At 39.2% G+C, this 72089-nt stretch overlaps 1 protein-coding gene across 2 annotated transcripts; it reads right to left on the bottom strand.

The window, feature by feature from the left end:
• Positions 1-15328: 15328 nt before the first annotated feature.
• LOC147627903 (jasmonate-induced oxygenase 1-like) lies at positions 15329-20807 on the bottom strand. Of its 2 annotated transcripts, none has more exons than XM_086814874.1 (3): positions 20152-20805; positions 19541-19871; positions 15329-15440 (listed from the first exon to the last, which is right to left on the bottom strand). In XM_086814874.1, the coding sequence occupies exons 1-3, from the start codon at positions 20694-20696 to the stop codon at positions 15372-15374; spliced, it is 945 nt and encodes a 314-aa protein (XP_086671000.1). In that variant the 5' UTR covers positions 20697-20805; the 3' UTR covers positions 15329-15371. The 2 variants fall into 2 exon arrangements, with proteins under 2 accessions (XP_086671000.1, XP_086670998.1); XM_086814872.1 differs by lacking the exon at positions 15329-15440 and adding an exon at positions 17892-18439 and having other exon boundaries at positions 20152-20807.
• Positions 20808-72089: the final 51282 nt, after the last annotated feature.

Raw genomic sequence — 72089 nt, forward strand, 5'->3', positions numbered from 1 at the left:
CCTACGGCCTCTCACTCTCAGTGGGAACTGTTTCTTTCTTTGGTAAGATGGTCCACATGCATCCCAAATTGGTGTGGGTCCCCTATTACCTGCCTCACCAACCCCCTCCAAAGATCTTGTTACCTGCATTTCAGGAGGTGCATTTATGGGAGGCCGAGTTGGCTCCCCTACCCTTTGATTATCATAGTGAGAGAAACGTTGTTGTGGTGTGATCTGTGGTTGCACTTTTGGTGTAGGATAATATCTTGGTGCTAGAGTTGGGCTACTTGCAGTGGTCCACTTTGATGTTGAGGGTCCCTCTCTAGTGAACTCTCGTAGGGGAGGAGCAACAGTTTCTCCAAGAAAGGCTGTCTCTCCTGGTTTAGCTGTATTAGTTGAGAACACTTCCATGAATAATGGTTGTCCTCTCCATGTGAGCTCACGAATCTCCTTCCAATCTAAGGTTCAGTATTCATTGGCCCATTTATCAACGATTCGGTTCTTGTATCCTGCAAGCTTCTCGACTACCACCACAAGTGCTAGAGGAAGATCTAGCTCTGGCAATCTAATTGTGGCATAATATCCTTCTAAAGAGTCCTTATAGACCTCTTGAAGTGGGTCATCCTGAAAGACTTTTGTCACTGAAATTTGTCGTACAAACTCCCATTGGTTCTCAGCCCCTTGATCCATTTTGCTCTTGCTTTCATGTCCCTTTCAAAATTTAGATCTACAAAAAGTAAATCATCTATGGATGGCTTGGAGGACTGGGCATTGGATGGTCCAGGCATGTCCGGCTCAATGAGCCAATCATCTCTAGACTCCCTTGCTCCGGAAGGCTTCGATAAGTCTAGGAACTCACTCTTAGAGAGTCCTCCCAATTTGTCTACATTCTCTGGATGATAGGTGACTTCGTAGCGAACACCATCTCTGCCCATGTACATGTTACCCTGGTCATTGACTAGAGGTGCTCTATCAAGCTCTGAGAAAAAGTCTGCAATCTTAACAGGATACCGTTGTTGTGGATCCCTAAAGATCTCAGCTCCTTGAGCATTCGTGTAGACATTTTGAAGTCTCACATTGAGTGGTAACCCCATGATGTCGGCTTCAAATGGATTAAAAGATCTTGTGGGTGTTCTATTTGGGGCTAAGGGATGACTATTTGATGGCCCTAGATTGTCCATAGACAATGAGCTAGTTGTCGTGGAAAGGGTATCAGATTGGGATTCGGAAAAGGTTTCAGCAATATCTGCCAAATCTCCTACCGATTGGATCCCACTTTCCTACGTAGGTACTCTAGAAGGTGCCCTAGACCCTATGGCAGTGTCTATATGATGACCCTATGGCAGTGTCTATATGACGTCCCGACCGCAAGTGCATAAGGTCAAATTTTAAGGTTTTCTTTTTTTAAATTTTTTTTTTCAAAAAAATCCCTAAAATTTTCAAGTTGGCTCAAACTTTGCCAAAACCCATTTTGAACCCCCTCGAACACATTAGGCCAAAAAAATAGCGTGATTTTTCCGGATCAAAAATTGCCTAAAATTTACCAGTTTCCCATACTGACTCACTATGGGAAAATGGTTCCGGGACCGAAATTTCGACGATGGGTGTTTTCTAACTCCTCTCAAAAAGTTAGATAACCTCCCAATTTTTTGCGACAGAAAGCAAAAAATTTTCCAGACTCCCCCTTATTATTATTATTTTTTGCACCCCCTTATCCGGTGTGGTGGGTGGCGGTCTTTATGGTGCGGTGTGTGGGTCTCTCCGTGTGGTGCGCTGTTCATACACAGCCGCCTTCTTTTATTATTATTTTTTTTGAAGTGCGTGTGCAGTTGTGAGATTTGCAGCAAATTCAATGCGTGTGCAGGGAACTCAATGCATGTGTACAGATTTCAGTTTCTCTACAGGTAGAGGTTTAACAAAGAACTAAAATGTAGGTTTAACAGAGAACTAAAATGCACAAAATTAAAGGTGCAAAAAAATAAACTAATATAAGAATAGAAAATAAAATGAACATCCCAAAAATTGAAACTGTAAAAATTATCCTCAAACAGAATGACAGAAATGCAAAACAGGCCTCTCTCTTTCGCACACAAATTGAAATCGACAGGTTTAGCTCCTACCTCCAATCCTTCCCGTGGGTTGAATCCTTGTCCTGACCTCAAGGGAGAGGCGTAGCTAGCCAATCGCACTCAATTTGCAAGACAATAAAGAGAATTTAACAACAGATTAGTCTTAAATAAGTACCAAAACTAGTCCCAAAGCCTTCTCTCCTATCCAACAGTTTTGCAACCGATTGGAGCTTAACAAGGAGTGGTAGTGTGTGTATGGTGCTTAACTAATGTAGGCACTCGCTCCCCGGCAGCGGTGCCATTGTAGAGCGGTTCTCTCTACCGTGCAATATAGTGCTCATAGAGTACTACCGATCAACAAATGTGTTAAGAAACACAATGTCAATCCGAGGACTCGACCCGATTAGTGCATGAAGGCTTATCCCTTGCGGGAGAGCTCACATACACGTACCACCACTTGACGATTCAACCATTCAACACCTTAATCAATCTCTCAATCCCTTGAACCCACTACACTAATCAAGAGAACAAGCAATGCACGGCAATCTCTTAATCCCATTCAAATATTGATTAAATCTTAGCTTTCCCTAATGCCTACAAATCCATAAGCGTGCATCTACTAACCCACAAGCTTAAGCAAGCATAGAATGTAACATTCACAAACCCACAAGCTCATAGAGAGAGTCTATCCATGAATAACTCATTGCCAATGAAGTGGGCAAGAGCTTGCATCAATGGAGACTACACACACACACACTACAAGCATGCAGCATACTCAAGAGAAAGAAAGAAGCATTCAACTAATCATAGATTAATCTACTTCAATGATGCTAAAACAGATTAAGAGAATGAAGTGGAGCTATACTCATTGGAGCTTGATGCTCATTAAAGTACAATAGAGAGAGAGTTAAAGAGTTGCCATAGCTTGAGAGCTCAAGAGCTTCACTCAATAGCTTATGAGAATGGCCAAAAATGTCCCCTTTCTTTAGCTAACATCTCTTTTATAAAGATGTCACTAACCCTAACCCTAGGCCTCTTTCAAACATGGGCGGACAACCCATAAGTGAGCCTTGCTTAATACACTTAGAACTCTCATTTAGAACCCACATTGACCAAAAACGATTTACATTACACTTCGGCACAAAAATATGAAAAAATTATGTGCGTCTTTATGTTCCCATGGCTACAATCCCGCTCTCTCGCATTAATTGCTTCCGGCCTCCTTCCATAATCCGTGTTCCCGTGAGTGAACAAGCCCTGTGTGGGTTAAAAAAGGCACCTAGAGCATGGTCAGATAATATAAAAGATTATCTTGTCAATATTGGATTTTATATTTCCAAAGTAGATTTGTCACTTTATGTGAAAAAGATTGACATGCAGGACATTATTTTAGTTACCATCTATGTTGATGTCACATGAGATAATGATGGTAACATCCATGAGCGCTCTTAACAGAAAGCTTAAAATAAAGGATTTGAGTAAAATATGATACTTCTTAGAAGACCAATTTAGGAGATTTGGAAAAAATTCACACTTTTGGAACAATTCTAGAGCTTGGATATTAGAGGCCATTAGAAGTCAATTACTTAAGAGACACACTAGTTTGTATATTTAAACTTCCAAAATTGAGAGTTTGAGACGGGATTTCGTCTTTGTGGACTTTTGTAGCTTTTGGAGAGACCATCATATACTAGCCGCTAGCTATTGGGTCTCAACAAAAAGGGAACACAAGTTTTAATGATTATGGGGTATAAGGGGTATCAAGATTCTTAGCTTTAGTAAAACAATCTTCACTATCAAAATAGAAGGAGAAAGTTAGAATTCTCCCAACCCCTTTCTAGATGGTTCAAGTTGAGGAGGAGGATTGTCTCTTTGTTTAAGGTAGAGAACATGGTGTAAGTTCCTAATGAAAAATGACCTAATCTTAAACTCCAAGTTGAAAGAAACAAGTAGAAGGAGAAAGTCAATGTGCTCCCAACCCCTCTCTAGATGGTTCAAGCGGAGGAGGAGGATTGTCTCGTTGTTTATGGTAGAGAACATGGTGTTTCCTAATGAAAAATGACTCAATCTTAAACTCCAAGTTGAAAGAAACAAAGAAAATGCCCAAACCTAAGTTTTTGAAATTTTTATACCTTCTCTTGCTCATCTTGTTGAGAAGCTACACTACAATCACACAAGCCTCAAGCTAAAATGATACTCCTTTTCCAAGAAAAAAACACATGAGGAAAAAGACTCTAGGTGCAAAGGCTCTCAATCAGATCACTCATCTCTTTCTCATATGGATAAGAGCCAAATGGGAAATATACACTTCTCATCTTTCTCATATGGACAAGAGGCTAAAAGGAGAATATACACGTCTCAAAACGAAAAAAGAAAAAGACTCACATCAGCAATTAACGTCAAATATAACGTCCACGGGCGTCAAATTCAAACTTATCATTGTCATGTGGCACGGGCGTCATGGTGGCGACCTCCTAAATCTAGCTATGGCATCAAAGCGCTCTCTCTCTCAATATTCGTCATCTCCAACAGGTTGCCATCCTCCTCACCAACCAGAAAGAGATAGGCAGAAGGATCATAGAAGGATGTGGGGAGGGGCTCTGCCCTACTCTCTGGCTGTTATGTGTGACCAGGCTCCACCCTACCCTTGGCTAGTAGACGGCTACATGCTAGTGGAGTGCAGAAGGCGCTCATGCCTGCCTGTGCTGCACCGCTGCCAATTGCTAGCTACTACTGCTGCCCCTATAGCACGGCATCAAACCTCAATGTAGCCTTCTTTCCATATTCCAAGCTGCCATAATCAGCCACACCGCCCAACACATTAATCCTTCATCTAGCCAAATCTGGTGGGGGGAGAGAGAGAGAGGGGTGATCCATACAGACTTGCAAACTTGTCTTAGACTTCAAAATTCAAAATTGAAGGCTGTAGGTGTTATCTTGGCCTTCATGTGAAGCTGACTAATAAGGAAATTTTGCTTTTATAGCCTTCCTTTGAAACCTTCTTCTTAGTGGTAGCCTTGACCTAAAGGCTAAAATATTGCTTTGATGGCCATTGTGGCCTTCATGTTGTAGGATTGCACTTGAACAATCTGGAGATTTCTATTTTTAGTTTTCGAAACAAAACCAAAGTATATCCCATTCTTGAAAATAATTAGAAAAAATAGGAAAAAAGTACCTTAAAATCAATTGGCATGTATTAATATAAACTATGAAAAATAAGTTAAAAAACAGGAAAGGTTCCTGACAAGTAATTCCAAAAACCCATGAAAAACTAGACATTTTGCATGCATTCCAAAAAAAATGGCACTTGAATAAGTGTCAAATTTCCTAAATTGGTATTTTAGTAGATATGGAGGTAATAAGTCACATGATGGGATGTGGCTTTTATAGAGGCAATATGCTTTGGATATTCTATCTAAGTAATTGTGAGCTAATCTTAGTGCCAAAACTTATTCAGCCTCACTACAATACATTGGGAGCACATCAACATTTTCAGAAGGGAAATGTCGGGGGTAATAATACTTTGCTTAGCAGCGTTTTTTTGTTGCAAAAACGTTGTTGAGCAATGAAAAAATGTTACTGAGTAGTGTTCTTAGCAGCGAAAAAACGCTGCAATACTGTAAAAAATAAAACATTGCTCTCAGTAGCATGGCCTACAAAAAGTATGTCGCTTCTTTTGTTGTCGCATCGTTTTTATATTTTAAACGCACTAAACTTTGTGCTTTGAGTTTTTTTGCAGGTTCATGTAATCTATCCCTTCGACCTCTCCTACCCTATCTTGCTCAAGCTCAAGCAAGGTATGTCTTCTCTTTTCCTTTATCTCGTATGCAAACAAGCTTTCCATGAAAGCTTTCTTGTGGGTATTTTTGTTCTATTTCCTTTCTTTTAAGTTTTTCTTTTTTCTTTTCCCCTTCTTACTGAAACTTACCCTAACCCTAGACGATATATAAAAACCCTAATTAAGAGATCTCCATTAAAGCCTCACAAGATAAGAGATCTTGATTTTTCTTAATACTTTTTTTTCTTAATTTAGTTTGATTTTTTAGGTTTTCAACATGTACAAGCCTCACAAGGTAAGAAATCTCTTTCTTGTATGTTTAGAGGGTTTGTAAATTTTAGGACTTTTAAGATTAGGGTTTGTAAGTTTTAGGGCTTTTAAGATTGGGGTTTGTTAATACTTTTTTAAAAAAATATGGTCAGATTTTATAGGTTTTCAACATATACAAGCCTCACAAGGTAAGAGATCTCTTTCTTATATGTTTCTTCTCTTATGCTTTTACATATTTTAGGGTTTGTAAGTTTTAGGACTTTTAAGATTAAGGTTTGTTATTTTGCTTCTCTCAAAAGGTGGCCATATGCCTTAGCCTCATACATGAGGCTAGGACATAAAGCTTATGCATGAGGCTAGTGCATAATCCTAATGCATTAGAAGTTTATGCATTAGCCATATGCATAAGCCTCATGCACGAGGCTTGTACATAAGCTTTATACATGAGGCTTATGAATAAGCCACATGCATGAGACTAGTGCACAAAGCCTCATGCATAAGGCTCGTGTATAAAGCTTATGCATGAGGCTAGGACATAAAGCTTCTGCAGCATGAGGCTAGTGCATAAGCCTCATGCACGAGACTTATGCATTAGCCATATCCATAAGCCTCGTGCATGATGCTTATACATAAGCTTTATGCATGAGGCTTATGAATAATCCATATGCATGAGACATGCACAAAGCCTCATGTATAAAGCTTATGTATGAGGCTTAGGCATTAGCCATAAGCCTCTATGCATAGTCTTTAGAGAGCTATGCATTTCTCAAGAGGTTGGCCATATGCATAGCCCTCATGCATGAGGCCTATTCATCAGCCGGGTAGCTTTCAATGCATCCTAGGTGCTACCTAGGCATGCCAGTAGCTTCCAATATATGCCGGTAGCTTCCAATGCATCCAGGGTGCCACCTAGGCATGTCGGTACCTTCCAATGCATGTCGGGTGCTACCTAGGCATGCCGATAGCTTCCAATGCATCCCGGGTGCTACCTAGGCATGCCGATAGCTTTCAATGTATGCAGTAGCTTCCAATGCATGTCAGTATCTTCTAATGCATGGCGGGTAGCTACCTAACCATGCCGGTAGGTTCCAATGTATGCTGGTAGCTTCCAAGTACTAAGAATTTTATGTATGCATAAGAGTTTTAAGTATTTATGTTTCTTCTTAGATAGATGGCAAATAACTGATGGCGCAATGTTACACGTGAAGGAGGAGTAGATATCCCAACAATCTTTGTAAGTATATATTAGCCTCAAACTATATCTTATCTTTTAAGAAAAGAAGGTTACATTAAATAACAACATAAAATCAATGTTCATTTGTTTGTATGTCTATAGCTTGAAGCAGTGGACCGCCCCCTATGCAAAATGAAGATGATTTTGCATTACAACGGGGTTTGTAAGCTCTCTTTAAAAGGGTGCAAGATGAATAATCCATTGTTATTTCTGGAGGACATGTTACCAAGCATGGCAACAAGTAAGAACATTACTAAAACCATAACCTCTTTGTTTTTGCAAAACTGATTTTCACTTGTGTTAGTTTTATTATGTTTTGGGATCATGTTACTACAAACCTTGTTAATACAGACGATGGTGCAAATGTGCAATCAAGAAGTAATGGAAATGTGAGAGAAGAGGGTGGAGCTGTACACGGGACAATAATAATCGAAATGCATGAGATGTAGACCCCCTCAATGTAGCCCCTAACTCCATACATTTTCATTATGCTTTATTTTGTACATGACCTTTGTGGACTCATACACTTATGTAATTTCGCCAAGTACTGTAATAGATTTATGACATTTGCCAATCATCAATTGCAATCGTTCATTTTTTTAAATATTTGCAAAGTTTTACATTACATGTGTCCATGACGATGAGTAGGACAAGAACTTGTGTTAGTTTTAGTGTATTTCTATTAAAAAAAACTGGGGCAGATAGCGGAGTCCTGTGTGACTCCCTAGTCTGTCCTAGTTTTTTTCTTCACGCAGTTCTATCACAAAAATAGCAGCGGGGAAATTCGCTCTACTATTTTCGCTACTGAGATCCCATTTGCAGTGAAAATAATAGCTTTTTTTAGTATCAAAATGGGTCCAACATCTCCCTACCCTTCTAGTTATAAATGCATTGTTACTTTTTCTACTACACCATCATCGTGTTGTAGTGCCTCTTTTTTGTCTCATTCACTACCAAGCTATGCCATATTTCAAATTTTCCAATAGCTTCATCCACATCTTCCTACTAAAATCATCGCTTAGTAATAAGAAGTAGAAAGAACCACCTAATGCAATGGTGGATGGTATTTTACTACAAAGATCTGGATGTATAAGCTTTTAATGTGCCTTTGCACATTAATGTGCCTTTGCACAATTCTTACTTTATGCATGTTGATGTTGCTAGCCCATTATACAAGCTTCATACACATCTCACATCTTAAAAAATGCTAGTAAATGTGCCACAATCCCAAACCTTTGCATCTCTTTTTAATTCTACAAAGCTCAGGTGGTGCTCAAATCTCTCATGTCATGGTGTCTGCTTGTCTATTCTTGTGTGTGTGTTTGCTTGCAAGGAGCTCAAGCTCACCCTCTCTCCTGCATTCTTCTCACTAGAAGGGTTATGTGTTTTTTTATAAACTAAGTCGCATGCGATGTAACACATATAATAAAATAGTCTTGACATCCACACATAATATCTATAATAGTGTCTTCTTAATCAGAGTCAAAAATAAAACACTAGTAAAATATTATAAGTACAGATGGGTTAGCGAATGTTTTTATATGTAAACCTAAAACTTTAAAAAACCTAGGCAAATCTTTGAGATTTTCTATCTTATATGATAGCATGTAGTATGCTTTTGGCGAATTTGTCTCTTTAACCCACTAAAAATGAAAAAACAAGTGGGTGTTTTTTCCCTTTTTTTGGGTGAAATAGCTTGACAATATCAAAGACCCCTCTAAAATAGGCCTTGGGCTAAAAAGAGTGCCAATTTTTTTCCTTGTTCTTAATGGATCATGTGTTGTGTAAACAAATAAGATATTTATAAAACAAAACCACATATGAAAGGAAAAGCTAACTTGAGATTCATCACTTTTGTTCGTATTAAGAGTCTAAAAAAAACTCGAGGTCTCTTTACGAGATTATTCCCAACCCATGTTGTGTAGAGAAAGTGTATCATTATAAATACAACACACTCTCCACTTATCATTTAACATGTCTCAAAGTTATCATTTTAAATACTATACACTATCCACTTATCATTTAAAATGTCTCACAGATATCATTATAGAATGTATACAAATTCTTCACTCATCATTTGAAATGTATCGCAATGTACACTTTTCAAGTAGTAACAAAACACATCACCTTTAATATATAGGTATTCTGAATGTACAATATAGGATTTATATAGATAAAAGATGAAGACCCACTCGTAATATAGTAGGGTGCATAGGGGTCGAGAACAAAATACTTGATTACATGCTAAGGTACTTGAACAAAGTACCTTAAATACTTCACTATGCTTGGGATATGAGTGCTTGCACTTGCACACACACACACACACACACACATAGTTACTTGCTCTCTCGATTGGCCATGAGCAAACTTACATTGATAGTTATCAAAGCATGGTTAGGGTAGTAGACAGACTCAAACCTTTGGGCCATCCAAGATAAGATACGATTGGACAATGCTCTTACCCTTTGCTCCATATTCATAAAAGGTAGCTTCGTGGTCTTTAAACTTCACTTCTTTGTAAATCGGTCCATTTGTGAGCTCCTTTGCAGGAGCAATCAATGCAGTGGGTGTTCAATCACAAAACATTGCTATAGACAACCTTGACTTCTGACGATTGGGGATAACCCTATGCTCAATGCTTTTATACCTCCCATTTGTCAAAATCTGTAAAGCATTGATAGGAAATCTTGTCCATCATCAATAGAATATACTAGTAACATTATTACTAATGGTTGAACTTGAAGCACCCTTTAGAGCTTAAAAGGACATTTTAAGCGCGTGGATTGTTGATGCTCTCAAATTTTCTAAAGGTTTCAAGAGTGGCACCTAGAAAAAGTATAGAAGTTTCAAAATAAAAAATCATGGGCAAGGTGTCATGAGAGAGAGAGAGAGAGAGAGAGAGAGAGAGAGAGAGAGAGAGAGAGAGAGAGAAGAGTAGAACATTGATTTTATGTTGTTATTTTATGTTGTTATTTAATGTAACCTTCTACAAAAATGATGACAAATTAATAAATGGTGGGAGTATTTTCCATTAAAAAGAAGAGACTCGTAGCAATAATCTATTGGTATAAAATATAAGATTTGAAGTTAGAAACCACGAAGTTGTAATTATTATCATCTAGAAGTTCTTTGAGGGAAATAAGTCTTTGAAAAAGAAAACCAAGGCTCTTTACAGCCGTAAAACTAAATCCAAGCATTTCATATTGACTAATGTATGAAGCTAGGAGACTTCAAAGAGTGGAGTTGTAGGCATAGCATAAGTAGGATCATGTTACTACAAACCTTGTTAATACAGACAATGGTGCAAATGTGCAATCAAGAAGTAATGGAAATGTGGGAGAAGAGGGTGGAGCTACAAGGGACAATAATAATCAAAATGCATGAGATGTAGACCCCCTCAATGTAGCCCCTAACTCCATACATTTTCATTATGCTCTATTTTGTATATGACCTTTCTGGACTCATACACTTATGTAATTTTTCCAAGTACTGTAATAGATTTATGACATTTGCCAATCATGAATTGCAATCGTTCATTTTTTTAATATTTGTAAAGTTTTACATTACATGTGTCCATGACGATGACTAGGACAAGAACTTGTGTTAGTTTTAGTGTATTTGTATTAAAAAAAAAAGGGCAGATAGGGGAGTCCTATGATAATTCCCCAATCTGTCTTAGTTTTTTTTTTCATGCAGTTCTATCACAAAAATAGCAGCAATGAAATTTCGCTCTACTATTTTCGCTGCTAAGATCCTGTTGTTGCAGTTAAAATAACAGCTTTTTTAGTATCAAAATGGATCCGAGCTCTCCCTACCCTACTAGTTATAAATGCACTGTTACTTTTTCTACTACACCCTCATCTTGTTGTAGTGCCTCTTTCTTGTCTCATTCACTACCAAGCTATGCCATATTTTGAATTTTCCAATAGCTTCACCTATATCTTCCTACTAAAGTCATCACTTATTTTACCACAAAGATCTGCATGTATAAGCTTTTAATGCACCTTTGCACAATTCTTACTTTATGCATGTTGATGTTGCTAGCCATTATATAAGCTTCATACACATCTCACAACTCTAAAAATGCTAGTAAATGTGCCACAATCCCAAACCTTTGCATCTCTTTTTAATTCTACAAAGCTCAGGTGGTGCTCAAATCTCACATGTCATGGTGTCTGCTTGTCTATTCTTGTGTGTGTGTGTTTTCTTGCAAGGAGCTCAAGCTCACCCTCTCTCCCACATTCTTCTTACTAGAAGGGTTATGTGTTTTTTTGTAAACTAAGTCGCATATGATGTAACACATATAATAAAATAGTCTTGACATCCACACATAATGTCTATAATAGTGTCTTCTTAATTAGAGTTAAAAAAGAAACATCAGTAAAATATTATAAGTACAGATGGGTTAGCGAATGTTTTTATATGTAAACCTAAAACTTTAAAAAACCTAGGCGAATCTTTGAGATTTTCTATCTTATATGATAGGCTATAGCATGTAGTATGCTTTTGGCGAATTTGTCTCTTTAACCCACTAAAAATGAAAAACCAAGTGGGCATTTTTTCCTTTTTTTTTGTTGGGTGAAATAGCTTGACAATATCAAAGACTCCTCTAAAATAGGCCTTGGGCTAAAAAGAGTCCCTTTATTTTTCCTTGTTCTTCTTAATGGGGGTTGTTGCAAGATCAGGGTGTCTAGTTTTATCCAGTTTATGCTGGATTGGGACAATGCTTGGAGAGCAAATTTTGGGGGACAAGGTACTTAAAATGAGATCAAGCAAATAATAGAAAATACGCTTGCCCTTAAATTAACCCAATATAACTTAAATTAATATAAATTAGTCTAATTAATCAAAATTCTAAAAAAATATGATGAAATGATAAACAAATGATCTTTTCATACTAAGAGTGATCCAATTTATTTTTCCATAGATGCACCATTACAAGTACACTAGTCCCTATATGTTTTATATGATTCACATCAAAAATGTAATTTTACTAATTAGATTATTAATATTTGCAGGCCTTTTGATAGTCTGGAAGAATTTTGAAAAAGAGATCATTAAAAATCCAACCATTGGATTTGTAATTTTTACTAACCACCACATTCTACTAATATCTGAGTTTCTACCCACTCTTTTGATCTACAATATTGAGGATTTTAAGTGGTAGCTATTGTGGGTACAAAAAGTGGCGTATATTATAATATAACACTTTAAAGACCTTGAAATGTTTAAAAAAATAGACAAATATCTTCAAATTTTCTCAAAAAATCAAGTTAAGCTCCATATTATGTGAAGATCTAAGGTACAAAGTGGGAATCTCATATGAGTTTATATGTAAAAGATATTAGCATTTTATGGAATCGGTTCAAATTTGGGACAGGGTGTATACATTGACTTTGTACCTAAGAAAATGAGGACTTTTGACTATCTAATGCTTAATCAAATTATGCAACTATATTTCCAACTTTGAATATGATGTTCCAACAAAATAACTTGAAATGATATTCCTTCATTTACTAGGAGAGATTAGCTACTAAAGGTAAGCAAATACCTATTTTTTTTACTGTTTACAGGGTGCCTGAGTGGACAAAACTGGGCACCCTGATCTTGCAACCACCCATGGATCATGTATTGTGTAAACAAATAAGAGATTTATAGAACAAAACCAAATATGAAAGGAAAAGCCAAATTGAGATTCATCACTTTTGTTCGTATTAAGAGTCTAAAAAAAACTCGAGGTTTGTTTATGAGATTATTCTCAACCCATGTTGTGTAGAGAAAGTGTATCATTATAAATACAACACACTCTCCACTTATCATTTAACATGTCTCAAAGTTATCATTTTAAATACTATACACTATCCACTTATCATTTAAAATGTCTCACAGATATCATTATAGAATGTATACAAATTCTTCACTCATCATTTGAAATGTATCGCAATGTACACTTTTCAAGTAGTAACAAAACACATCACCTTTAATATATAGGTATTCTGAATGTACAATATAGGATTTATATAGATAAAAGATGAAGACCCACTAGTAATATAGTAGGGTGCATAGGGTTCGAGAACAAAATACTTGATTACATGCTAAGGTACTTGAACAAAGTACCTTAAATACTTCACTATACTTGGGATATGAGTGCTTGCACTTGCACACACACACACGCACACATAGTTACTTGCTCTCTCGATTGGCCATGAGCAAACTTACATTGATAGTTGTCAAAGCATGGTTAGGGTAGTAGACAGACTCAAACCTTTGGGCCATCCAAGATAAGATACGATTGGACAATGCTCTTACCCTTTGCTCCATAATCATAAAAGGTAGCTTCGTGGTCTTTAAACTTCACTTCTTTGTAAATCGGTCTAGTTGTGAGCTCCTTTGCAGGAGCGATCAATGCAGTGGGTGCTGCATCACAAAACATTGCTATAGACAACCTTGACTTCTGACGATTGGGGATAACCCTATGCTCGATGCTCTTATACCTCCCATTTGTCAAAATCTGAAACCATAGATAGGAAATCTTGTCCATCATCAATAGAATATACTAGTAACATTATTACTAATGGTTGAACTTGAAGCACCCTTTAGAGCTTAAAAGGACATTTTAAGCACGTCGATTGTTGATGCTCTCAAATTTTCCAAGGTTTCAAGAGTGGCACCTAGAAAACGTATAGAAGTTTCAAAATAAAAAATCATGGGCATGCTGTCATGAGAGAGAGAGAGAGAGAGAGAGAGAGAGAGAGAGAGAGAGAGAGGTAAGAGTAGAAGGTTGAGGCAAAATGTTAAAATATATAAATAAATATTAATTAACTAATATTATATATATATAACGTAGAAATGAAGCATGCTTATATGATAAATGAGCATAATTTTAAAGAAGTCTAGATGTTCCATAATCTGATCGGTGTTTCTATTACATCATCTTAAGAGACAGAGGTGTATCTATTGATGTAATTTTTGAGATATATATATATATATATATATATTCCTCCCCAAAAAAAGAAGTCATCTAGATGTTAATGAAAGCTTGCAAATTTGAAGTGAAGGGGGAGAAGGGATTTTGAGAATTAGTTGACATAGTACGTCCACTTGGTCCGCGACGTTGATGACGTTGAGATACACACACACACACACACATTTATTCCCCCCAAAAAAGAAGAAGTTTAGATGTAATTTTTGAGAGAGATATCTATATATACACACACACATTTATTCTCCCCAAAAAAAGAAGTCTAGATATTAACGAAAGCTTGCGAATTTGAAGTAAAGGTTTTCTAATGAAGCTCTCATCTATCAAAAAAGAACGAAATAAAATATGCATCTATGATCTAGACCAATGTAAAAAAAAAGTCATCCTTTAGTGTAATTTTCACAGCTCAAATTGATAAATAATTTTACCTAGCCTTGAATTTAAAAATTCAAAAATTTGAACTTTTAGTTATAAAACCAATTCATCTATGCATTTTTTCAACTAAACGGGTTGAGTAGACCAAGCGTTTTGGTTGAGTGTGTGGGTGTGTGCATGAAGGTCCTGAGCACAAAGCAACTTGCACAAAAAGGAGCGATAGGATGTGGAGGGAGCGAGCTTTTCGTAGACAAACACACATAGTTACTTGCTCTCTCGATTGGCTATGAGCAAACTTACATTGATAGTTGTCCAAGCATGGTTAGTGTAGTATACAGACTCAAACCTTTGGGCCATCCAAGATAAGATATGATTGGACAATGCTCTTACCCTTTGCTCCATATTCATAAAAGGTAGCTTCGTGGTCTTTAAACTTCACTTCTTTGTAAATCGGTCCATTTGTGAGCTCCTTTGCAAGAGCGATCAATGCAGTGGGTGCTCAATCACAAAACATTGCTATTGACCACCTTGACTTCTGACGATTGGGGATAACCCTATGCTCAATGCTCTTATACCTCCCATTTGTCAAAATTCGTAAGCATTGATAGGAAATCTTGTCCATCATCAATAGAGTATACTAGTAACATTATTACTAATGGTTGAACTTGAAGCACCCTTTAGAGCTTAAAACGACATTTTAAGCGCATCAATTGTTGACGCTCTCAAATTTTCCAAAGGTTTCAAGAGTGGCACCTAGAAAAAGTATAGAAGTTTCAAAATAAAAAATTCATGGGCAAGGTGTCATGAGAGAGAGAGAGAGAGAGAGAGAGAGAGAGAGAGAGAGACAGAGAGAGAGAGAGAGAGAGATAAGAGTAGAACATTAATTTTATGTTGTTATTTAATGTAACCTTCTACAAAAATGATGACAAATTAATAAGTGGTGGGAGTATTTTCCATTAAAAAGAAGAGAGAGTAGCAATAATCTATTGGTATAAAATATAAGATTTAAAGTTAGAAACCACGAAGTTGTGATTATTATCACCTAGAACTTCTTTGAGGGAAATAAGTCTTTTAAAAAGAAAACCAAGGCTCTTTACAGCCATAAAACTAAATCCAAGCATTTCATATTGACTAATGTATGAAGCTAGGAGACTTCAAAGAGTAGTAGAAAAGAGTGGAGTTGTAGGCATAGCATAAGTAGGATCATGTTACTGCAAACCTTGTTAATACAGACAATGGTGCAAATGTGCAATCAAGAAGTAATGGAAATGTGAGAGAAGAGGGTGGAGCTACAAGGGACAATAATAATCGAAATGCATAAGATGTAGACCCCCTCAATGTAGCCCCTAACTCCATACATTTTCATTATGCTCTATTTTGTATATGACCTTTGTGGACTCATACACTTATGTAATTTTGCTAAGTAATGTAATAGATTTATGACATTTGCCAATCATGAATTGCAATCGTTCATTTATTTAATATTTGTAAAGTTTTAAATTACATGTGTCCATGACGATGACTAGGACAAGAACTTGTGTTAGTTTTAGCGTATTTGTATTTAAAAAAAATAGGGGCAGATAGGGGAGTCCTGTGAAATGATTCCCCAATGTGTCTTAGTTTTTTTTTTCACGCAGTTCTATCACAAAAATAGCAGTAGTGAAATTTCACTCTACTATTTTCATGCTGAGATCCTGTTTGCAGTGAAAATAACAGCTTTTTTAGTATCAAAATGGGTCTGACCTCTCCCTACCCTACTAGTTATAAATGCACTGTTACTTTTTCTACTACACCCTCATCTTGTTGTAGTGCCTCTTTCTTGTCTCATTCACTACCAAGCTATGCCATACTTTGAATTTTCCAATAGCTTCACCTACATCTTCCTACTAAAGTCATCGCTTAGTAACAAGAAGTAGGAAGAACCACCTAATGCAATGGTGGATGGTATTTTACCACAAAGATCTGGATGTATAAGCTTTTAATGCACCTTTGCACAATTCTTACTTTATGCATGTTGATGTTGCTAGCCATTATATAAGCTTCATACACATCTCACATCTCTAAAAATGCTGGTAAATGTGCCACAATCCCAAACCTTTGCATCTCTTTTAAATTCTACAAAGCTCAGGTGGTGCTCAAATCTCACATGTCATGGTGTCTGCTTGTCTATTCTTGTGTGTGTGTTTTCTTTGCAAGGAGCTCAAGCTCACCCTCTCTCCCACATTCTTCTCACTAGAAGGGTTATGTGTTTTTTTATAAACTAAGCTTCATACACATCTCACATCTCTAAAAATGCTGGTAAATGTGCCACAATCCCAAACCTTTGCATCTCTTTTTAATTCTACAAAGCTCAAGTGGTGCTCAAATCTCACATGTCATGGTGTCTGCTTGTCTATTCTTGTGTGTGTGTTTTCTTTGCAAGGAGCTCAAGCTCACCCTCTCTCCCACATTCTTCTCACTAGAAGGGTTATGTGTTTTTTTATAAACTAAGTCGCATGCGATGTAACACATATAATAAAATAGTCTTGACATCCACACATAATGTCTATAATAGTGTCTTCTTAATCAGAGTTTTAAAAAAAACACCAGTAAAATATTATAAGTACAGATGGGTTAGCGAATGTTTTTATATGTAAACCTAAAACTTTAAAAAACCTAGGCGAATCTTTGAGATTTTCTATCTTATATGATAGCATGTAGTATGCTTTTGGCGAATTTGTCTCTTTAACCCACTAAAATTGAAAAACTAAGTGGGCATTTTTTTCTCTTTTTTTTTTGTTGGGTGAAATAGCTTGACAATATCAAAGACCCCTCTAAAATAGGCCTTGGGCTAAGAAGAGTCCCTTTTTTTCCCCTTGTTCTTAATGGATCATGTGTTGTGTAAAAAAATAAGATATTTATAGAACAAAATCAAATATGAAAGGAAAAGCCAAATTGAGATTCATCACTTTTGTTCGTATTAAGAGTCTCAAAAAAACTCGAGGTCTGTTTATGAGATTATTCTCAACCCATGTTGTGTAGAGAAAGTGTATCATTATAAATACAACACACTCTCCACTTATCATTTAACATGTCTCAGAGTTATCATTTTAAATACTATACACTATCCACTTATCATTTAAAATGTCTCACAGATATCATTATAGAATGTATACAAATTCTTCACTCATCATTTGAAATGTATCGCAATGTACACTTTTCAAGTAGTAACAAAACAGGTCACCTTTAATACATAGGTATTCTGAATGTACAATATAGGATTTATATAGATAAAGGATGAAGACCCACTAGTAATATAGTAGGGTGCACAGGGTTTGAACAAAATACTTGATTACATGCTAAGGTACTTGACCAAAGTACCTTAAATACTTCACTATACTTGGGATATGAGTGCTTGCACTTGCACACACACACACACACATAGTTACTTGCTCTCTCCATTGGCCATGAGCAAACTTACATTGATAGTTGTCCAAGCATGGTTAGTGTAGTAGATAGACTCAAACCTTTGGGCCATCCAAGATAAGATACGACTCGACAATGCTCTTACCCTTTGCTCCATAATCATAAAAGGTAGCTTCGTGGTCTTTAAACTTCACTTCTTTGTAAATCGGTCCATTTGTGAGCTCCTTTGCAGGAGCGATCAATGCAGTGGGTGCTGCATCACAAAACATTGCTATAGACAACCTTGACTTCTGACGATTGGGGATAACCCTATGCTCGATGCTCTTATACCTCCCATTTGTCAAAATCTGAAACCATAGATAGGAAATCTTGTCCATCATAAATAGAATATACTAGTAACATTATTACTAATGGTTGAACTTGAAGCACCTTTTAGAGCTTAAAAGGACATTTTAAGCGCGTCGATTGTTGACGCTCTCGAATTTTTCAAAGGTTTCAAGAGTGGCACCTAGAAAAGTATAGAAGTTTCAAAATAAAAAATCATGGGCAAGGTGTCATGAGAGAGAGAGAGAGAGAGAGAGAGAGAGAGAGAGAGAGAGAGGTAAGAGTAGAAGGTTGAGGCAAAATGTTAAAATATATAAATAAATATTAATTAACTAATATTATATATATATAACATAGAAATAAAGCATGCTTGTATGATAAATGAGCATAATTTTAAAGAAGTCTAGATGTTCCATAATCTGATCGGTGTTTCTATTACATCATCTTAAGAGACGCAGGTGTATCTGTTGATGTAATTTTTGAGATATGTATATATATATATATATATATATATTCCTCCCCAAAAAAAGAAGTCATCTAGATGTTAATGAAAGCTTGCAAATTTGAAGTGAAGGGGGAGAAGGGATTTTGAGAATTAATTGACATAGTACCTCCACTTGGTCCGCGACGTTGATGACGTTGAGATACACACACACACACACATTTATCCCCCCCAAAAAAGAAGAAGTTTAGATGTAATTTTTGAAGATATATCTATATATATACAGACACATTTATTCTCCCCAAAAAAAGAAGTCTAGATGTTAACGAAAGCTTGCGAATTTGAAGTAAAGGTTTTCTAATGAAGCTCTCATCTATCAAAAAAGAACGAAATAAAATATGCATCTATGATCTAGACCAATGGAAAAAAAAAAGTCATCCTTTAGTGTAATTTTCACAGCTCAAATTGATAAATAATTTTACCTAGCCTTGAATTTAAAAATTCAAAAATTTAAACTTTTAGTTATAAAACCAATTCATCTATGCATTTTTTCAACTAAACGGGTTGAGTAGACCGAGCGTTTTGGTTGAGTGTGTGGGTGTGTGCGTGAAGGTCCTGAGCACAAAAAGGAGCGATAGGATGTGGAGGGGGCGCGTAGACAAAGGTAAAGAAGTAGACACACCTCCACTTGGTCCGCGACGTTGACGACGAGCGAGCCCTTGATGGGGTGGGCGGGCACCCAGTCGTCCTGATGGCGGACCTCCAGGCTCACAGGACCCTCGTCCTCCTGCAGCACCAGCGTGAGGGCGCCGATGTCCGAGTGCTTGTGGAAGCCGTCGGTGAGCTCCGGCTGAGGGCAGCGAGGGTAGAAGTTGATAAGCATCTTTTGATAGGGCTCCACCCCAAGCGCCTCCTCGATAAACGACGCCCGCTGCCCCAGCCCCACCGATATCACGCCCAGCAGCCGCAGCGCCAGCGCCTTCAGCTCCGCGCTGTACTCATCCATCGTCTCCCTACGATCAGAAACCATCACACACGAATTATATCAGCAGCTCGACACCACAACGGCCATTACCTCAACGAAGCAGGCCGCCAATAATCAGAGTCTCGCACCCACAGCGGCTGAAGAACGAGAAACACGACGTAGTCTCACCATCAAATCGTAAGTGTTATAACCATCCCATACAAATTATAAAAGCAGCTTGACACCACGTAGTCTCACCATCAAATCGTAAGTGTTATAACCATCCCATACAAATTATGAAAGCAGCTTGACACCACAACGGCCATTACCTGAACGAAGCAGGAAACGTGGGCCAATAATCATAGTCTCGCACCGACAGCGGCTGAAGCGAGAGATACAAGAAGTCTCGCCAGTCCCTCACGTTGTCTTCCTTGATGGTATACTTGCTGCCATACCCTTGGGATATGACTCCCGGCCTGCCCACATAGGCAGCCTTCTCTTCCACCGGCAAAGCAATGAACTCTTTGGACACCTGCATCATCCTCTCCATTAACTCTAGGCTCACTCCATGATTCACAACCCTAAAGAAGCCCCACTCCTCACAAGCGGCCTTCACTTGGCTCACAACCTCCGGCATGCGCGACTCCTCCCAGCCGCCAAGGTCTATCACCGGTATCCTCTTCTCCAAAGCGGGCCTTTCTATGATAGAAAGCCCGGCAAGCTGCTCTGCAGTACGGTTCCTTCGATACTTCTCGGGCACCTCTTGCACCCCCTTCTCCACCAGGAATTCCACGGGCTCTACCCCCCATTCCTTGCCAGGAGCCACTATACTGATGGGGCCTATGGGTGGCTGGACAAGTACAGCAGTGGCCATTGCTGATAATGAAGCAGCTAGGCTGATCTATATAAGGATGATAACACAGAGAACAGCTCCCTACCCTTTCTATATAGGCAGTTGCGAGGTTTATGTGCCGGTCTTTCCACAACACACGGCAGGCCTAGAATTTTTGAACGGCGCCCCTATTTTTTTCTTTTGAAGGGATTTTCTTTAACTAGCTTTTTCTTTATGAAGAGATTGGAAGGGCATATAACTAAATTTCTCAAAACCCTTCCCTTCTTTTGAAGGGTAATTTTGTTTTCACCCTTCCCTTCTTGTGAAGGTTTTGACCCTCTTGGAAGGCTAGTGCAACCTTCAAATTCTAGTACTGACACACAGCCTTGGTTTTAACATTAAAAAAAAAATCTTGTTGAAAACCCACTTCCCTTTCATTTTCAATTTTCAAAGAGAGTCATTCCTTCTAGTGTTAAAAACATAATATTTTATTTTTTTGTCCTTTAAAAAAATGATATTTTCATGACATTTAAAAGCTATTTTTAGTATTTCTTAAAATTGCAAATTGTCAGATGCACAATTTTTCCAACAATCGTACCATATGTAGATGCAAGCCTTCACAATACACATTTCGCAAAATTCATGCCTTTTAGAAATCGTTTGCCTTGTTAGTTAAAAAAATCAATTTATAATTAACCAAAAATTGTTACTCTCCATGGTCAAAAGTATCTCCTCCTTTTAGAGTGCCTCTTAGCATGGTCGAAAGTATCTCCTCCATCTAGAGTGCCCCTTAACATGGTCAAAAGTATCTCCTCCTTTTAGAGTGCCTCTTAACATGATCAGAAGTATCGAGTGCCCCTTAACTAGGTTCCTTGAGAAAAAGATGCACTATTAATCTGTTCTTGAAAATTTTAGATGGAGAATAATTGGTAGCACATTGTATAGCTGTTGAGATCATTGCACATTAGCTTTAAGTACATTTGCCCTTTCATCATAGGTTTTTTTTAGTTCTACAAGTTAATGTGCACCCTAGGCCTTGTGTAGCCCTACAACTCCACTCTTTACAACTGTAAAGAGCCTTGGTTTTCTTTTTAAAAGGCTTATTTCCCTCAAAGAACTTCTAGGTGATACTTATCACAAGTTTGTGGTTTCTAACTTCAAATCTTATATTTTACACACCAATAGATTATTGCTACTCTCTCTTCTTTTTTATGGAAAATACTCCCACCATTTATTAATTTGTCATCATTTTTGTAGATCTATCAACATTAGTCCTTGATCATTATTCTTTTAGATAATTTTATTCAAAGAAAGAAAAAAAAACCTTGTTGGGTTGGCTAAACCATCTTGAGAAGTCAAATTTGAGTGACAAAGAATGACACGAGAGGCTAGATTTTATGTGGATATGTGCTATACCTTTACAATCTAAGGTTTTTCTACTGCTAGCAAACACATCATGCATTTATCTTTACTCTACATGCCCACCTTGCTTTGCAAAATTAAAAAACATTTTAAAAGATTTGATTAAAGAAATCTTGAAATGTGTGAGGGACTATTGAAAGGTGTAGTATAGGAATGGAACTACAAAACCAAAGAAATCATTGAAAAGTGTGGTTATCCAAATGCAGCTTATAATAATAATAATTTCTTTTTCCTACTTAAAAATCAATAGAATCTTTGACAATTGTGGCTATCCAAATGAAATTGATAACAATTGTTTTGACTTACTTCACCCAAAGAAAACAAAATATTTGAAATGTGAGCTTGTAGGAATGGAACTAATAGAGATTTCTTTGTCTTAGTAGACCAAATGATCGTATATACAATTTTTGGGAGGATATTAGATGGAATGATGAAATGATTGTGTATATGATTTGTAGGAAGATATTAGATATTTCTTTGTATTATTAGATGGAATGATTGCATATATGATTAGATATTAAAACATTCAAATATCTCAAAAACAAGTCTTTAAGAGCATATAGAATTTTCATTATATAAAATATAGAAAGTTAAACATGATTGAGCTAAGAGAAAAACAATTACATTTTCAAAGTTAGATGATTAATACTTTTAGTAAAATATCACTATCATGAAAAATATGTTTTATAAATCCAATGTGTGTTTGTTTGTAAAGTAACTTTAATAGAAGTTTTTCACGTTTATATTTTCTCAAATATTAACACACTTATGCCTTTTTTCGGTATGCATGCTTCACATTAACTATCTTGAAATAAGATCTTCAGGAAGCCAAAAATTAACCACCACTACATACACTCTATTTAACATGCTATCTCTAGTAAAGAATCCTTCTAACATTGATGTTACGGCGGGCAAGAAGCCATGACATAAAGAACAAGATCAAGGACAAGCTATCAAAATACCCTAAAGGATACAACCCCTTATTTAATCCTAGTCTCAATATCCCCTCTCCTCAGTCATACGTTCATATGATTGAGGGAAAGATTGATAGAGAGAGAGAGAGAGAGAGAGAGAGAGAGTCACATATCTAGAAAATCCCATGGCCTTTTCTCCCACCTCTCCTTATATACCAATGGTCCCCCACATAACTCCTCTACTTGCTACATTTGGTCCCACATGTTACACAATGGCAAGTCTGTAGACTAAGGCCATAACTTTCTATTTTTTGTCAACCATCCTTAGACAAGCATTCATATTCATAAAATGTAAGCATCTACATAGTAAGCATACTATGTATTGAATTTAGGGTACTAAACTTCATGCACTTCTTGTCCTCTAAAAGGTATTAAATACCTATTCTCCCTTCTTGTATTCTTTTCCCTCTAAAATATATTCAATACTTAGTCTCGCTCCTCCAAACAACATGACAAGGATATAATTTATGAAGATCTCAACTTTGCAATAGAGTGAAATGCTCTCCATCAAGAAACTTTGGTACTCTCCGAATCACTCTCCTTATCTAGGAATCCACAACATGAAGGGCATGGAAGATGCAAGGATAACACGACATATTCGAGTTCAGAAATATTCCCAAGGCAAGTTAAACTAGGGGGAAAAAATGAAGGGCACTCTACTTATATAGGAATCCACAACATGAAGGGAATGGAAGATACATGGATAACACGCCATATTCAGGTAAGTTAAACCAAGGAAAGAAAATGAAGGCATGCATAACGATGTTACAATAGGAAAACTAAGGCCTTGGGTGAATTAAGGATCTCATGAAAGCTCTCTTTGCACCAAACAAGAGGTCTGTTATGTAAGAAAACCTAACACAAAAAGTAGGATCAACACAATACAGAGCACTAAATTGCAGAAAGAAGTGGTGAATAAACAATATTATTGCTTGCAAACTTTGATTACAAGCCAAACCGTGTGCTCCAAGTAGGGAGCTTTGATAATGACCTAGATAGACTCTGGACAGAGAATGTCTTGTTTACAAGAGTACTCAAACATAATGAACTCGATGATAAACTAAGGCTGTAAAACTAGTCTAGATATAGTACCCAGGGTTGACATCGATTTAGGTCAGCCATGTCCCACGACTTGGTCCATAATTACCAATCGATGATATCATCTGGCTAGAACCATATTAGACTATAACTAATTCATATCTCTCGCACGACCATCTAAGACCATATGGACCCTCAAACCAATGTGGTCACATAGCCTGAACAAGCATGCATCATACTTGTTGTTGATAGAGTGCCAATTCTATATAAGCTAATCATTTAGACACACTTGGGAACTTCATAGTGTCTGAGTGCTCACACTACAATGGTTGATCCTTATAAAAACTGGGGAGGCTTACAAAATAGAGCATATCCATTACACAAAGTAAAATTATGAGGGTGGAGCATTAAGAAAATTCTTCTCCAATACCCTACCTTACTATCCACTTATCATAGGTGAACTATCTCTTTGGTCCACAATGATGAGTGGATGAAGATGGAGCTCCAAAAGAATTCTCCCAAGATCCTTTATGAAAATATCTCCCAAGATGAAGATTCAAAGGGCATATAACTAAATTTCTTAAAACCCTTCCCTTCTTTTGAAGGGTAATTTTGTTTTCACCCTTCTTGTCAAGGTTTTGACCCCCTTGGAAGGGTAGTGCAACCTTTAAATTCAAGGACTCATACACAACCTTGGTTTTATTATTTTAAAAAAAAATCTTGTGGAAAACCCACTTCACTTTCATTTTAAATTTTCAAAGAGAGTCATTCCTTCTAGTGTTAAAAACATAATGTTTTATTTTCTTGTCCCAAAAAATGATATTATCGTGACATTTAAAAGCTTTTTTTTATATTTCTTAAATTTACAAATTGTCAGACGCACAATTTTTCCAACAATCTTACCATATGTAGATGCAAGCCATCACAATACACATTTCGCAAAATTCATGCCTTTTAGAACTCGTTTGCCTTGTTAGTTAAAAAATCAATTTATAATTAACCAAAAATTGTTACTCTCCATGGTCAAAAGTATCTCCTCCGTCTAGAGTGCATGTTAGCATGGTCAAAAGTATCTCCTCCTTTTAGAGTGCATGTTAGCATGGTCGAAAGCATCTCCTTCGTCTAGAGTGCCCCTTGACATGGTCGAAAGTATCTTCTCCTTTTAGAGTGCCTCTTAACATGATCAAAAGTATCTCCTCCTTCTAGAGTGGCCCTTAACTAGCTTCCCTAAGAAAAAGATGCATTATTAACCAGGTCTTGAAAATTTTAGATGGAGAATAATTGGTAGCACATTGTATAGATCTGTTGAGATCGTTGCACATTAGCTTTAATACATTTGCCCTTTCATCATAGGTTTTTTTTAGTTCTATAAGTTAACGTGCACCCTAGGCCTTGTGTAACCCCACAACTCCACTCTTTTCTACTACTCTTTGAAGTCTCCTAGCTTCATACATTAGTCAATATTAAATGCTTGCATTTAGTTTTACGGCTGTAAAGAGCCTTGGTTTTCTTTTTAAAAGACTTATTTCCCTCAATGAACTTCTACGTGATAATAATCACAACTTCGTGGTTTCTAACTTCAAATCTTATATTTTATACCAATAGATGACTGCTACTCTCTCTTCTTTTTAATGGAAAATACTCCCACCATTTATTAATTTGCCAACATTTTTGTAGAGCTCTCAACATTAGTCCTTGATCATTATTCTTTTAGATATTTTTATTCAAAGAAAGAAAAAAAAACTTGTTGGGTTGGCTAAACCATCTTGAGAAGTCAAATTTGAGTGACAAAGAATGACACGAGAGGCTAGATTTTATGTGGATATGTGCTATACCTTTACAATCTAAGGTTTTTCTATTGCTAGCAAATACATCATGCATTTATCTTTACTCTACATGCCCACCTTGCTTTTTGCGAAATTAAAGAAAGTTTTAAAAGATCTGATTAAAGGAATCTTCAAATGTGTGAGGACTATTGAAAGGTGTAGCATAGGAATGGAACTACAAAATCAAAAAAATCATTGAAAAGTGTGGTTATCCAAATGGAGGTAATAATAACAATTTCTTTGTCTTACTTCAAAATCAATAGAATCTTTGACAATTGTGGCTATCCAAATGAAATTGATAACAATTGTTTTGAGTTACTTCACCCAAAGAAAAAGAAATATTTGAAATATGAGCTTGTAGGAATGGAACTAATAGAGATTTCTTTGTCTTAGTAGACCAAATGATCGTATATAAAATTTTTGGGAGGATATTAGATGGAATGATGAAATGATTGTGCATATGATTTGTAGGAAGATATTAGATATTTCTTTGTATTATTAGATGGAATGATTGCATATTTGATTAGATATTAAAACATATAGAATACAAAAAATACAGCATGATTGAGCTAAGAGAAAAACAATTACATTTTCAAAGTTAGATAATTAATAATTTTAGTGAAATATCACTATCATGATAAATATGCTTTCCCTCTAAATTATATTCAATACTTAGTCTCCCTCCTCCAAACAACATAACAAGGATATAATTTACCTAGTATGAAGATCTCCATTTTGCAATAGGGTGAAATGATGTCCATCAAGAAACTTTGGTACTCTCCGAATCACTCTCCTTTATCTAGGAATCCACAACATGAAGGGCATGGAGATACAAGGATAACACGACATATTCGAGTTCAGAAATATTCCCAAGGCAAGTTAAACTAGAGGAAAAAAAATGAAGGGCACTCTATTTATATAGGAATCCACAACATGAAGGGCATGGAAGATACATGTATAAAACTCCATATTCAAGTTCCCAATTTTTTCTAAGGTGAGTTAAACCAAGGAGAGAAAATAAAGGCATGCATAACGATGTTACAATAGGAAAACTAAGGCCTTGGGTGAATTAAGGATCTTATGAAAGCTCTTTTTGCACCAAACAAGAGGACTGTTATGTAAGAAAACCTAACACACAAAGTAGGATCAACACAATACAAAGCACTAAATTGCAGAAAGAAGTGGTGAATACACAATATTATTGCTTGCAAACTTTGATTACAAGCCAAACCGTGTGCTCCAAGTAGGGAGCTTTGATAATGATCTAGATAGACTCTGGACGGAGAATGTCTTGTTTACAAGAGTACTCAAACATAATGAGCTCGATGATAAACTAAGGCTATAAAACTAGTTCCAGGGTTGACATTAATTTAGGTCCGCCATGTCCCACGACTTGGTCCATAATTACCAATCGATGATATCATCTGGCTAGAACCACATTAGACTGTAACTAATTCATATCTCTCGCACGACCATGTAAGACCATATGGACCCTCAAACTAGTGTGGTCACATAGCCTGAACAAGCATGCATCGTACTTGTTGTTGAAAGAGTGCCAATTCTATATAAGCTAATCATCTGGACACACTTGGGAACTTCATAGTGTCTGAGTGTCACACCACAACGGCGGTTGATCCTTATAAAAACTGGGGAGGCTTACAAAATAGAGCATATCCATTACACAAAGTAAAATTATGAGGGTGGAGCATTGAGAAAATTCTTCTCCAATACCCTACCTTACTATCCACTTATCATAGGTGAACTATCTCTTTGGTCCACAATGATGAGTGGATGAAGATGGAGCTCCAAAAGAATTCTCCCAAGATCCTTTATGAAAATATCTCCCAAGATGAAGATTGGAAGGGCATATAACTAAATTTCTTAAAACCCTTCCCTTCTTTTGAAGGGTAATTTTGTTTTCACCCTTCTTGTGAAGGTTTTGGCCCCCTTGGAAGGGTAGTGCAACCTTCAAATTCTAGGACTCACACACAGCCTTGGTTTTAACATTAAAAAAAAAAATCATGTTGAAAACAGACTTCGCTTTCATTTTCAATTTTTAAAGAGAGTCATTCCTTCTAGTGTTAAAAACATAATGTTTTATTTCCTTGTCCTTAAAAAATGATATTATCATGACATTTAAAAGCTATTTTTTGTATTTCTTAAATTTACAAATTGTCAGATGTACAATTTTTCCAACAATCTTACCATATGTAGATGCAAGCCATCACAATACACATTTCACGAAATTCATGCCTTTTAGAAATCGTTTACCTTGTTAGTAAAAAAAATCAATTTATAATTAACCAAAAATTGTTACTCTCCATGGTCAAAAGTATCTCCTTCTTTTAGAGTGCCTGTATTTAGCATGGTCAAAAGCATCTTCTGTGTCTAGAGTGCCCCTTGACATGGTCAAAAGTATCTCCTCCTTTTAGAGTGCCTCTTAACATGATCAAAAGTATCTCCTCCTTCTAGAGTGCCCCTTAACTAGCTTCCCTAAGAAAAATATGCCTTATTAACCTGTGCTTGAAAATTTTAGATGGAGAATAATTGGTAGCACATTGTATAGATCTGTTGAGATCGTTGCACATTAGCTTTAAGTACATTTTCCCTTTCATCACAGGTTTTTTTTAGTCCTATAACTTAACATGCACCCTAGGCCTTATGTAACCCTACAACTCCACTCTTTTCTACTACTCTTTGAAGTCTCCTAGCTTTTCATACATTAGTCAATATTAAATGCTTGGATTTAGTTTTACGGCTGTAAAGAGCCTTCGTTTTCTTTTTAAAAGACTTATTTCCCTCAATGAACTTCTACGTGATAATAATCTTAACTTCGTGGTTTCTAACTTCAAATCTTATATTTCATACCAATAGATTATTGCTACTCTCTCTTCTTTTTAATGGAAAATACTCCCATCATTTATTAATTTGCCAACATTTTTGTAGAGCTATCAACATTAGTCGTTGATCATTATTCTTTTAGATATTTTTATTCAAAGAAAGAAAAAAAACTTGTTGGGTTGGCTAAACCATCTTGAGAAGTCAAATTTGAGTGACAAAGAATGACACGAGAGGCTAGATTTTATGTGGATATGTGCTATACCTTTACAATCTAAGGTTTTTCTATTGCTAGCAAATACATCATGCATTTATCTTTACTCTACATGCCCACCTTGCTTTGCGAATTAAAGAAAGTTTTAAAAGATCTGATTAAAGGAATCTTCAAATGTGTGAGGACTCCTGAAAGGTGTAGTATAGGAATGGAACTACAAAATCAAAAAAATCATTGAAAAGTGTGGTTATCCAAATGGAGGTAATAATAACAATTTCTTTGTCTTACTTCAAAATCAATAAATCCAATGTTTGTTTCTTTGTAAAGTAACTTCCGTAGAAGTTTTTTACGTTTATATTTTCTCAAATATTATCACACATGCTTTTTTTGCTATGCATGCTTCACATTAACTATATTCAAATAAGATCTTAGGAGGCCAGAAATTAACCACCACTACATACACTCTATTTAACATTCTATCTCTATTAAAGAATCCCTACTAGATTGATGTTACGGGCAAGAAGCCACGAGATAAAGAACAAGATCAAGGACAAGCTATCAAAATACCCTAAAGGATACAACCCCTTATTTCCTAGTCTCAATATCCCCTCTCCTCGGTCATACGTTCATATGATTGAGGGAAAGATTGATAGAGAGAGAGAGAGAGAGAGAGAGAGAGAGAGTCACATATCTAGAAAAACCCATGGCCTTTTCTCCCACCTCTCCTTATATACCAATGGTCCCCCACATAACTCCTCTACTTGCTACATTTGGTCCTACATTTTACACAATGGCAAGTCTGTAGACTAAGGCCATAACTTTCTGTTCTTTGTCAACCACTCCTTAAACAAGCATTCATATTCACAAATTGTAAGCATCAACATAGTAAGCATACTATGTACTGAATTTGGGGTACTAAACTTCATGCACTTCTTGTCCTCTAAAAGGTATTAAATACTTATTATGCCTTCTTGTAGTCTTTTCCCTCTAAAATATATTCAATACTTAGTCTCCCTTCTCCAAACATTATCTAGGAATCCACAACATGAAGGGCATGGAAGATACAAGGATAACACGTCATATTCGAGTTCAGAAATATTCCTAAGGCAAGTTAAACTAGGGGAAGAAAAATGAAGGGCACTCTACTTATATAGGAATCCACAACATGAAGGCCATGGAAGATACATGGATAACACTCCATATTCAAGTTCCCAGTTTTTTCTAAGGTAAGTTAAACCAAGGAGAGAAAATGAAGGCATGCATAATGATGTTACAATAGGAAAACTAAGGCCTTGGGTGAATTAAGGATCTCATGAAAGCTCTCTTTGCACCAAACAAGAGGATTGTTATGTAAGAAAACCTAACACATAAAGTAGGATCAACACATTACAAAGCACTAAATTGTAGAAAGAAGTGGTGAATAACAATATTATTGCTTGAAAACTTTGATTACAAGCCAAACCGTGTGCTCCAAGTAGGGAGCTTTAATAATGATCTAGATAGACTCTGGACGGAGAATGTCTTGTTTACAAGAGTACTCAAACATAATGAACTCGATGATAAACTAAGGCTGTAAAAATAGTCTAGATATAGTACCCGGGGTTGACATCGATTTAGGTCAGCCATGTCCCACGACTTGGTCCATAATTACAAATCAATGATATCATCTGGCTAGAACCATATTAGACTATAACTAATTCATATCTCTCGCACGACCATCTAAGACCATATGGACCCTCAAACTAGTGTGGTCACATAGCCTGAACAAGCATGCATCATACTTGTTGTTGATAGAGTGCCAATTCTATATAAGCTAATCATCTAGACACACTTGGGAACTTCATAGTGTCTAAGTGCTCACACCACAACGGTTGATCCTTATAAAAATTGGGGAGGTTTACAAAATAGAGCATATCCATTACACAAAGTAACAACATGAGGGTGGAGCATTGAGAAAATTCTTCTCCAATACCCTACCTTATTGTCCTTTTATCATAGGTGAACTATCTCTTTGGTCCACAATGACAAGTCGATAAAGATGGAGCTTTAAAAGAATTCTCCCAAGATCCTTTATGAAAATATCTCCCAAGATGAAGATTGGAAGGGCATATAACTAAATTTCTTAAAACCCTTCCCTTCTTTTGAAGGGTAATTTTGTTTTCACCCTTCTTGTGAAGGTTTTGACCCCCATGGAAGGGTAGTGCAACCTTCAAATTCTAGGACTCACACACAGCCTTGGTTTTATTATTTTTTTAAAAAAAATCTTATGGAAAACCCACTTCGCTTTCATTTTCAATTTTTAAAGAGAGTCATTCCTTCTAGTGTTAAAAACATAATGTTTTACTTTCATGTCCTAAAAAAAATCATATTATCATGACATTTAAAAGCTATTTTTAGTATTTCTTAAATTTGCAAATTGTCAGATGCACAATTTTCCCAACAATCTTACCATATGTAGATGCAAGCCATCACAGTACACATTTCACGAAATTCATGCCTTTTAGAAATCGTTTACCTTGTTAGTTAAAAAAATCAATTTATAATTAACCAAAAATTGTTACTCTCCATGGTCAAAAGTATCTCCTTCTTTTAGAGTGCCTGTAAGCATTGTCAAAAGCATCTCCTCTATCTAGAGTGCCCCTTGACATGGTCAAAAGTATCTCCTCCTTTTAGAGTGCCTCTTAACACGATGAAAAGTATCTCCTCCTTCTAGAGTGCCCCTTAACTTGCTTCCCTAAGAAAAAGATGCATTATTAACCTGTTCTTGAAAATTTTAGATGGAGAATAATTGGTAGCACATTGTATAGATCTGTTGAGATCGTTGCACATTAGCTTTAAGTACATTTGCCCTTTCATCATAGGTTTTTTTTAGTTCTATAAGTTAACGTGCACCCTAGGCCTTATGTAACCCTACAACTCCACTCTTTTCAACTACTCTTTGAAGTCTCCTAGTTTCATACATTAGTCAATATTAAATGCTTGGATTTAGTTTTACGGCTGTAAAGAGCCTTGGTTTTCTTTTTAAAAGACTTATTTCCCTCAATGAACTTCTACATGATAATAATCACAACTTCATGGTTTCTAACTTCAAATCTTATATTTTATACCAATATATTATTGCTACTCTCTCCTCTTTTTAATGGAAAATACTCCCACCATTTATTAATTTGCCAACATTTTTGTAGAGCTATCAACATTAGTCCTTGATCATTATTCTTTTAGATATTTTTATTCAAAGAGAAAAAAAAAACTTGTTGGGTTGGCTAACTCATCTTGAGAAGTCAAATTTGAGTGACAAAGAATGACATGAGAGGCTAGATTTTATGTGGATATGTGCTATACCTTTACAATCTAAGTTTTTTCTATTGCTAACAAATACATCATGCATTTATCTTTACTCTACATGCCCACCTTGCTTTGCAAAATTAAAGAAAGTTTAAAAGATCTGATTAAAGGAATCTTGAAATGTGTATGTGTGACGACTATTGAAAGGTGTAGTATAGGAATGGAACTACAAAACCGAAAAAATCATTGAAAAGTGTGGTTATCCAAATGGAGGTAATAATAACAATTTCTTTGTCTTACTTCAAAATCAATAAAATCTTTGACATTTGTGGCTATCCAAATGAAATTGATAACAATTGTTTTGAGTTACTTCACCCAAAAAAGAAGAAATATTTGAAATATGAGCTTGTAGGAATGGAACTAATAGAGATTTCTTTGTCTTAGTAGACTAAATGATCGTATATAAAATTTTTGGGAGGATATTAGATGGAATGATGAAATGATTGTGCATATGATTTGTAGGAAGATATCAGATATTTCTTTGTATTATTAGATGGAATGATTGCATATTTGATTAGATATTAAAACATTCAAATATCTTAAAAACAAGTTTTTAAGAGCATATAGAATTTTCATTATATAAAATATAAAAATTTAAACATGATTGAGCTAAGAGAAAAACAATTACATTTTCAAAGTTAGATAATTAATACTTTTAGTGAAATAGCACTATCATGAAAAATATGTTTTATAAATCCAATGTGTGTTTCTTTGTAAAGTAACTTTCATAGAAGTTTTTTACGTTTATATTTTCTCAAATATTAACACACTTATGCCTTTTTTCGGTATGCATGCTTCACATTAACTATGTTTAAATAAGATCTTTAGGAGGCCAAAATATAACCACCACTACATACACTCTATTTAACATTCTCCGTATAACAATGATGTTACGGGCAAGAAGCCATGAGACAAAGAACAAGATCAAGGACAAGCTATCAAAATACCCTAAAGGATACAATCCCTTATTTCCTAGTGTCAATATCCCCTCTCCTTAGTCATACGTTCATATGATTGAGGGAAACATTGATAGAGAGATAGAGAGAGAGAGAGAGTTACATATCTAGAAAAACCCATGGCCTTTTCTCCCACCTCTCCTTATATACCAATGGTCCCCCACATAACTCCTCCACTTGTTGCTAAATTTGGTCCCACATGTTACACAATGGCAAGTCTGTAGACTAAGGCCATAACTTTCTAATTTTTCTCAACCACTCCTTAGACAAGCATTCATATTCACAAATTGTAAGCATCAACATAGTAAGCATACTATGTACTAAATTTGGGGTACTAAACTTCATGCACTTCTTGTCCTCTAAAAGGTATTAAATACTTATTCTCCCTTCTTGTATTGCTTTCCCTCTAAAATATATTCAATACTTAGTCCCCCTCCTCCAAACAACATAACAAGGATATACTTTACCTAGTATGAAGATCTCAATTTTGCAATAGAGTGAAATGATGTCCATTAAGAAACTTTGGTACTCTCCGAATCACTCTCGTTATATATAGGAATCCACAACATGAAGGGCATGGAAGATACAAGGATAACACAACATATTCGAGTTCCTAAATTTTCCCAAGGCAATTTAAACTAGGGGAAAAAATGAAGGGCACTCTACTTATATAGGAATCCACAACATGAAGGGCATGGAAGATACAAGGATAACACGACATATACAAGTTCCGAATTTTTTCTAAGGTAACACTACAAGACACTACTGCCATACACGTGTTCCATACACGCGATAAGTTACGGGCACGTGTATGATCGCGCATGTATTTGAATAGTATCGGGCACATGTATATTGGCATCTAAATTCGCGTGTATTGAACTTTAAGTAACGCGTCTACCAGGGCGTGTATAAGCACGTGTATATACACGCAATTATACACGCATGAATACACGCATCAATACATGCTTTATTTAGAAAAACTAAATTCCTTTACAAAATTAAAAACTATTTTCTTTAAACCATCTCATAGTACATTACAGTATATATCATTACACAATCCCACTACATCAATGAAATATATTCAAAAATAAATCATGAGATAATTAAAAGACAACATATACAATAGAAATGTCATCAATTTAGAACGATACAGTGATGGATTGGTTAGGGTTCGATCTCATCTTCAATAAGATCCATCCTTGCCAAATGATCAACATCAATATCCATTTGATCAATTTGTAAGGCTACGATTAAATTTATTCCACTATCGATATTCTGTCCATTGATAATGGTATCGATGTCTTGATCATCCTCATCAACATCACCATCATCCTCAATGGTAGGGTCATTCTCATAATCATGAGAAATGGCACGCTCATCCTCATTATCATGATCATCTCTTATTTCTTGATCATCGATCAGAACATCTTCATTGGCATGTTTGACATCATCTTCATTGCGGCTTGTTACATCCTCCATATGCTCCATATCAGTGAATGTATTATACATCACTTTGGAATGTGGTGCAATAGGGATGACGTACCACCATTTAATGTCATGCACCATTGGCAGTAGATAACCTACTCAAATACACATACTGCAGTAATTAATTAGCATATAAAAAGTCAAGGGGTACACGAGCTTAGATATATATGTACATAAAACACATTAGTAGAAAAATGCATACCTGCTCACATTGTTGTGGCAATACGAGCCTATCTTTCTTTGTTTGCCAAAACTTTGTAGAGTCAATAGTTACATAGCCACTTGCATGGCGTTTTATCGTTGCATTAGGCCCTTTTTCCACCACGTTCATTTGCCATTTGACAACCAAAACATACACAAAGAAGCCATGAAAGTCAAGCCTAAATATGTCTTCGATTGTGCCACAATAATCATCCATTTTTCCATTAGCTCCCTCAAAGCTAATAATGACACCGCAATCTTGTGTATTCCTCTTTTCATCAATTCTTTGTGTTCAAAAATGCTTGCCTTCACACCATATAGCATTGAACATAGTGCACTGGACCAAAATAGAAGCAATATTTGTGTAAGCAATGTGAATAAATATTAAAAGCAAATCACTTACAACTAATGCAAAACATTAGTTCTATGTACCTTTAACATGCATCCTCGTGCATACTCCCATTCTTCCGCCGTGATATGCAGCCCCTCGTCGCTCTCTTCTCTCTCCATTTTCTCATGCAACCAATCAACATGGATATCATTCGGAAGTGTTGCTAGATGCTTAGGGTACGCCTTACGAGAGCCATGTTGCCTCCGAAAGAGAGCTCTTTCTGCTTGCCTTTTTGTCTTTGCATCCTCATATCTTGTAACCCATCTGCTCATCACATCACTATTAAGGATGCAAGTGAAATTGAGATCATCAATCAATGTTCTGTCAATTACTTTACTCTGTCCTTTTCCTTAAGGCACAATAGAGGTCATCCTCAAGTCCTCTTCATTGCTCCATAGTCGTGGCAAAGAGCTGTCCACTTGACCAAGAAATTTTGAAATATATACAAGAGACTCTTGTATCAACCAACCCTCGGCCATGCTTCCTTCGGGCCTTGCACTTTGCCTCACAAAGTCTTTTAAGATCTTCATGAAGCGCTCTACGAAGAACATCCAATGTGCATGCACAGTGCCACATAAAGCAATTTCGTCCACTAAATGCACAATGAGATGTAGTTGACTTGCGGCGCACATAAGAGCACATGTATATATGGTTTATGGCATTAAAAAATTTAATTTCAACGTACAAGACTTGGAAAACACTTACTTGGAGCATCTTGTGCCAATCATGGGACTTCAACCCATATAGTTGCTCAACGCCTCTTTTCTTAGTGGTTGTAAAGGCTCCCTTCAATGATCTCATGCATCCAGTGGGAGTACGCAAAATAGTGATGGCCTGCTTTACCTGCTTCTCCTCTTTCTTTAATATAATCCATGGTGCAGGCGGAAGACGAATGTGCCCACCCTCCTCTCGTGTGGCCAAGCTTGACACATACGTCTTGTGACCCGCAAGTCCTCCCGTACGCTTAGAACATTGTCTCGTTTACCAATAACATGTTCCCAAATACCAGATCCCACATTCTTGAAGATGTGCATGGGATCAAGAAGATGGTTGATCTTAAGATGGGTCCAATATGGTAGCTGAAAAAAATGGAGAACCTACACAAGGGATTGCTCTATGTGATCTTTAATCCAATTAGAGACTACACAAAACAAGATTGAAGAACATTACTATACCTGTTCATGCCATCTGGAGGAAGAATATTTGTAGACTCCCAAATACGCTTCCAATCTTTTGCACGAAGTGTTTGTGGAGGAATGTTACTCTTACTAGCAACATATTTAGGATGATCTGACGGGAGAAATCGATGATGATTATCGAATATGGTCTTACACAAACCATCAGCATACTCATGTACTAATGAAGGGCCACAAACAGGACATGCATGTTTACCCGATGTTTTCAAACCTGTTAAAATATAAGTTAGAATAATAAAGTCAATAGTTATAATTAATATAGCCAATAGTATTAGAGTAGGGAGGTAACTAGAATTCTTACCAGAACAATCGCTGTATCCTGGAAAGTCATGCATTGTCCACATCAACACTGCTTCTAAGTCGAAGTGTCGAGAGGAGGGAGGCCTACTAATGTCCACCACCGCAACACCTCTCCATAGTTCCTCCAACTCATCAATCAACGGTTCGAGATAAACATCCATATGCTTGACTTTATGTTTCCCTGGAATTAGAAGGGATAACATAAGATGTCCCTTCTTGATCGCCATTGATGGTAGAAGGTTGTAATTCACCAACACAACTGGCCACATGCTGTATTATGCGGTGCTTTTGAAACCAAATGGATTCACTCCATCCATGCCTAGGCCAAGTCTCAAGTTTCTGGGCTCTGTTTTAAAGCTGGGCCACTCATCTTCAATATGCTTCCAAGCAGGAGTGTCTGCGGGAATTCTCCACATGCCATCATCCGATCGATGTGAGGAATGCCATGACATGAGCTCTGCTATGGATTTGCACTTGAACATGTGTTTGATGCGAGGAATTATAGGAAAGTGTCGCAAGACTTTACGAGGTACATCAAAACTCTTCACATCTGTTCTATACCTTGCTTCACCACAAGTGGGACAAAAAGAAGAGGAGGTCTCGTAGTAAGTTTCAGGTAACTGATTTTCCACTAGGGGGTGGGCAGGATAGCTACAGTTTGCAGGAGGACATGGCTGGAAGGAAGGCTAACATTACTTTTGGGCAATTGATAGAGTTAGCTCCCAATCTGAAGCGTCAGTGGAAAAGACTTGTGAATCCGAGAGAGAAGGAGCCGGCCAGGTGGATAGTGACTGTTCTATCTGTTCAGGAGTTGCCTGATATATGTCCTATGGTGAATGTTTGGTACAAAGGGAAGAATCTGGGAGAAGCATACATAGATGGTGGAGCACAGATTTGTGTGATCACATTAGCTGCTGTGGAGAGGCTTGGTCTTGATTTTACTGAAGCGTCTGGATTTCGTATTCGGCTGGCTAATCATCAGAAAGTCAAATGCTTAGGTATGATCAAGAAATTAGAATTGGAAGCTTTTGATGTGAAGGTGCTTGTGGATTGTCATGTTATGCCTGCAGGAATGGGTGCATTCCCCATTATTTTGGGAAGACCATGGCTGAGAGCAGTAAAGGCTGTTCAGGATTGGAGGAAAGGGGTCATCACTCTATATGACAGGAGAGGTGATAAGAAGAAATTTAATATGGATAACCAGAAGCCTGTTCGTGATGAAGAGGGAAGTGAAGCTGATTCGAGTGATGACACGACCAATAGTACCACTACTAGCGAGGGAACAGAGGATACTTCATCGACGAGTGAGGAGGATGCAGAGATGGATGCCATGGTTATTGATGAGGAAGTGCTTGGTGATGAGGTTGCTGAACAGGAAGAAGCCATACATAAGGAATGCGAGGAGGTACAAATGAATTCTGAACAAAGGTATGCATGTGATGTGAAAGAGCTTGCTTTTAAGTCTTTGGATAATGAACCTGTGTGGGATGAGTGGGAAATAGACAGTCTACAGGATGAGGAGCCGGAGTTGGAGCTGGATGACCAGATGTGCATAAATGTTAAAAAAGCCATGACCAGAATTGAGGCTATGAGGGAAGAGAAACAACAGAAGGCTTTGAATGATGCTGCTGTTATAGATGAATTTCTTGGTGGTTTTGATGAAGATGAGCATACAGGGACTGAAGTGGATGCTTTGGGAATGATGCCTGTTGAAGAGGAGTTTGTTTTGCCTGTGGTGGCTGGCTTTGATGGTGAGGCTTCTTATGCTGATGGACAGGAAAGTGTTATGGCACAGCAGGTTTTTCTTGATGAAGCTTTCATCAATTTTTACCCTCAGCAGGAGTTGCTGCACTGGTTCTCCGATATTGGTGCTGATCATATCAGGGATTTTGGGATTGAGATGAGGCAGGATGGTGTGTATGTCAGGAGCTTTGTCTCCAGAAGCTCTGGTGTTGTGTTGTGGGATATGGGATGGAAAATTATGCCTGTGGAAGATGATAGAGTTTCTTGGATCACCTGGAATAGAGATGTGCTGGTTACACTGTATGATGCTCAGAGAATTGACGGAGGGAAACGTGGTCATATGCTTTCTGCTGATCATAAATGATTCAGCAGGCTAGGGGTTGGGCAAAGTATGTCAGGCTAAAATCTGAGAGGGTTTTTTGGTCCGTATACATATGGTGCGTGTGGTTTGTGAATAAAATTTGCCCTGAATGCCCTGGCAAGTGTACAGGCCGAGTGGTTTGGTTGTGAGCTGGAATATGCACGTGTTTTGTTTTCCGGAGCAGACGCTGGAGATCCGGAGTTTTATGGCAATTGTGTGGTGTGCCGATGGATACTAAATGCAGGGCACCGACGACTGGAATGGATGGCTTGGTGGTAATGATGCTGAATGAAGACTGCGGGCAGCTCTTGTCATGTTGTTTTGAAAGTGTGGGCACAATATGTTCATCTGAATGCAAGGAGAGAGGGGGCCCTTGTAGCATTGTATGGCTATTTTGAGGCTTAATCAAAAATAAAAAATATATATTCAAATGGCCAGTTTAGAGAAGGCCACGTGGGAATTGTAGGGGCTGCCAGCTTGTTATCTCGAAGGTGGCCAGCACGTGAAGGGAGAGGGCCACTTTTGCCTGGGAGAGGCGCAGAGTGTGGTGGCCTTTGCTGAGAAGTTGAAGCTGCGGGAGGCAGAGGGAAGGCCGCCTAGGATAGAGAGGCACAGCCGACTGGGTAAAAGAAAGGCGCTGCAGAAGAAGAAAGGCACTGCAGAAGAAGACGCCAGGGAGAGCAAACGGGAGTCGTCGCCCTTGCGAGTGGGCTGCAACGGAGGGGGGGTTCAAAAGACGACGCTTGCTGGAGTTCTGCAGACAGAGGGTAGCCGCCTTGTTGTGAGAAGGTGATGGGGCCTCGTAAGTATGGGTGCGTGAGGCGCTGCAGGTGAGCGTGGAACGCAGAGGAGCGCAGCTAGTCGGGGACTTGGTAAGAAAGCGCAGCCACTGAGAGGTGACAAGCTAGCGTAGAAGGGCTCTCTGGGGCCAACGTACAGATGGAGAGAAGCAGCTAAGAGCTGGAGGCGCCTGGAACAGACGGGCTGGAAAGCAGCCGCCTAGTGATTGAGTAAGAGGAAGGGCTGGTTGCTGGTGTGGGCGACTGGTTGTTAACGAAAGAGGAGGTGCTCAGTTTAGATTGCGAAGAAAGGTGTGAAGGCCATTTGGTTGATGTGCAGCAGAAGTGAAGGCTGGTGTGGGCCTGCTGGTGTGTTGATTATAGAGAGCCGGGTGAACAAGAGAAAGAGGCTGCAGGTCTCTTGGGTGAAAGTGATCGTCTTGTCATGGTGATTGAAGCAGCAAGGGAGGGCTGCTGTGAGGAAGGGTACGTGAGATGTGGCTTTGGGCTAGATATCTGAGGATGCTGCGGTGAGCAGTGGTTCGTGGTGCTGAGGATTGTGCAAGGCTCTGGTGGTTGGTGAAGCTGCTGGTCACGACATACAGAGAGTGGGAGCTGCTGAGTGAAGGTTAGCTGGTGTGGGCGCCTTCTAGTGAGAGTAGCTGGTCTTGTGTGGGCGGTGATTGCAGGCAGTGCGTGGATGCTGACCAGAGAGGGAGCCTTGGTTTTTTGTGTGGGTTGGTGGATGCAGAAGTGGTGCTGATGTGTGGGCTGGAGACAGTGGGGCTCGCCTACGACAATTGGCAGATAGCAGCAAACAGAGAGTAGCCGGGCTACAGAGAAAGTGAAGAAGGGTTGCTGGTGTGGGCGCCCTCTGGAGATTACAGGGACCGGGAGACAGAGGCTCGGTTGTCAGACGCAAGGGTGTATTCCCTTGGCAGTAAATCCTGGCCAGAGCCCTGGTCTTTGGTGTATTATACTGAGTTGTACACATGGTTGATGCTGTATATGTTTTTTGTTGAATGATCATCTGTCCTTCATGGTTTTGAGCTGTCTTATGGTGTGGGTGGGTGGTGAATGGTGAGAGAGTGTTCCAGCCGGTGGCTGGTGGTGCCCCGTTCGTGGTAGTTTTTCCAAGTTTGGGAGGTGGAAGAGCTATAGAGGCAGGTTCTTTCTTCTTTTTTTCACCTCACAATATACACCACTTCTTACAAATCCCCATGCAAGAATGCATTCTTTACATCCATCTAATGTAAAGACTATTGCTTTGATGCATCCACAGCTACCACAACTCTCATTGTTGCGATCTTGGCAATCGGGCTGAAAGTTTCCTCATTATCAATGCCATATGTCTGCACATATCCTTTGTCTACCAATCTAGCCTTATACCTGCTTATGCTTCCATCACTGTTATGTTTTACTTTGTACACCCACTTGCATCCAATGGCTTTCTTGCCTTCGGGCAATCACACTAAATCCCAGGTCTCATTTCCATATAGTGCATCCATCTCCTCATCCATAGCTTTCTCCCAACACACATTTTCAATAGCCTCATCAATGCATGTGGGCTCTACAACCTATACAACTTTTACCATGTATGCATGGTGATGTGCCACATAACCATCATAGGTAAACCTCTGCACAGGATTCTTCACTCTCCCAAATCTTCACAGCTTTGCATTCATGGCTTCCATAGCCTTCTTTACACCAGGTGTTCTCATAGTTGGTATCCCAAGATCCTCATCAAGGCTCATCTTTGAGCCACTAGACTCTCCATCAACATGAGAATGCCCTACAGAAATGTCAGGCATACTAAGGGGCTCAACCACTTTCTCTTTACCTTTATGTGATGTACTAATCACATTTGCAGGACTGGTAGTATGACGCAGCCTGCCACTCCATCATCTATCAACTGAACCACTAGATGAGGACTCTCCTAGTCCACTCAAAGACTGTGATTGCTGACTCGTATTCTGTGCAATCACATTTTCACTCACATCAGCCCCAACAACAGCTTCTTTTTTAGAAGCATAGCAGCTACTCATCTCATCAAAAAACAACATCCCTACTTACCCTCAACTCACGTGTAACAAGGTTATAACACCTGTATCCCTTTTTCTCAAGGGAATACCCAATAAACACACATTTTTCAGGTTTTGGATCCAGCTTAGTTCTCCGCTCATCTGGCACATGCACATATGCAATGCATCCAAAGACTTTCAGATGAGACAAATCAAGCTTTCTTCCAGTAAACCTCTCCTATGGAGTTACATCATCTATGGCTGCAGTTGGAGTCCTATTCATGATGTAAATTGCTGTAAAAATAGCCTCACCCCAATATCTATCCGGCATATTCTTCTCTCCCATCAATGCTCGCATAATCTCACCAATGTACCTATTTTTTTGCTCAGCAACTCCATTTTGTAGCGGAGTGTATCTGCATGTAAACTGTCTCTAAATACCATTCTTCTTTAAAAATTCATATCTCATTAGAGAAGTACTCTCTCCCTCCATCTGACCTTAGGCACTTTACATTTTTCCCTATTTGCTTTTCAACCATAACTCTAAAATTCTGAAAATGAGTGAACACCTCACTCTTCTCCTTCATGAAGTATACCCACACTTTCCTTGTGTGGTCATCAATAAATGTCACATAATACCTACAGCCTCCCATAGACATGGTCTTCGTAGGATCCCATACATCTGAATGCACAACATCTAGTGCATTTCTGCTTACATTTTTGTCACATGGAAATACATGCTTTGTTTGCTTTCCAAATTGGCATGCTTCACATATTTTCTGCATACCTTCAACTTTAAACTTTGGTAGCCCTGTCAAAATTCCTTTAGTCTGCATAGACTTCATTCTCTGCACATTCACATATCCAATTCTTTTATGCTGGCAAATGTCTATGTCTGCAACAATTCCTACCATTTGCAAATATCATAGCACTCATTTCAGGCATGTTTACATTCAATGTAAACATTCTGCCCACTCTGTTGCCTTTTGCAAAAACCAACCTACAAAAACCAACCTGCACTTGTCTTTAAAGTCTTCAATGTAAACATTCTGCCCACTCTGTTGCCTTTTGCAAAAACCAACCTGCACTTGTCTTTAAAGTCTTCAATTTAACAACCATTCAGGGCTAAACTGAACCTACAAACCCTACTCAATCATCTGGCCAACTGAAACTAGATTCTTTTTTATGTTCGGAACATGAAGTACATCTGCAAGGTACTTCACTTTGCCATCCTGCATAGACAATGGCACATCTCCAACATGGGCAATTGGATGAGCAGTGTCATCCCCTCTTTCCACAAAACTTGGTCTTTTAAGGTTTTTCATCTCCTTAAACCACTCCCCATGACTTGTCATGTGGTTCGAAGCACCTGAATCAACATACCATACATCATCTTTATGTGCTCTTCAACATTTTTAGACATGGCATTAATGACATGCTGCATAACAAACAACCTTTCATTATCCTCATTGTTTTCGCTCGAGGATGCATAGTTGTTTTGCTACAATTTTCCATTTTGCAAGTCAGCATGCTTCTTATAACAATCTGCCTACATATGTCTAGGGTTACCACAATAAAAGCATCCATGTGTATTGTTATATTGCCTTTGCCAATTTCCACGACGTCTTTGACTCCCCCTGCCTCTGAATTGGCCTCTTTCACCTACGTGTTGTTGTTGTTATGATTTTTGGGACTGTTGTTGTTATGATTTTTGGGACTGTTGTTGTTGCTGTTGTTGCTGGCCATAATTTTGATTACCAGTTCGAACACCTCCTTGGCCGTGTCCACGGCCTCCTCTACCTCATCCTCTTCTTGAACTTGTGTAGAAGGCCTGCTGCTCTGAACTGTTTTTGTTTTGTGAAGACTATTGGTCTTCACCCAAGCTCTTCTCTTCTATAATCAACATAGACACCAAATCTGTGAAATTGGGAATGTTTTTTCACATTTGAATAGACGTCTTAAACGCCTTGTATTGTGGCTCGAGACCATGTAGACAGACTTCCACCTTATCATCATCATCTACTGAAATGCCAATAGATGCAAGGGATTCCACAATACCCTTGATCTTCAATGCATAGTCACTCACAAACATACTCTTTTTCTCCACAGTATGCAGTTCATTCTTCAACCGTATCTTTTGTGCCTTGGTATTCATTTCATAGAGTTTTACCAAGGTGTCCCATGCCTCCTTGGGGGACTTGGCATCCTGTATGTGCCCAATCATGGTGTCTTGTATACTAATAGAGAGCCAATACATAACTTTTCTGGCTCCTTGGTTCCAATCCTTGAACTCTTTCACATCTACAGCAATCGGATTCATCTCCGGTATCACCGGTGCCTCTTCATGCTCACCTTCTATGTAGTCCCAGTAACCCTTTCCCATCAGGAAATTTGTCAACCGAACCTCCAAGCATGGAAGTTGTTCTTATCAAGCTTCTTAGCAACAATCTGGTTTATGCTATCATTTAACATCTTGCGAAACACACAAATTTGCCAAAAACAGCACTCTGGTTTGTCTTGCACAAACTGTTGTATTTTTTGTAGCGGTACTGTACTACACTCAAATGTCACACACACAACCAGTGACCTCAATGTGCATACATACACCCAATGGCAACTGTTGACCTCCTTGTAGCACACACAATGTCTAAACAACCAATCTATCTTTCTGCAATTCTTAAAACAGAGTTGTGCAGAGAATCGATGACACACCATAGTGCTCCAAATCGCTTGCTTTCCAAAAAATGGAGGACCTAACACGCCCGAAACGCGTTTTCGGCCCAAAAAATTTAAGTCCAATAGGACAATATAGTTCCCCTATAGCTTTACTCCCGTGAAGAAAGCTCCTCAATCAGAGGTCATTTGCCAGTGCCTTCCATAGAGCTTCCGACAAGGGTGTAGTCGCCAACACAAATAGGGAAGAGTAGATGAAGCTCTTACCCTCATACCGCTTCCTGTGCTTCTCTTGCTTGCAGCTCAGCCCTTAGCATGAACCAGGCTCTGATACCATGAAAAGATGCAAGGGAGAAGAGAGCTTAAGCTCTTCCAAGCACAGACAGAGTCACAAAACCGTAAAAGAGAACACACAAGGTGAGAGGCTAAAAATCTTCTTCTTCTTCACACAACACTCAGCACACCATATACAAAGATAAGAGTACACACATATATGAAAAGGTACTCAACCAAATACATACTAGGGTTCTCTATAGTGTGAACCCAACTAAATGAGCTGGTGCTATAACTATGCCAGCCTCTAGAATGGCTGTCTCACTCCCACTGGCTGCATATCACCCATGATCTCACCAACCATGCTAGTGGTGTAAGTGTGGGGCCTATCCCAGTGTCCACCGCCTCACTAGATGAGCTCGATATCTCAACACTGAACCTCCAACCATGGAAGTTGTTCTTGTCAAGCTTCTCAGCAACAATCTGGTTTATGCTATCATTTGACATCTTTCCAGACACAAATTTACCAGAAAAAAATAGCACTCTCGTTTGTCCTGCACAAACTATTATATTTTCTGCAGCGGTACTATACTACACTCAAATGTCACAACCAGTGACCTGAATGTGCATACATACACCCAATGTTAACTGTTGACCTCCTTGCAGCACACACAATATGTGCGCAACCAATCTATCTTCCTACAATTCTTAAAATAGAGTTGTGCATAGAATCGATGACACCCACATCGCCTGCTTTTTGAAAAACGGAGGTCTTAATGCGTCCGAAACAAGTTTTTGGCCCAAAAAATAAAGTCCGATAGGATAATATAGTTGCCCTATAGCTTTACTTCCACAAAGAAAGCTCCTCAATAAGAAATCGTTTGTTGGTTGGTGCCTCCCGTAGAGCTCCCAACAAGGGTGTAGTCTCGCCAACACAAATAGGGAAGAGTAGATGAAGCTCTTATCCTCATACCGCTTCCTGTGCTTCTCTTACTTGCAGCTCAGCCCTTAGCATGAACCAGGCTCTGATACCATGAAAAGATGCAGGGGAGAAGATAGCTTGAGCTCTTGCAAGCACACAAACACTCACAAAACCCTAAAAGAGAACACATAAGGTGAGAGGCTGAAAATCTTCTTCTTCTTCACTCAACACTCAACACACCATATACAAATATAAGAGTACACACAATATGAAAAGGTACTCAACCAAATACATACTAGGGTTCTCTATAGTAGTGTGAACCCAACTAAATGAGCTGGCGCTATAACTATGCCAATCTCTAGAATGGCTGTCACACAGCCTGTCATCCCACTGTCACACAGCCTGTCATCCCACTGGCCACATATCACCCATGATCTCACCAACCATGCCAGTGGTATACTAGTGTGGGGCCTATCCCCAAGGTGGGTAATCAGTGTCCACCGCCTCACTAGTAGATGAGCTCGATATCTCAACACCATTTGAGTCCAAATTTTCCCTAATGAGAGGAAAGGTAGCGTGGTTAGCTATACCAAATTCAGATGCTTGAGAAGAATTTGCTTGTCTTTGCCATTTATTTCAAGAGGTTGGTTTGTTTATGTTTTCTTATATGGATATAAGTCGTAGTAGATAGGTCTTGACAAATATGGTAGTTTCTTCTTTAAAGAAGAAGAGTTGGGCATAAAAAGGACCCTCCACCAAGCCAAGCTTCTGGGTGAAGGAACCTTGGAGAAGATTTATGAAAATATACGGAGGAGATGCACACTAATCATGTTGATGAGTCGGTTAATGTGGTGGGGACATGTGTTCATGCCACTACAAGTGAATCTTAGGGGAATTGAGGATGTGGATAATGGGGATCATGAGGTTAGGGATATGGACTTCCAATTGGCAAGTGAAAAAGATGATGTCATTAAAAAGTGTAAGATTTTGGAGTTTGATCTATGTCCTTGGGTTCTTTTGTGCAAATTAATCACCTAAGCCTAAATAATAGGGTTGAGAAGTGATGTGTTAGCCCTCTCAAGTTTACATTTCAGCATAAGGAGTGATGTGTCAGCCCCCTCAAGTTTTCATTTCAACTAAGAGGATTGAGGAGTTATATGTCAGCCCCCTCAAGTCTGCATTTCAAATAAGAGGGTTGATGAGTGATGTGTCAGCTCACTCAAGTTTTCATTTTTACATGAGGGGTACATGGTGGAAAAGGGTGCATTTATTCCATTGATTTGTACATGTAAGGGATAGAATATTCTTGTGGATGATGCTATGAGGGCCTCTTGGTCTCATTTATGGTGAGAGATTGACGATGAATTTAAGACTAAATTAGCAAGGAGGCTAGATGTTTAGTTCTTATCCGAATGTTATATGTTTGGGAAGGAAAAAATGGCATCATGTATGTCCCCTTGATTGAGGAGATGCACATTGAAAATTAACTAAGAGACACGTAAGAGTAGGGTGCATAATTATTGACCCTAGAAAGACAAGTGAGATAGCTCTACTAGTAGGCTTGCACAAAGAATGAATACATGAGTATACATGTCACAAAAATCAAAAATTAATCTTCACTATGTTTATGGTTTAATGGAATAATATTTATGTGGTTTTTCATTAAGGCTAAATGAGCATGCAACCTAGCTGGAGAGATACAATCATAAGTGCAAACAACATTTTTGAGTGTGATGCTAAGAAATATATGAGTATTCTCACTACAAAAGAGTGCAAGATTATTCAGCACATAAGGTCAAGAGAGCTAAAAGGCATAAGGCCTTGGTATCCTTTGACACGAGCATACTTGGCTCAGCTTGTGTTTTAGGTTATGCAAAGCTTATCATTGAATTTAATGTTTGAAATTGAAAATATCAATTTTATGATGACTAACACCCAAATGTTTTATACTATTACATTTTGCTTTAAATTAGGTTGAATATAATGCCTAATTAAATAGGATCATTGAAATAGTAAGAAGTAAAGTGCCCATTGAAGAAAGAGGTGCTGAAAATCAACCTAAAGTTCAGATCTAAAGAAGAATATCAGGTTGTATGTGAAAGGTATACTTGAATTTTGTGAATCCTATGTTGTACCTTATGTTGACTAGTATGGCAATATTGTTATGATTAGCAATTTATAAGGTATTTTTTATGGTTAATCTATTTCAAGTCTTAAATTATATTGATCCTCATCTTGGAGATGTTTGGAAAAAAAGATTATTACACTATGATGACAAAGAGTCCATAGTGAGCCTCAAAAAGTTGAAGTGCATTACCTTGTCTCACCTCTTCCAATGTAGATGAGGGTCTTCATACTTTCTTTACTAGAGAGTAATCCCATGATGCAGAACATGTATCACATGCTCAAGTAAGATGTGGAATATTGAGGGTGAGTTTCTTTCATAGTTCTCCTATTGATGATGAGTAAGTAGACAGTCTAAATTTCATATATGTTTTTGGGACAATTTGATAGCTTAATCTTTTGATAATGTATAACCTATTCACAACTACTTATCTTTGTTATCTAGTTTAATCACCTTCTATATAAGGGATTATGAATTATGCTATTAATTATCATTGTATGTTTTGTGTTATGACAAAGATAGTTAGCAAGGGAAGTGTTCTTGGATAAGATTGAGAGGAATGCCATTGCCTGTTTGGAAAACCTATGTGGGGTGCTTTTAGATGTCTACCGATTGGATGATCCCTAGGGATTACTCACTCTCGCATTATCTAGATGACATTAAACTAGAGGGAAGAAAGAACATGTTTGTGACTTTGAGAATGAAGGATATCTAGGTAGAGTCAAAGATTATTATGCAAGGAGAAGTAGTGAACGAGTGAGAACCCAAACACTGAACTAATAGAGGTTGCAAGTTGGGTTGTATATAGGTACACCGTAATGTCAACACAAAGAGCCTATTGATGTGAGTATCACTACGAAATATGGCTCTAATATTAAAGAATGAACTTATGGTTGATTTTTCTTGAGTTGTCTTTTTGTTGATGGAAAGTACCTCTATCACTTATTAAAATAAAAAAGGATATTGGAGATGCAAAAGCAATGCACAGGGTGGAAAGAAATCTCTCAGGCTTTGACTTATATGTATCCTAAGAGCATGCATGGTGTCTCCAAATGGGAGTTGTCAAATTTTATGTGGATAGACTTTACTCGAGGATAGGTTATTATAAAGGAAAGGGACAAGGACATGTACATGTTGCATGCTATAAAGAAATGAGCCTTGGTAGAAACTCAAGAGAAGATAAGAGTAACAAAAGGGGGGAAGGAGCCAAAACGAAGAATTGTGTGTATGTTATACAACAAACCTAGGTAGTAACTTAGATTTATGTTGCATATACATTGAGGATAAGGATGGCTTGACATCACCCCTCACTCATCATCAACCCACAACACGAGTAGGTTCTACTCATGGGAAAGGTGATGGCATGTGTTTTTAAACAAAGTTGTGTGTATTAGTATTCTCGAGTTGAAATTTTATTGGTTGCATGGGCTAAAGATTTGTGTGATTCCCATGTTGCATTGGCTTATGTAGACAGTATAGCCTTGGCAAAGGTTGAGGGCCACTATGTTTATTTCTATTGACTATGTGATGGGAGACTATATTGAGATGGGGTGTGATTTATTTATGGGCAAGAAGAATGATGTCTATAAAAAGATACATGAGTTCTTCTTGTCCATTACAGATTCAATAAAGGAATAAATAAAGATAGGGAGAAAGGTGAAGTAGGTAGTAGACTTTGTTACGCTAGACTTCCCAAGTGGTGAAATCATGTAGACTAGAGGAAGGATTCCACCATGGAATAGATTGATCGAGGAGCATGTCAAGAATGGCATGACTGTAGTGCAATGAGCTTAGAAAATAGTGGCATGGTTGGTTCTTTTATTTCCTCTATTTGGTGATCATCAAAACAGGCCTTTATCTTTCTCTATGTTTAATATTGTTGGTGCATTTTCCAATAAAACATTATGTGGTGATCTCTAGTAGGCCCTTGCTTACTTGGGTGGAGTGCTTTATTATAGTGTAAAACCTTGCTTACTTTGGTGAAGCACTACATTATAGTCTAAGACCTTGACCTGGCTAGGCAAGTTATCACGTATGAGAAGCTCCCTAATGGAGATGCCACATGCATTGGAAAGCGTTTGATAATAATAACCCTAACTATCATCTGAAATACGTTTTACATGATTAAAGTGTCTACGATTACTTTTGCTATTATTTCTCTTTGGTCTCACTACCAAGCACTATAATGAATCATAGATAAACATATTGAATCTGGTGACCTATTCATGAATACATGAGACATTGAGACATTGTTAAGTTTACTCTATACAATTTCAGGCTTCATAGTTAATTTTTGTGTGTGAAGCATTACAAAGGCAGACCCACTTTGTTTGTTGTAGGTAGTCAGAATCTATTTAATAGGCATCAGATCATACCATCAGATAATCTTTACATATACTTGGAGAGACGAAAAACTCTCTCACTTGTAGCAAGAGTAGTATGATCCACATGTAGCTCAATCCAATGGGATTTGCATCCCTTTCGGAGCTAGGGATTCAACCTGTACCGGTGCACAAAAGCTTATCCATTTGATGGAGAGAATGCTAGGAATACTACTACTATTGACATAGACTTAACATACACACAAGCTCAATCCTTCTATTGCTCACTCAACTCCACATTCCACTCATCCATGCATCCAGACAAGAAGAAAGCTTAGCTATTGCATACACAAGATCCAAGAATTCTTCATTCTCAAATACTCATTTTCCTAGCATGCACACAAATCTTGAAGCTATCAATAAGAAACATGCACACTAGAGAATTGACATGAGAAGAGAGACAAATATCAACTCATTGCATTGAATTAACAAAAGAATAGAACTTACAACAATGTAGATGGGGAGAGAGAAGAGCTTGCGCCTCTATGGGAAAAGAGGGAGAGCTAGTCTCAAGAGAGCTCAAACATGAGTTTGCCCAATGTGTCCCTAAGCTCTCAAATAAGCCACTTTTTATCCAAAAACTCTAAAACTCCCAAAAGTTCCCATGTGGGATTATTGTCAAGCCCACTCCCACATTCATCTACAACTTGGAATTCTTTACAAGAGCCCTAAGTGTCTTTTTTGTTGCATCCTTGCATTGATCTTCACTCGTCATGCAACACTCCCCCCTTCCTATTTTGCGCACGTCCTCGAGCACGGCAGAAGCAAGAGCTACAAAAAACAATGGATACAAGTAAAGCCTTTTATTGAAAAAAAGAAAATAAAAGGAAAGAAAAAAACAGCAATGACAATTTCACATGTGAGCATATAAGTGAAAGGCTGATTAGAGTTTTAAAGAGTACTAAAATAGGTCAGTGAAGACTAGTCAAAGTGAGACTAAGTGGTAGATAGTGCTATGCAAAGGCAAGTGTGCTTGCACACCACAGGTTATTGTTACCATATTATAGTAGTGATGTGTGTGAACACACTTAGGACCGCCGGGGCACTTTTTCCCTCACTAGGAGGTTTTTCCCCCCGTGCATTGTATATACGCCCATTATCTTCTAGGGCTTGTAATCTTTCATTTTTGGCACTCATAATACACTACTGTGTTGTGCTCAAGCTTCCTCATCTTCTTGAAGTTGTGTGTGCATTCCTGCAACCCTAATTCCAACAATTGGTATCAGAGCAGGCTTCCTCCTCCCGGGCAGCATCACCGGCACCTGCCGCTTCATCTCCTCCGATTGCGACGAGGTTTCACGAGCGTCTGCAGGTTAGTATATGTCGTTTCGGAATTTTGATCTGAAGTCGTTTCGCCCTCCGTTTTTGCATTCCAAGTACTGCGCAGGCAAAATCGTCCTACTGTGCAGATTTTCTGTCAAGATTAAAATCTGCAGGACAGGTGCCCATTCGTCTGTTTTGGGCTGTGCTACATAGCACAGGTCGATTTTATACAGGTTTATCTCTTACAGACAGCATTTACATCTAGTAGTACAGTCATTGGCCATGGCTGACAACAATGATGTATTCCGCATGTTGGCTGCTGAGGATAAGTTGGATGGCACCAACTATCCATTGTGGGCATATATGATGCGACATGTATTGGTAGCAAAGGGGTTATGGAACATTGTGCAGGGTATTGATGCACGTCCTATTGTGGCTGGGAATGCTGCAAACACATCAGAAACAGGTACTGTTGATGATGGTGCAGGCACAAGTGCTGTAGCAGCTGTTCGAGAACCACCACTTTCAGCAGAGCAGATTCGTTGGGATGGTAGAGATGCGCAGGCTCATGCCTTGATTGCGCTGTCTGTCAAACGTACCATTATCCCACATATTCGCTCCTGCAGGACTTCTAAGGATGCTTGGGATGTACTTGCCACATTGTATCAGGCAAGAAATGAGGCTCGTGTTGCTTATCTCCGAAAACAGTTGGAGAGTGAGCATATGAACGAAGGTGATTCTATGGATAGCTTTTTGACAAAGATCAAGGATTTCAAAGAGCAGCTCATTTCTGCAGATGAAATCCTGTCAGACAGTTCACTTGTGCAGACTGTTTTGAATGGTCTACCAGATTCTTATCAGGGTTTTGCTTCCACTCTTCGCTTGATGATGAAAGGCAATCCCAATGCCTTATCATTTGAGGAGTTAGTTTCTGTTTTGCTGCAAGAAGACCAGTCAAGGCAAAACAGGAATATTATGCGTGTCGCAGATCAAGCTTTCGTTGCTAGTCAGAGAAGCGGGAAAGGTAAAGCTGGCTTTTCTTCTAGTAAGCAGAAATCTGCAAATGCTGCGCAACCAAAGAAGGAAGACAAAGATGAGAAGAAGGGTGACAAACAGAAGACATTTTGCAAGTACTGTAAGGGAAATGATCATGTCATCAAAGCGTGTCCTAAGCTGGCTGCGAAAGAGGCTAAGAAGAAAGAGGCTGGTATGGCTGTTGCAGATGCCTCTCCTTCTAACAATGAATCTGCTAATGTTGTGCTAGATACAGAATGGGCATTCAATGCGCAGTGCAGTTATGACCCATCTTTGCATGACACATGTATGTCTGTAGTAGATTCAGATGTATGGTACTTTGACAGTGGTGCCACTAAGCATATCACCTCGCAGCGCAGTTTATTCACTTTCCTTGAGTCTACTCCCACAGGGAATACTGTCACTTGTGCCAATAACTCCTCTTATCCCATTGAAGGAGTTGGACAGATTGTGCTGAATGTTGCAAATGGCAACACCTTTACACTTTTTGATGCATTGTATGTGCCAGGGATCAAAAAGAATCTGCTGTCAGTCTCCGCATTTGCCAAAACAGGTTTGGTTGTAAAATTTGTGGATGACAGATGTACTGTTCATGATCTCTCTTGTGGTGACATCATTGTAGCATCTGGTTCACTATGTCGAGGGCTGTATAAGCTCAATATGGATGGCAAATGTGTAGAGGATTCAGCATGTGCTATTATGGATACGCAGGCTATTTCAGATGCAAAACTGTGGCATGCACGTTTTGGTCATCTGAATTTTGCAAGTTTGCTGCGCCTGCAGAAATCTGAAATGGTGTCTTCTTTGCCTAGGCTTGAGGCACCTGTCAAGCATGTTTGTGAGGGCTGCATATTGGGTAAAATGCAGCATGCTTCCTTTCCCAAAGATGGATCAGTGAGAGCTGAACGCAGATTGCAGCTTGTTCACAGTGATGTTTGTGGTCCCATGCAAACTCCATCATTTGGAAACTACCTTTACTTCGTGACTTTCATTGATGATTTTACCAGGCATGCATGGGTATATCCTTTGAAGGCAAAGTCCGAAGTGTTTTTGTGCTTCAAACAGTTTTTGGTTATGGCTGAAAATGTGTCAGAAAGTAAGATGGGCACCCTCCGTTCAGATCGAGGGGGGGAGTATATGTCTTCAGAATTTAATGCATTTCTGGCTGAGCGTGGGATAAAACACCAATGTACAGTGCCGTATACACCACAGCAAAATGGTGTGGCTGAGAGAAAAAACAGGTCTCTAATGGAAATGGCAAGATGTATGGTTAAGAGTCAAAGTCTACCACATGGTTTTTGGCTTGAGGCTGTCATGTGTGCCACTTATGTACTAAACAGGTGTCCCACCAAAGCATTACAGGTTGTCACTCCATATGAGGCTTGGCATAGCCGCAAGCCATCTGTTGGCCATTTACGTGTTTTTGGTTGCCTGGCATATGCATTAGTGCCTGTGCAACATCGCAGAAAATTGGATGACGAAGCTGTCAAATGTATTTTTGTTGGATATAGTGCTGAGAGCAAAGGCTATCGTTTGTATCATCCACAGACAAAGCGCATTTTGGTTAGCCGTGATGTTGTATTTGTGGAAGATGCAGTTCAGCCCTTGGTTTCATGTACTAAGGAGACAGATATTAGCTCACGTGATGTCTATGATACATTGTTGCCTCTTTTCAGTGGTGCACAGTCAAGTGCAATACCTCATGAGGCAGTTTTTCAGCCTATGCAGGTTTTAAATGATGGCACAGATCAGCCTATATCTGATGCAGATGTGCATGATGCACTTGAGGATGAGAGACAAGAGATTGAGGGCTCTAGGAATATGCCTAGATGGCTGGTGCAGACTTTGCGTGACAGCAAGTTGGATGCCCCTTTGTCTAGTCGCACTCGTTCTGGCTCTCATGGTGCCTCTTATGCGTCAGATTGTTATGCATTGGCTGTTTCTAGTATGTGCGATGAAAGTGAGCCTGTTTCATTTGATGAGGCACAAAGTTCAGAAAATTGGATGGCTGCTATGCAAGCAGAATACGATGCTATTATGAAGAATGGTACATGGTCTTTATGTGACTTGCCCCCTGGCAAGAAGGCCATTGGCACTAAGTGGGTATACAAATTGAAGCGTAAGCCTGATGGCACAGTGGATCGCCATAAGGCTAGGCTTGTTGCAAAAGGTTATGCTCAAGAGAAGGGCATTGATTTTGATGAGACTTTTGCTCCCACATGTCGTATGACCACTGTTCGTAGCATCTGTGCATTAGCAGCTCATAATGGTTGGAATGTACATCAGCTGGACATAAAGACTGCGTTCTTAAATGGAGATTTGCATGAGGAGGTGTATGTATCGCAGCCTCGTGGTTTTGTTCAAAGAGGGCAGGAAAACAAAGTGTGCAGGTTAAAAAAGGCTTTATATGGTTTAAAGCAAGCTCCACGAGCTTGGTATGAAAAAATACATGCATATTTGACTGCACATGGGTTTCAGAATAGTCCAACAGAAAGCACTTTGTATGTTAAACGTGTGGATGGTGTACATCTAATCATTGCTCTCTATGTCGATGACATGCTGCTCACAGGACCAAATGAGAGTCATATTGCTGATTTTAAGGCTGATTTGAATGCCTCTTTTGAGATGTCAGATTTGGGGCATTTGCATCATTATTTGGGGATACAATTTAAGCAGTGTGATGGAGGTATTGCTTTGTGTCAGACAAAGTATATTGAAACATTATTGCGGAGATTTGGCCTTGAAGACTGCAAGCCTATTGCTACTCCAATGGAGACAGGTTTGAAGTTGAGTCTTCATGATGCTGGAGATCACTTTGATGTCACACTCTATCAGACAGCTGTTGGTTGCCTCATTTATGTATGCATTACGAGGCCAGACATTCAGTTTGCAGTCTCACAGGTGAGCAGATTTATGCATAGCCCAGGCATTAAGCATTGGCAGGCAGTGAAGCGTATCTTTCGCTATTTGAGTGGTACTCGGCATCTTGGGTTGTTTTATCCCAAGGGGGGATCATTGCCGCCAGATTTACATGCTTTTTCAGATTCTGACTGGGCTGGTTGTTATGACACACGCGTGTCCACGAGTGGTTTTTGCTTCATGCTTGGAAGCTCATGCATATCATGGTTGAGCAAGAAGCAGCCTACTGTGGCCACTTCTAGTTGTGAAGCTGAGTACAGGGCAGCTTTCACAGCTACGGTTGAGTGTGTGTGGCTCAGACGCCTTATGGCTGATTTGGGTGTTGGGCAGCCATCTGCCACCACCATCTTCACTGACAGTCAGAGCGCATTGGCAGTTGCGCGGAACCCAGTGTTCCATGCTCGTACGAAGCACATTGAGGTGCACTACCATTATGTCAGGGAGAGACTCTCTGCAGGAGAGATCAGTTTGGCTTATGTGCCAACACAGGATAACCTTACAGACCTTTTCACAAAGGCTCTGCCTCGTGAGAAGTTCGAAGCTTTTCGCAAAGCTTTGGGCTTACTCCCTTTTGTGGATTCGTCCACATAGCTAGACACTTCCCTATACATGAGTGCTAGCTCTTGTTCACCGCATCACTCCAGGGGGGATTTGTTACCATATTATAGTAGTGATGTGTGTGAACACACTTAGGACCGCCGGGGCACTTTTTCCCTCACTAGGAGGTTTTTTCCCCCGTGCATTGTATATACGCCCATTATCTTCTAGGGCTTGTAATCTTTCATTTTTGGCACTCATAATACACTACTGTGTTGTGCTCAAGCTTCCTCATCTTCTTGAAGTTGTGTGTGCATTCCTGCAACCCTAATTCCAACAGTTATGACCGCAGTCTCAATGTCCTACAAGTATTTAAGTTATTCCTAAGTGGCAAACCTACTCCTAAATATGAGCAATGGTGATTGGACCTCTTTTTGTTTTTATTATTTTTTTTAAACTTTTTGATGTGTGTGTAGAGAATGATAAAGATTAAGGTTCCATCCCAATGAGACCCAAGCAATGGCCAAGAGATCTCCGCCAAGAGAATCTAAAGGCCGCTAAGTATCTCAAGGGTGACAGACCCTTTTCTTTCTTTTATGACATAAGGAGTACCCCATGAAGATGAGGGCATCGGTCTCGAGGGCCCCTAATGTATCCCATGAAGATGAGGGCATCGGTCTCGAGGGCCCCTAATGTACCCCAGAGTCCTACCAACATCTTTCAAGGCGATAGATTCCTTGAAGGTCTTTTTCTAAAGCTTTTAGACGTCAGTGTTCAGCCCATGGAAACCAAGGCATCGGCCCCACAATGCTAAGACAACCCCAGGTCCTACCAAGCATTCCGCATGGCTGTAGACACGTCATGTCTCGATTCACTTTATATATTTATTTAGGGTATATTTTCGTAAATTTTTTATTAATCCTAGCACCTAGCTCATACTAAGAGGTAGCTACCACTAGGGATAACTAATATACCTTGAGAGCATAAGAACTTGGCATACTCCATTGGTATATATCCTACACTGTCTTCAAATAGAATTACCTTCTACTAAGTCCTCTAAGTGCTAGAAATCACTCACCACATTTTAACAACTAATCTAAAACTTAAACCAGCCAACTGTGTGTAAACATGCAAACAATGTATCCAAAAGTTAAAAGCACATAAAAAACAAAAGATTATGATTTGAATACACCTGTTGTAGTGCTCGTTGATGTTGTTCATTTGTAGTGATGCATTGCTGATGTTGTGCAGATTGCTTCCCTTTGCTCTTTGTAGGTGTTGCATGTCTCTCCCCTTCCTAATTTGTGTGCACTGTAGGTGGACTATTGGGGCGTGGTTGATGCTCTTGTTTAGCTGAGATCTTTGCAAAATGTTTATTAACAAACAAGAAAAGAAAAGAAAGGAATAAAATTTGCTATTAGTGCCAATCACCGAATATAGCCGAGGGGAAAAACCCAGTGGGAGAAAAGTGCCCTGGCTTGTTGATCTTATTGTGGAGTCGCTGAGCTTACCCTTGCGCTGGTGGTGGATCCGTGTCCACTTCTACTAGAAATATGGTATCAATTTCCTCAGGATGTAGGGACAACCCTTCACAAAAACCGGCCTCTGGAGAAGGTGGTAGAGGAAGGAGTGCTTCCTCTGGAGAAGGTGGTAGAGGAAGGAGTGCTTCCTCGCTAAAATATGGCATTGGTTATATGGGAAGGTTAAGCAGACAATTTCGATTTTGGAACTGTGCAATATAGGTACTCATATTGATCCAATATTGACATGTTGAGGCTTGGGGAAGGAGGGCTTGCAAGATCGGTGGTTGCAAGCATTTAAGCATGTATCCCTCCATTGTTGTGCTTGAACCTCCTCAGGTAATCTACGTTGATTTGGTCCTCTCTCTGGTATTCTCACATTAATAAGATTATGGCATTGGGGTGTAATTCCCACAATTTGTTTCATTAAGCCCGTGCCATATCGTCTAAAGTAAGAGCGGCATATCCAACAAATATGTGAAGCTTCTCCTAATACGAGTTGTGCACACTCTTGACAATGTGGAAATGGGTGATGTTGTTGATAGAATAACGTGACAAAGTGATGCCCACAGCAATTTTCACCTAAGGGAGCATAGAAGTACCTAGAATGAGTTTGAAACGGAGGAGCACTATAACCCCCGCGATGATCAGGTCGAGTACTATCAGGGTCAATGCATGGTGAACATGTATCTCGTCAAAAATCCATCAGGAGTTATCTAGACCAGGAATTGTCTTGGAATTTGAGCAAGATAAGAGGATTTAGGCATTGAAGTGCTAGAATCTATGCTCAAATGAGACTCATTTGGACTTGTCTTAGGTACACAAGTTGATGGTGGAATTGTGTAACAAGGAGAAATTGGGACAACTTGTGTTTCAATACATGTTTTAGGAAGATCAACACAAGTAGATTTGTAGGTGCTATCACAGCCACCTATCCTATCTTGAAGAGTTTGTGTTGATCTCTTTTGCACCCACTGATATGGAAACCCAAGGGTGGCTTTTGGAATCTTTCTGATACACTCTTTTACCCCTAGGAAACCATGGCATTTTGGAAGCCAAATTGTTGTTGCACCCTCATAATAGCCTTGTGCTTTAAGAACATGCTTTGGGACCCAACGAGTAACAATCGAAAGTTTAGGCTTGGAAAAGATGTGCTTTTTAGGAGGCTTAGCAACTGGGCTAGATGGTACAAGTATGTACACATCTTTGGGTAGCCAAATTGATAATTCCTTCTTGCCTGACCTTCTTTGAGCAGCGACTAAAGTAGTTGGAACATGCCAGCCATGGCCCTCACTTGAATACTCATCAATTATCCACATCATTTGTGTTGGAGCTTCAATAGCCGATTTTGAAAGTGGGTTGTGTAAGGTAGAAACACCACCCTTTTGACATGATAAAGCTCGTGGAGTAGCAGATCCCAAGATGTAATCCGAATCAATTTGCAACTTGTCTTGTCTATTCTTCCAATCTAATGAGAAATTGGTAGTACTTAACCAAGATCGACCGAGAACAGCCTCTACTACTGCCTTGGACTTACTTGCCACATAAAAGGGCACTAACATCTGGTGATCCTGAATGGACATCATAATGACACATTTTCCCTCTATAGGGTTATCTTCACCTGAGAAGCTTCGTAAGTCAACAGGAATTTACACAAGTGTTGGTTGTCCCAAGGCTTTCCATGTGTCAAACGAGAGAACATTATAATCTGCACCAGAGTCAATTAAGGCAGAGACAAAGTAGGTAGTCTCATGAAGATGAAGGCAAACTTGAATACTGAATGGATCGACATATGGTTCATCAGTAGCCAACTGTAAGGCCAACATAGAAGCTTTGCGACGCTCCTTGGCTTTTGCAACTCTAGCTTTAGCCTCTTCTTGAGCCTGACGTTTAAGTAGGTCAAATGCCTCTTTCCGTGTTTGTGCAGCATGCATTTGTTGAAGCATGGCTTCAGTTAATGGTTCATTGTATTTCTTGAGACGACTTCCATTAATGAAATTAGGCATTTGCTCACCTTCTAGTGTCTCTAAACGCACTGCACCACTTGGAGTAAGCTCATTAAGCACAAATGGTCCTAGGTCATGTTTCTTGAGCTTTCTCTTATGCTTCTTAAGTGTGTACAAGAGCACCAGGTCTCCTTTTTTGAATCGGCCAGTTGTTACATTTCTATCATACCATTGCTTCTGTCTCCTCTTCTCAGCATACATCCCCATTACCGCCAATAAGCGGGTCTCATCAAGCTTTTCCAATTCGTCAATGTGTTGTGAAATCTCATGACCATTCCAATCCAATTGTTTAGCTACTCGTAGAGTAGGTACAAGAAATTCAATGGGAAGAATTGCATCTAATCCAAAAGCAACCTCAAATGGGGTTGTGCCCACAGATGTTTTATAGGCTGTCCTATATGCCCAAAGAACTGAGTGCAACTTTTGCTCCCAATAAGTCCTATGTCCCTCAACAATCTTTGTTAGTGCTGTGCAGAGAATCTTGTTAGTACTCTCAGCTTGTCCATTGGTTTGGGGATGATAGGGTGCAGAACGCTTGTGAATTACCATAAATTCTTGAAGCAAAAACTCTATGACCTCATTTACAAAGTGCACACCTTGATCACTAACGATTTCAATGGGTAAGCCATAGCGTGTAAACACCTACTCATACAGAAACTTGGCTGTGGTTCTGGCATCATTTTTGACTGTAGCCTTTGCCTCTACCCATTTGGTCAAATAGTCCGTTTGCGACTATAATATATTCATGCGTGTGACGAGCTGGAGGTTTAATGGGACCGACAAAATCAATACCCCATTTTGCAAAAGCACGTGTGCTTAACATAGGCCGCAATGGCATATTGTCCTTTGTGGTGGGAGGTTTGGTCCTTTGACAATCGTCACAACGTTTTACATATTCTTCGACATCCATTTGTAAGGTTGGCCACCAAAGCCCAGACCACCTAATCAACTTAGCTGTGGTATTGCCCGAAAAGTGTCCACCCCCAACACTTGCATGTGCATGAGTTAAGATTTTCAAATAGTCAGCTTTACATACACACATGCGTAAGTTGCCATCCTTGCCCCTCTTGTAGAGTTGGCCCTCTATCAGCATATAGTTCGCCGCTTCAACTTTAATAGCACGCTTTCGATGTTTAGAAATTTTTTGATCAGTCTGACCATGCTGAAGATAGTCCACAATATACTTACTCCAACTTGGTGTAGTTGAAATTTGGAATAATGTGACATTATGAATTGGCTGATGAATTTGACATGAAGCACAGTTACGAACAAATTTTTCAGCATCTGTATGCATGGTAGGCCACCATTGCCCATCCTGAGATATACGTCGCACATAAGTAGTAGCTGATGCATGGATTCCACCGATACCTGCATGTGCCCATTCCAAGATTTCCTCATATTGATCAGGGTTAGGCATAAGCCTCAACACTCCATCATTACCCTGACGATATAATCTCCCTGAGATTAACTTGAATGGTCGCCATAGGTCCACATTAGGACCCGCTAGTTGTATCTGCCCACTTGTCAAAATTTCTAAGATGAATTCAGACCATCTAGGAGCTGTCTCTACAAGGAAAAGTGTTGAATCTAACATATCATCATCCACACCCACAGGAGCTTCGCCAGAGGTGATTCGAGACAAATGATCTTCCCTAAGATGAGTTGTTCCTTTTCGAACTGCCACTTCAAAATCAAACTCAAGAAGGATGACAAACCACCTCACAATCCTTCCAGTTGCACAAGGCTTATTGACCAAATATAGCAATGCTTGATGGTCCACAAAAAATATGAATTTGTTTGCCAAAAGGTAATGGCAAAACTTTTTCACTACATATATCATGGACAATCCTTCTCTTTCTGTTGTGGTGTAATTCTTCTCAGCATTGTTCAACTGTCGACTAGCATATGAGATTGGGAAATCCTTATTATGTTCTCCCGATTGAGCCAAAATACATTCAATTGCAAAGTTTGAAGCATCAATATGGACATGAAAGATTTGGTTCCAATCTGGTGCCCGTAAGATGGGTGCAGTCACTAATGCTTGCTTCAACTTTTCAAAGGATTCCTCACACTCATCAGTCCAATTAAACTTTACAAGAAGAGCATATAATGGTCTGGCTAGGACGGCGTACATGTAGATGAATCTACGATAATAGCCACAATGTCCCATGAATGTTTGTATCCACAGATCTTCTCGCCCGTCTAACAATGTAACTCTTGAGCCCTCAGATGAAGCAGAATCAAACTCATCTATTGGAGACCTTGTTACATCACGATATGAGTGATTCCTTAGGTTGACCCTTGTGATGACAGAATCATGTCAGAGGTACAAATAATTGTATCCCCAATCTTGAATCATTTGAAATTGTCGCATGAATGGTCTACCCAATATCACTTCATAGTTTGGATGTTTCCAAAATCCACTACTGCAAAGGTGTGCTCATATTCAATCCCACATGTGGTGACCAATATGTTCTCAAGCAGCCCAAGGGGATGTTCTAAGCTTCCATCTACTAGCTGCAAGCGCATCCTAGTACTCCTAATAGCTAGTTTGCCCCACTTTTTCCAAATGGACCTTGTCACAATGCCCACTCCTGCACCACTATCAAGTATTGCAGTTGAAGCTACTTTTCGCACTTCTAATGGGAGGGTAGCATTTCCTTGATCATCCTCACAAAATTTTCCTACTTTGTTGATAGGAACTGGCAAAACATGCTTTGTCTCAGGGTGTATAGTACAATGATGGTGACCCTTTTGTAGCAATACCTGCTCTGACAAACATGTGGCAATATCATTCCACAACTCAGGTCGAAGCTTTATCAAATCAAGCAAAGGTAAGGTACAAGCCACTGGTGCTGACAAAATAGCTTGCACGATACTCATATCCATCTCCTTTGTCAACTTTTTATGCATGGAGGGTATCCTCAAGGTTTGAGAACAGTTCTCATATTCTCCCAAATATGATGGTAAGGTTTTCATTGTATGCTTACTTCTAGGAGAAACAATTGTTTGAACTTCCTCCTGGATGCTTGGGCGTCTAGAATTGTTTTCTGTGCCCCTGGTAAAATCCACCTCAGAGAATGGAGGTGAACTAATAGAGGACATATTCTCATTAACTTTCTCATGAACTGCTGCCCACATCTCATTTGCCATGTCCTCGTTAGCATCAATAACTTCATCAATGCATGGGAAGGCAAGGCTAGGTTGTGGCAGAATTCCTTCTTTCAATGGGGTGTCAATTGGTGCAGATCTCTCGCTATGCGCTTGTGAGATGTGCTCACTTCTCATTTCCCAACCTGATGACACTTCTGGTATGGTTTCTAATGTTGGCTTAAGAGAGGTTGGGCCCTGAGGAATAGGTGGTGGTGGTCCCTCAAGTATTGGACTGAGCTTCCCTAATGAGTTGCTGATGTACAGCTAGATTGATCTTCTCCTCACGAGGGTTTGGGTATTCTTGAAGCTTCTTGGATAGCTCAGATAAAGCTGCAATGCGACTTCTATGAGCATCAATGATGGCATCTAGAGTCTCATTCTCCTTATCCACAAAAACAGAACCCCCAGAACTATCCTCAGTCGTACTAGCCTCATCTTGTTTAGCACTAGGCCCAGGTTGAGGTTGATGCTCCTCATGCACTTCTTGGGATGTAAAAGTTTGATCCCTCATGTTTTGTTTAGAGGATTCTTGAGAACTAGTGGATGCACTTTTAGTTTGCTTGTTGCGGTTCTTTTTCCTCCTAGTGGTCTTTTTTCTATTGGACTGTAGGGTCTTGTTCACTAGATTTGCCTTTACATCCCTAGTTCGAGGTGTCTCATCAGTTTGCATTTCGGCATTTCGTGTCTGTGATCTGGTCATGACTCTAAGTGGCACGACATCCTCATTCTCAGATGAAGGTGGCGATGGAACTGCCCCTACAAGGTTGAGTGAGACCTTTGGTTGAGAGGTGCCTTCCTCATGTGGTTTCAGCAAACAATCCTTTGGTAAGTTCTACACAACAACCTAGACAATATCTTTCAATTGGTGGAAACTGTGGTACTATTGTATTGGATCGAGCTGTTTGCCTTGAGCGATGTGGACAATCACGAGCCCAATGGGGTTCTCCGCACTCATAACAGGGGCCCATTGGTTTGGCTTCTACTTTCCTTTGCTGCCATTGACCTGAGGGGCCTGGAGTCCTAGGTTGGTAGCCGCCTAGCAACATCAAAGAATTTTGTTCCCCTGGTTGAGTGTCCAGTGCTTGGCTTGCGTATGCGGGACTTTCAAAGAGATTTTCCTTGGATGAATATGATGCATATTCCTCCTCCACATAGCCTGGGTTTACCAAGTCTCTACATATATTTGAATTGTCATAGTCAACAACCCTCATAGGAGCAGTCCCAGGAGTAGGAGGTTGAGCTCCAAGAACAGGTCGTGCTTGCTCTTGTGCCATCGTGTTGAAAATACAAGTGAATAGGGTGTGTGTGGGAACAAGCTCTTGGATAGAGGCTGTAAAAGAGAAGATGTAATTGTGAAAGAACCTGTGAAAAGGTTAGAAGAATCTACTGGGAGAGAATAATGGGTAGCATGAGGGAATTTAGGAGTGTGGAGATATTCTGGGAGATATTCAGGGAAAAGAGAAGAGGTGGAGAGAATCAGGCAAAAAGTGGAGATATTCTGGGAGTGAATCATGGAGAAATCAATGGGATTAGATGCTTGATATAAACTCTATAAATAATGAGAATTTGCTGGTTTTTGAGTATCCATGCCTACATTAATCTATTTGCTAATTATTCACTAATTACGTCTTAATCATTTCTTAATCACTTTGTTAATTATGTTGATTCTAGTATTTGATCCACCATAGCTCATCATTATGCTCAAATTTCAACATGGTATCAGAGCCATGCCTAGAATCAATCAGATTTATGAGCCCATTAGTGAATTAATTAGGATTAGTAGGTAATTAGCAAAAAAAATCAATTTTTAGTGAGTTTTTCACCTTCCCCTTCACCCCCAGCCAGTGGAGGACTCCATTCTCCTTGCACACATAACATTAGGCTGAGCCCTTTTAGGTACTTGTAGTAGACTCATAGGGCTACACTCACCTTGAATCTTGTGGGCCAATTCAGCGCAGAACTGCAGAATTTCGCAGAATGAAGGGCGCCGTTTTTCTGAGCTATTTTTGACATTACTACTTCATCAAATCACATTGCTTCAATACCTCCTAGCCCAAGGGGTAATCAAGCATGCTCTACAAGCTGGTGAAGACAGAATTGAGTTTCATCAAGTCTACAATGAGATCCAAGCTCTTCATCAAATCTGCAGGTGACTTTGGTAAAACAGAGATTAAGCTTTCATTATTTGGTCAAATCTTGTGTTTCTTGGCTTAATCCTCTACTAGACTCATTGCTATTAAGCATTTGAGCTCATTTGAAGTGGAAGGCACCAAATCTGGGCTCCCCGCATACTCTGTTTTTTGCACACAAAACAGAGCATTAATTTGCTAATCAGTGATTAATCAGTGCTAATCACTGTATTTTGGTGCAATTGAGGGTTCAAATTAACCATTAGGTATTTGATACAGATCCCTATAACTTCAGATTTCAAATCGGAGTTGGTTTGATACTCCAACCATCCCGTACAAATTGGTTACCCTTAATTTAATGTAATTTCTGGGAAAATTGTACTGATAAAAATTGTGAAAATCATCATTTTACATTTAACCCTTGGTTAATACCTGTAAATCTCACTCAAATTCAAGATTATTCACAGCCAGAGTTGCATTTGGAATGTGCATGAGAATGGATGCTATACGCATTATGTATTGGGCACATTGCATCAGTGTAAAAATGGGAACAGACACTGCCCTTGTCCAGAATAAGGCAAGTGGTAAGACCTCCCACATAAATTTGGGTTTGCATTGCATAATGATACAAGACAAACATAAAAAGCCCAAAGGAACTGTCAGCAAAACATTGAAACATGTTGCTCACATGGAGCAAAATGACCTGACGGACGAGCTCATGGCCCCAGCCATGAAAGAAGAAGAATATCTCTTCCCAAGAAGAGGATCCACACCGAGAAGAAGATCTGAAGGAAGACATGGATACGAGAAGAGAAGCTGCCACAAGAAGAGAAGCTGGACACGAGAAGAGAAGCTGCCACAAGAAGAGAAGCTACCCCGAGAAGAGAAGCTGCCCCGAGAAGGCTGAAAGAAGAGACGGACGAGTGGAGAGAAGCTGCCACGACAAGAAGACTGAAGAGAAGAGAAGATGTGAGGCTCCAAAGAGTGAGGAGCCATGTGAAAATATCTGAGAGAGAGAGAGAGAGAGAGAGACCCCACAACCCAATGTAACCTGCCCCAACAAAGTAAAACCACCTCTGAGCCACCGATGATGTAGGCCACGTGGTAGACGTATGTGTGAGCACTTTAGTCAAGGTCGCGGGCACTTATAGTAGCCTTGGACACATAGAGAGAGAGAGTGTCAAGGAATATGGAGTTTAGGGACTTGAGGCACTGGTCGCGGACTGTCAAGTAAGAAAGAAACTTGATACAGGGTCCAGGTGTGCTGAGATAACTTGAGGGGAGGAGTAGACACTGGTCGCAGACTACCAAGTAAAGGGAGGCAAACTTGGTATAGGGTCTAGGTGTACTAGGATTATTCACTTGAGGGGAGGTGTTGAAAATACAAGTGAATAGGGTGTGTGTGGGAACAAGCTCTTGGATAGAGGCTGTAAAAGAGAAGATGTAATTGTGAAAGAACCTGTGAAAAGGTTAGAAGAATCTGCTGGGAGAGAATAATGGGTAGCATGAGGGAATTTAGGAGTGTGGAGATATTCTGGGAGATATTCAGGGAAAAGAGAAGAGGTGGAGAGAATCAGGCAAAAGGTGGAGATATTCTGGGAGTGAATCATGGAGAAATCAATGGGATTAGATGCTTGATGTAAACTCTATAAATTGAGGCATAGCCCTGATGAGAATTTGCTGGTTTTTGAGTATCCATGCCTACATTAATCTGTTTGCTAATTATTCACTAATTACGTCTTAATCATTTCTTAATCACTGTTAATTATGTTGATTCTAGTATTTGATCCACCATAGCTCATCATTATGCTCAAATTTCAACACATCGGTGGCTTACGTTCAAAATTAGTATACTGGTGATACATTTGTGGAGTCACTCCACCCCTTGGCTGCTCACGCTCCTGTCTCATTCTTGCAATGCGAGTACATTCCTGTGTGGTATGGGTAAAGTTCCAAGCACAGGCTTGGCACCACTTTTTTGTGGGTTGGTTTGTGACTAGAGGAGAAAAGGTATTACATTCTTCAGTTTTATGGTTACCGCCACATGCTCCACAAAGATGAGAGGACCTGTAGTAGGTAGTACACTCCTCATTCGCTGTTGCTGCTGTTGTGGCTGCATGGGTGGGCGATAGGTTTGTCCCAATCTCCTTAATACTAGGTTAGCTATCTGGTCTGGATTTACTAGCGCACTAGACCCTGAACTTTGGTCATCACCCCACTGATCTCTAGGTTTCACCTCAGGGCCAGAAACATCTTGGAATTTGAAGTTATCGGTGAACTTTGGTCATCACCCCACTGATCTCTAGGTTTCACCTCAGGGCCAGAAACATCTTGGAATTTGAAGTTATCGGTGAAATCCATAGCATCATGGCAACACTCATTGAAATTTGTATGCTTCTTTGCATAGAGATGTGTATGCAGTGTTGAATTTTTGAGTCCTTTTAAGAAGAGAGAAATTAATCGACTTTGGGAGGGCTTCTCATAACACCATATTAGAGAATTTGGGAATCTCCCAATTCCCATTTTTGAATACTAAAAAAGGGGGACATGGATAACATGTTTGTAAGTTTCTCAAAGCTCTATCATGTGACCTATCATTGGAAAGCGCTTGAAAAATGGGATCTAAAGAGCCATAAACCACTCATTTTGGATTAATGGTATTCAAGTTATGGAAAATCCAAAGTTTTGACCACATGTCCCAAACTTGTGGGAAATTCCCATATTCCCCAATATGGTGTTTCATCTTCTGGGCAACGATTAATGTACTACTTCATTCTATTTACACAGTCTCTAACACTCTCAGTCTCGCCTTGCTTGAAAGAGTAGATGTTTGCTACTGTGTCATGTTGAATTCCCATCAAGGAAAAAAGCAGCAATGAATCTCTCTTCCAAAACTCGTAAAGAAGATTTGTCTGAAGCCTCTAGTGCCTGAAACCAAGCAAGGGCCTTTCCCTCAAGAGTGAGCCCAAATCCTTCAATTTGAGTATGCTTGTGAGCCACTTGCTCAGCTCGAACTGCTTACCTAAATGCTGCTACATGGTCGTATGGATCTCCCGACCCTTCATACTTCTTTACCAGTTTCTGAAGAGTTGATGGCCTTACTTGTCTTGAATACTCATCATAGGGCCTACGGCGTCTCACTCTCAGTGGGAATTGTTCCTCTCTTTGGTAAGATGGTCCACATGCATCCCAAATTGGTGTGGGCCCCCTATTACCAGCCTCACCAAACCCCTCCAAAGATCTTGTCACCCACATTTCAGGAGGTGCATTTATGGGAGGCCGAGTTGGCTCCCCTACCCTCCGATTGTTACAGTGAGAAAAATGTTGTTGTGGTGTGACTTGTGGTCGCACTTTTGGTGTAGGACAATATCTTGGTGCTAGAGTTGGGCTACTAGCAGTTGTCCACTTTGATGTTGAGGGTCCCTCTCTAGTGAACTCTCGTAGGGGAGGAGCCACAGTTTCTCCAAGAAAGGCTGTCTCTCCTGGTTTGGCTGTATTTGTTGAGAACACTTCCATGAATAATGGTTGTCCTTTTCACGTGAGCTCCCGAATCTCCTTCCAATCTAAGGTTCGGGTATTCATTGGCCCATTTATCAACGATTCAGTTCATGTGTCCTGCAAGCTTCTCAACTACCACCACCAGTGCTAGAGGAAGATCGAGCTCTGGCAATCTAGTTGTGGCATAATATCCCTCTAACGAGTCCTTATAGACCTCTTGAAGAGGGTCATCTTGTAAAACCTTTGTCACTGGAATTTGTCGTACAAACTCCCATTGGTTCTCAGTCCCCTGATCCATTTTGCTCTTGCCTTTCCTATCCCTTTCCAAATTTAGATCTACAAGAAGTAAATCATCTATGGATGGCTTTGAGAACAGGGCATTGGAGGGTCCAGGCATGTCCGGCTTAATGAGCCAATCATCACATATATATATATATATATATATATATATATATATATATATATATATATATATATATATATATTACCCTACCTAATCACTAAATGCAACTAAAATGAATATGTGTATAAATACTTATCCTATTTTTTGATTTTTTTTAAATGATTATATATATATATATATATATTTTAACTCTTCTTTTTTTTAATTACACAAAAATATGAATTACGCTAAAAAAAATACTAATTATGTATAAAATTATAGAAATTCTTAAAAAAATGCAAGTTACTTTAATTATGCAAAATTTTACAGAAATTTAAAAAATAAAAAGTTGCAAAATATGCAAAAAATTTAGATTCCTAAAAATACATAATTTACAGAGTTTTTTTCTATTTCTATTTCTGTTATTTTCTTTTCTTCTCTCTCTCTCTCTTTTTAAATTTTTATTTTTCTCTTTTTTTTCTTTTTTTAAAAAAATTTATTGTTTTATGGTTTTTTTAATTTTTTTTTTTCAATTAACAAAGAAATTAACAAAAAATAAATAATAAAAAATAAAAAAAATAAAAATATCACTAACCTTATCGCCTCGCGCCGTTCCGGATTCCTCGTCGGCACCCATGTGCTCGTCTTCAACGCGCCCATGCCTTCCACTGCTTCTTCAACGCCTCACACACTACCGCGTTCCACCTTCAGCCAGCCGAGCCCTGCAACGCCTGCCTCTACCTCTTCGATGCTACAGCCTCCCTCTCGTCTTGCTTCTGTCTTTTCCACTCGGCCGGCTTCTGCCAGCCGCCCTTTTGCTGCCGTTTTGCTGCCGGCTGCCTCCACCTTCTACCTCCCACAGTCGCCTCCAACTGCTACTGCCCGCCTACACCTTCTACCTCCCACAGCCCGCCTTCACACTGCTGCTGCGCCCGATGAAGACGCTCCCCCACAGCCCGCCTTCTTCCACGCTTCAGTGTATATATATATATATATATATTCTTTGCTGCGCCTCAACAACTGCAGCTACTCTCCACGCAAGTCGGCTTCACAACTCCACACAGCCTCTTCGACGACCTCTCCACGCAGACCCACACGCCTTCAACTTTTGTGTGTTATCTTTTTTTTACCAAGAAAAATATATATATATACATATATATATATATATAACAAAAAATAAAATTTCAAACTCTCCTCTCTTCCTTTCTCCCTTCTCTTTCCCTCTCTCCTCTCTTCCTTAAGGAGGCTTCTCACTTGGGAGCCTATGGAGCTTGCATAAGCTATGGAAGAGCTTAGCAATGCACCTCTTTTCTTCTTTTTTTCAAATTTTTATTTTTTACTAATTACATGTTAACGAAGAGCATGAAAGCATGAAATGGCAAAAAAAACAATGAATGTAAGCATACTGACGGTACTTGAAAAGCAATAAAACATAAAAAAACAATGCGGGAGAAACCTCAACCGTTCAATGTTTTTTTTTTCCTTATCCTAACCTTATCCACTCACATCGAGATCACACACCCGAACTTAATCTAATCACTCAATGGTTTTGCAACCAAAGGAGGAAATAGCACTTGGTGGTTTCCACACACTCTCAACCGGATTTGAGTCCTCCCCGACAGCCGCGCCAATGGAAAGACGAAAAACTCTCTCACTTGTAGCAAGAGTAGTATGATCCACATGTAGCTCAATCCAATGGGATTTCCATCCCTTTCGGAGCTAGGGATTCAACCCGTACCGGTGCACAAAAGCTTATCCATTTGATGGAGAGAATGCTAGGAATACTACTACTATTGACATAGACTTAACATACACACAAGCTCAATCTTGCTATTGCTCACTCATTCAACCCGTACCGGTGCACAAAAGCTTATCCATTTGATGGAGAGAATGCTAGGAATACTACTATTGACATAGACTTAACATACACACAAGCTCAATCTTGCTATTGCTCACTCAACTCCACATTCCACTCATCCATGCATCCAAACAAGAAGAAAGCTTAGCTATTGCATACACAAGATCCAAGCATTCTTCATTCTCAAATACTCATTTCCCTAACATGCACACAAATCTTGAAGCTATCAATAAGAAACATGCACACTAGAGAATTGACATGAGAAGAGAGACAAATATCAACTCATTGCATTGAATTAACAAAAGAATAGAACTTACAACAATGTAGATGGGTAGAGAGAAGAGCTTGCGCTTCTATGGGAAAAGAGGGAGAGCTAGTCTCAAGAGAGCTCAAACATGAGTTTGCCCAATGTGTCCCTAAGCTCTCAAATGAGCCACTTTTTATACAAAAACTCTAAAACTCCCAAAAGTTCCCATGTGGGATTATTGTCAAGCCCACTCCCACATTCATCTACAACTTGGAACTCTTTACAAGAGCCCTAAGTGTCTTTTTTGTTGCATCCTTGCATTGATCTTCACTCGTTATACAACAATACTATATACCAAATGTTGTATCCTTGCATTGATCTTCACTCGTTATACAACAATACTATATACCAAATGTTTACATATAATATTATATACCAAATTTTTACATTTATTATATACCATATGTTCATAGGACTATGCACCACCATCACATCAAAGCCTCTTCATAGTGGCTTAGAGCGATTGTGCACTTTTACTACACAGGTCGTAGCTGGGGACTTGCTGAACACCATATGCGAGCCACGAATGGCTGCAAGCATACAACCAGGAAAGCAAGCTCAAACAGAATGCAAGGGTATGTCACTCACCGCTCTAACCGCCGCCGTGAAGGATTCCCGCGTTGCAGTAGTGAAGGAGGAGCTGCCGTCTCGCTGCTCTACCGCCTCGCCGCCGTTGCCGTGCCGCTACACAGTGCTCGATCTCTCTCTCTCTCTCTCTCTCTCTCTCTCTCTCTCTCTCTCACACGCAAGAGTAGGAAACCAAGGAGATAAGGCAAGAGCACTCTTGTATTCAACACATGAGAATGAGGGTTTTAGGGTTACATTTGACTCTTATAGGTGACTTGGCCGTTTACACATGGGCGCCCATACATGGCCGGCCAATCCTAACCCTTATCCTATTGATATTCAAGGTGTGCCTCTCATCGGCGATCACCCAATCCCTTTATCCTTTGCATATGGTGCCGACAAGCCCGGCCCATGACTCAGAATAGTTAAACTAATTACATGACGTAAAACATAGTACATCTCAACGTCCATCAAAGGTTAACATGCCCCCCTAGATTCCATCTTCGGAAGCTATGGTATGGTAAGCTCGATAAGGTTGTTGTGGTAGACCGTCTGCAAAACAAGGAAGTAGAGTGAAAGTATGCTGGAATTCAAAAGATATAAAGTGTATAAATTCAAGCATGTTAGACCACAATGGATGTTGCTATGAGAACTTAGTTTAAGGGTCACATGAATGAGCTAGTGTAGTAAATTAACAAGAGTTTAAAATTATTTAAAGTAAATCAAGAGTTAATAAGTTGTCAAAGGTTAATCAAGGTTTATAACTAGCCTAAGTCAAGGAAAATAACCAAGCTTAA

Source organism: Cibotium barometz, chromosome 20, assembly GCF_041138505.1.
Source record: "Cibotium barometz isolate CiBa-2024 chromosome 20, ASM4113850v1, whole genome shotgun sequence".
Taxonomy (NCBI): Eukaryota; Viridiplantae; Streptophyta; class Polypodiopsida; order Cyatheales; family Cibotiaceae; genus Cibotium; species Cibotium barometz.

What these genes read in the sequence shown, in the direction of transcription:
- LOC147627903 (XM_086814872.1), bottom strand. Translation starts at nt 20,696, where the DNA reads ATGGCCACTGCTGTACTTGTCCAGCCACCCATAGGCCCCATCAGTATA. An exon ending in ACGTTTCCTGCTTCGTTCAG is followed by an intron (nt 19,872 to 20,151) that starts GTAATGGCCGTT and finishes TTCTGATCGTAG; the next exon opens with GGAGACGATGGATGAGTACA. An exon ending in ACGTCGCGGACCAAGTGGAG is followed by an intron (nt 18,440 to 19,540) that starts GTGTGTCTACTT and finishes CTATGGTTTCAG; the next exon opens with ATTTTGACAAATGGGAGGTA.